Here is a 65,561-nt window from a genome sequence, read left to right on the forward strand (position 1 = left end):
TGGTTACAAAAACACTGCCTTTTTATTTTTCAGGCTTTCATGAGCCTAAATAACCTATCTTAGACAGTTTTTAAGTCCAAGAACATAGTTAATTTTAACTCTTTAAAATATTCAAAAATAAGAATCTTCCTAAGAGAATAATTCAATTTTAGGCTGCCGTCTGAATGGGGGGAGACAATCTTCCTACCTTTAGAGCTGGATTTGAAACGATTCTTGGAATCCAGGACCATATAGCCATCTTCATTCTCCATCTCCTAAAATATTTTCATGTGATAATACTCAGAAAATAATATAAAGAAAATGGAGAATAGCCTTAGCCTTAGCTATTTCTCCTAGACACAACTGAAAGGAAGTCCAAAAATACTCAAACTTTACTCAGGCATGGCTGTTGAAAACCACACAGGATGTGTTGGTAAAATACAAATGGATAGCCACGTTAATTTCTGGCTAAAGTTCTGTGTCCTCCAGGTAAACGTGGCTATTTTATTTCATTTTTTTCAACAGATATTAATCCTACATTTACCATGTACCAGTCACTTGTCTGCAAAGTAGTAGGAACATAACAGTGAACAAGACAGATATGCTTCCTACCCTCATGTCCTTTATATTCTAATAAAAGAAAAAAAAATGAAATAAACCAAGTACATACCAAATAAACAAAAGAACAGTGTCTAGCTAGTTAAGAATAAAAAAATTTAAATAAAAAAAAAATTTTAATGGTCATTTTGCTATTTGGAAGCGTATAAAATGTTAATAGAAGCAAGTAGAGGAGACAAGAGGGCTTGCGTGAGGCAAAACAGGAAAATAATAGATCAATCAGCCTCAAATTGTTGGGAACAAGAATTACTATGAATACAATAACGTCAGAAATGATTTCCAGAAAAATTCCTCGCAAACAGATTTTTCCCTCAGTAAGTGTGGTAGTCAATTTTATGTGTCTGTGTGCCTGGGCTACGGGGTGGCCAAGTATTTGGTGGAACATTCTGAGTGTTTTTGTGAAGGTGGTTTTGGATGAGACCCTCACTTAGAGCAGCAGACTCTGAGGAAAGCAGATCGCCTTCTATGAGGAAGGTGGAACTCATCCAATCATTTGAAGGCCTGACTAGAACCAAAAGACTGGCCTCCTCTGAGCAAGATATTCTCCAGCAGTCCATTGGGTGTTCCTGCTTCATCTGCAACATTGGCTTTTCCTAGGTTCTACAGCAGATGACCATAGCAGTTTATATTTTGGAATCCTCCAGTCTTGTTGAAGATCATCTGATCTGCCGATTTACCCCTCCTGCTCTTCCCTATACGAGCCTGACATGTGGTTGCTCTTGTTTCAGGGGCCTTATGATAAAGAAAATTTCATCCTCCTCCAGCATCAGCCCACACTAACCTTCTGGCACCAGTTTAAAGAAAATCAACTCATTTAAATCATCTATGACTTCCCAGATGCTAATTGCACTATATATATCTCATATATTATCTTTTTTTTAATTTGAGAAAGAAAGAGAGAGAGACAGAGATTGAGCATAGGAGCAAGGAGAGAGGGGCAGAGAGAGAGAGAGAGAGAGAGAGAGAGAATCTTAAGCAGTCTCCATGCTCAGTGTTGAGCCCAAGGCAGGGCTCTATCCCATGACCCTAGGATCATGACCTGAGCTGAAATCAGGAGTTGGACTCTCAACGGACTGAGCCACGCAGGCGCCCCTCAGCCCTTATCTTATCAGAAACTCAGAATTATGAAACTTTTGAAAGAGAAAATCCCTTCTGTTTAAAACAGTCTTCTCAATTTTGTGATACTACATTCTTCTGGTATTTTTTTTTATCTTCTCTGACAGCTTCTTTTTTGAGGCAGATTTATCTTTCTTTCATTGACAATATACTGTTAAATTCCCCACCATCCTAAATAATTTCCTCTCCTCATTCCACTTCCTCCTCAAGAAACTCTTATTCGTAACCATGGCCTAAATTAGTACCCATTTTTCAGCTTACCACTGAAACTTCCTTTGTGCTACATATAATACATCCAACTGATTCCTTAGTCTCGATGGCTCAAAACAAGTATTTCTAAAATTGAATGATGATTCGCTCCCCCAAACTGGTACTCATTCAGGGTTTCCTATCTAACCAGCTGTGAAAAAAGTTGTTACTCCATCCTTCAGCCCTAATTCAAGTAAGCACCAAGTCCTGCAGATTTTGCTCCTGAAATATTTCTCTGATCTATTTACTTCTCTCCATCTCAATAGCCTTATCATAGTACAAGGTACCCTCATCCCAGGCCTCCAATATTTCAATGACCTCCATATGAGTCTTCAGGCATTCAGTGTCGTCCCCTCGGGGACCCAGCATCTGTTTTCCTTTCTTCAGCCAGCCAAATCTTTAATAAACTTATTCAGCTTCCTATCATCTCTTATTAGCTCTTTCAGTGAATACAAATTGCTTGGCGTGAACTATAAGCACTGTAGTGTTCAGCAGTGTTTTCATTTCAAGACCCTGCTTTCTTCCCCCAACCCCACATAAGGACATCATCTATACTATTCATGGATTCACCTTCTCTCCAAGAGTAGCTGCCCTTGACCAGATCCAGGCACAGCCATTTCAAGATATTTAACACTAAACACATTAATTATTGTGTCCATAATTTTCAGATTTTTCTCTATCAGACTTTGTGTTACATTCGTGAAAGTCTGGAAAATGCAGACAAAACTTAGCTTTTATTCACTGCTATATTTTTACGGTTCTGTTACGTTGCAACCTAGTTTCGCTTTCACTAGCAATTTTTCCAACTCTTTTTCTCCTATGAAAATTCCACCTATTTGGCATGATGTTTAGCTACTATTCTTCCCAAATATTATAAAATTAGAAGTATTTCCCTTTGGTCCCAAATATCTGCCTTTTCTTACTGTGTCTTATTTTCCTTTTCCCTCCAAAATAAGTAATTTTTGACAGTGCTATTCCTAGCAACAAATCAAAAGTTGTCACTTATAAAAGTTATGGAACTATCCCTTGCGAAATCAGATATCTGTGCTTTGATGACTCATTTAAGGGATGGTGAAACCCAAGAATAAGGCCTTTATATATTACAAAGATTTCATCGACTCTATTTTGCACGCAAATCAACTGTTGTTCAGACAACTTAAGTAATTTTACATACACCCACACACAAATTCTACATTACAGAACTAAGATCTAGATCTAAGCCTTCCTTGTTCCCATCACCACCTCTCTGAGTCGGAGCAGACGTTAGCTATCTCAGGACTGTGTCATGCATGGCATCAGCTTTGTCTTCCAATGGCCATTTGATGGAGTCTGAGATTATCCAGATCCTTCGTGCTCATTTTCCGTGAACACACCCACAATAACAGAAAAATTAGCTTAAAATTTGCAAAATTGCATCTGCAGAAACTTTGGCTAGTGAGTTATAGAATAAACAGATCTTATTTCTAAGATAAGATCTAAGATCTAAGTTTCTCAATACCTATAATTATAAATTTTGTGTGTCATCTTCACTGGGACATGGGACGCCCAGATATTTGGTTAAATTTTTTTTCTGGGTGTGTCTGTGAGGGTATTTTTGCAATAAGTTGGCATTTGAATTGGTAGAACGTGTAAAGCAGATTGCCCTCCCCCAATACGGATGAGCCTGATCAAATCTGTTCAAGGATTAAATAGTTTAAAAAGGCTGAGGAAGTTAGGAATTTTCTCTCTCCATATCCAGTTTGTCTTTGCGCTGTGATATCAGTCTTCTCCTCCCCTTGAGCTAGAACTTACATCAACAGCTCTCCTGGTTCCTGGGCCTTCAGATCGGGACTGGAGATACACCGTCATCCTCCGTAGAGGTCTTCAACTCACCAATTGCAGATTGTAGGGCTTTTCACATTCTATAATTGCATGAGCCAATGGAGTTTCTGGGATTGGTTCTTTTACATGATTAGAATGAGACACTAATGACTCTATTTTCAGTAGTAAAGAGAGTAGAGTACTGATAATCCATGGCAATAGAGATATGCAAAATATCTCCATGGATACTCCTAATCAACAATTTATAAGAAACCAGGAGCTAGGTGTTTGCATATATGATACTTTCATTGATGATATGATACAGATATTCTTGGAAAACTAACAAATATAATGAGATTGGCTGGCTGCTACTAATGTTGTTACTCAATGTGATGAAAGGAAAGGATGAGCTCAGGGATTCAGATTCCCAGCTCAAGCTCCACATGAATGACCTGAAAGCTTCTATGTGTGTCTTAAAAAACATCCTTGGCTTCTGGAGCTGCAGAGTTGAAATTACTGAAAACCAAATACAAAATCTATTGGGTGGGACTGGATGAGGGACAACACAAGTTGACCACCCAGCCTTGCAGAGTGTCTACTGCTAAAGTGAGGGCATTGACTGGGAGAGAATGAGATCTCGTTAGTTGAAATGGGAATATATGAGAAGACCTTGGTAAATCTGGTAACCTATTTGGTCTGTGCTGAAGATAGATCTTGGAGAATGACAATGGTTCACATCGAGCCTCTAAATTCTGATGAGTTTCCTTACCAGTTAAAAAAGTTTCCCTACCCCCACTGGAGTGGCCTCTACAATACCAATGGAAGTGGTTTCTCTACCCACAATGGTATCAGCCTTGCCACTAATGAAGGTGTAGGCTTTTCCACATCTGTCTGAGGGGATTAAACTTGCATTGCTTGAGGAAGTGGTAATAGCCTTTTATGAGGAAGTTGGCATGCGAGACAATATTGGTTCTCTTCAAAACCCACCACCACCATGTTTTTTGCTTCTAGACCTATAACTAGACTCAAGTCCCAACAGGCTCCTAAAGGTGAGGTACAAAGTGTGGCCCATGAGGAGATGCATTACACTCCAAAAGAACTACTTGTGTTTTCTGATTTACACAAGCAGAAATCTAGGGAACATGTGTGGAAACTAAGGATATGGGATAACGGTGGAAGAAACAGAAAGTTAGATCAGGCCAAATTCACTGACATGGGCTCATTAGGCAGAAATCATGCGTTAAATGCTTCAGCTTGAGGAGTTAGAAAAGACTCTAACAGGTTGGTTGGTTGGCTGAAACATGGACCGAAAGGTGAGCATTGGAAACGATGGACCTGCCTTGTATTAATGTACAAGAAGGAACCCAAAGTACTGGAGAGATTGGAATGTCAGCTTGCGTTGCCCTTTTAAGACCTATTCACCTACCCTGGGAGGGTCCGGAAAAATATCTCTCACCAATCTGTGAAAAACTTCACCAAATGAAATTGGCGAAGTAAGCTCCAGCACTCTTGAAGAGCTCTGTAATTGATCTTTTCTGTAGGCAAGACTTCACAGTGAGAAGTGATATCACTGAACTGAGAAATGTAAATGCAATGGGACTACTTTGATCCCTGAGTGACAGGGGCCCCGTGGCAGCAATCACAAAAGGCAAGGTGGGTGTGGTTACTGCAATGGACAGCAGAGTCCAGACAGCAGCCAGAATAGTCTGACCCTAATAGACCTATGATGGTATCTAGTTGATTATGGTTTTCCTAGAAATGAAATATATAGGAAGTTTATTAAATTCCTGTTTGTTCTATATAGTTAGAAAAGCTCTAGGTCAAGTGAACACAAGCCCAACCTCAATCAGAAAAACAGAGTCACAGTTTTTCAATCAATTCCCAGACGTGAGCCAGTGTACAGACCCAGACCCCTTGAATAAAGAGGAGGTCAGGTTCACTTGAGAAAGAACCCCAGTACCAAAATCCCCACCACCCAAAATTGACAGTGTTAAGTTCTTCTCCCAACCTTCTCCAAAAAGACTTATGGTCTTTTGCCAGGGTAACTATAAATGGGGGGACAGTAAAAAAGTCTGAACTTTCAGAGAGTAATGGACTCTGCCTCTAAACTGACGTTAATTTCAGGCCACCTAACGTGTAATTGTGGCCCACCAGTCAAAGCAGGAGCCGACAGAGGTCAGGCGATCCATGAAATTTTAGCTCAGGTTCATCTCGCAGTGGGCCCAGTGGATCCCAGAACCCTTGGCTGTGGTTGTTTCTCCAGCTCCAGAAAGCATTACTGAAATAGATACACTCAACTGCTGGCACATTGGTTCCATGATTTGTGTAATGGGTGTTACTGTGGTGAGAAATGCCAAATGGGAAGCCACTAGTACTGCCTCTACCTTGGAAAATAATAAAGGACAAGGACAAGGGGGTGCAGAGATTAGTGCCATCACCAAGGACTTAAAGATGTAGGGGTGATGATTCTCACTACATCCCCATTCAACTACCCTATTTGGTCTGTGCTGAAGATGGATGGACCTTGGAGAATGACAATGGTTCACGCTAATCTCAACCACTAGGGCTCCTGCAACTGATGCACCAGATAGGGGTCCATCGCTTGAGCAATCAAATGTCTTTTTCTCCATATTTGTCCACAGACCCATCAAAAGCAGTTTGTTTTCAGCTGGCAATGCCAGCAAGGCATCTTTCCTGGCCTAGCTCAGAGTTGTATCTATTATATCATATATCAGTCTGCAGAGATTTTAATCACCTTTACCTTCCACAGGATATCACACTGGTCCATTACACTGATGCTACTGTGTTAAATGGACCCAGCGAGCAAGAAATAGCAGCAACTCTCGACTTAATGGTGAGACATTTGCATGCCAGAGGGTGGGAAATAAATTTGACTGAAATCCAGGCTAAAATTCCTAGAGTTCCAGTGATGTGGAACGTGTTGAGATGTCTCTCATAAGGTGAAAGATAAGTAGTCCCACGTGACTTTTCCCGCAATCTAGAGAGAAGCACAGCTCCTAGCCAACCTCTTTGGATTTTGGAGGCAACATATTCTTCATTTGGATTGTTACTCTACCCTATTTACTGTAGTTTTGGGTGGGGGAGGGCGGGGGACAATGGAAGGCTCTGCAACAGTCCACTTTCTCGCTTGGGCCTTATGGTTCAGCAGATCCTCTGGCACTTAAAGTGGCAGAGGCAGATGGGGTTGCTATTGGGAGTGTTTGGCAGGCCCGTATAGGTGACTCACAGCACAGACCCTTAGTATTTTTAGAGAAAACCACTGCCATCCTCAGCACATAGTAATTCTCCTTTTGAGAAACAGCGCTTGGCATACTGGGCCACCAACCCATAAACTTGGGCAAGGACGACCGCACTCTATCATCAGGTGGAAGCGGTATTTACTGGATTGGAGCTGAGCAAACCCCGAAAGCACAAATAAGTTATGTGAAGAAGGAGCCCCAGGGCTCATGGTCCCCAATTCTGTTATTTCTAATATTTCTCCCACCCGGTGCCTACGACCTGCTGGGGGGAGTTCCTCGACCTCGGTTGACAGAGCAAAAGAAGATGTGGGCCTGGTTTACAGATGGTTCTTCATGAAATGCAGGAGGGCACTTGAGAGTGGACATATGTCACCCTACAGCCTTTTTTTTACCCTCAAAGACAGCAGTAAAGGGGAATCGCCCAAGGGGGCAGAATGTGAAGCAGTGCATCTGGTGACTCGTTTTGTTCAGAAGGAGAAATGACCGGATGTGCAATTGTATGCCAAAACATGGGCTGCATCCAGTGGTTTAGCTGGATAATCAGGGGCATGCAAGGAACATAATTAGAAAACCGGTGATAAAGCAATTTGGGGAAGAGGTGTGAGGATAGATATTTCTAAACAGGCAAAAAAAAATGTGAAGATATTTGAAATGCATCTGAAATGAATGTTCACCAAAGGGTGACCTCAGCAGAAAAGGTGTTTAATAATCAGGTAGGGAGAAAGACCTGTTCTGTGGGTATCAGTCAGCTTCTTTCCTTAGCAATTGCTGCCATTTTCTAATGGTCTCATGAGTAAAGTGTCATGCTAGCAAATTTGGAGGCAACGCATGGGCTTAGAACATGAACTTCCCCTCACTGAGGCCAACCTGGCCACGACCACTGGGCATGCCCAATCTGCTGACAGCAAAAACCAACACTGAATCCCAAAAGAACACCATTCCCCATGTGATCAGCTGACTGGTTATATTCGACCACTTCCATCATGGAAGAGGCAGTATTTTGTTCCTACTGGAATACACAGTCTGGTCTCAGACTTACCTTCCTGTATGCAGTGCTTCTGCCAAAACTACCATCCATAGACCCACAGAATGCCTTATCCACCATCATGGTATGCCTTCTGATCAAGGAACTTATCTCAGAGCCAAAGAAGTGCAGCAGTGAGCCCATGTTTAGGAAGTTCACTGGTCTTACTTACCATGTTCCCCACCATCCTGAAGTGGCTGGCTTGATAGAATGGTGGGTGACCTTTTGAAAATTTAGTTACAGTACTAGTAAGGGACAATACCTTGCAGGGCTGGGACAATGTTCTCCAGAAGGCTAGATATGCTCTGAATCAGCATTCAGTATAAGGGGTTGTTTCTCCTATAACCAGTAATCATGGGTTCACGAATCAAGAAGTAGAAATCAGAGTGGCACCACTCACTTTTATACCTCGCAATCCATTAGCAAAATTTTTGTTTCTGGTTCCCATGACATTATGCTCTGCTGGCCTCGAGGTGTTAGTTCCAGAGGGAGGAATGATTCCATCAGGAGACACAATGATTTCATTGACTTGAAATTTAAGACTGCCACCTTGGACTTCTCATGTCTCTGAATCAACAGGGAAGAAAGTTACTGAACTGGCTTCAAGGATTGATCCTGACTACCAGGAGGAAATTGTGTTATTACTCCACAATGGAAGTAAAGGAAATTATATTTGGAATATAGGAGATCCTTTAGTATTATCATGCCCTGTGAGAAAGGTCAAAGAAAAACTACAATAACCTAATCCAGGTAGGCCTATTAATGGTCCTGACCCTTCAGGAATGAAGGCTTGAATTATTCCACCAGGCAAAGAATTTATGACCAGCTGAGGTGCTTGCTAAATGAGAAGGGAATACAAAATGGGTAGTAGAAGGATAGAAGGAAACACCAGTTATGGCCAGATGACCATTTACAGAAATGAAGTTTGTGATTGTCATACACTATTTTGTGTAAATGCATTTATAGACAGATAGATGATAGATGGATAGATAGATGGATAGATAGATAAATAGATAGAAATACCTTTAAAAATATCTTAAATATATCTTAAATACTTTAAGATACCTTAAATATCTTAAATACCTTAAAAATATATTTTCTTTCTTCTCTTATTTATCATGTAACATAAGATGTATTGACTTTATATTATAGTATTTAAGTACCATTAATTTCACACCATGATATTTAAGTTATGATGTATCAATTAGAAGAGTAAACTTTACAGGGCGCCTGAGTGGCTCCGTCGGTTAAGCATCCGACTTCAGCTCAGGTCATGATCTCATAGTTTGTGGGTTCGAGCCCTGCATCAGGCTCTGTGCTGACAGCTTAGAGCCTGGAGCCTACTTCGAATTCTGTGTCTCCCTCTCTCTGCTCCTCCCCGGCTCATGCTCTGTCTTTCTCTCTCCTTCAAACATAATAAAAATTAAAAGAAACATTAAAAAAAAAAAAGAGTAAACTTTACTCAAGCTCTTTACTTCTTTTTCTGAGAAAGGGGTTAGTACATTTTCAGTTGTATACAGGATAATTATGTACTGTTAAACAGAATTATGACCTTGTGAATGTCTTTATTTGGAGATTAAGCGGGGTTTCAGGAGGGGGCACTGGGTGGCTCAGTCATTTAAGCTCCCACTATTGGTTTCGGCTCAAGTCATGATCTCACAGTTCGTGGGTTTGAGGCCCGTGTTGGGCTCAGTGCTGACTGCTCAGAGCCTGGAGCCTGCTTCAGATTCTTTGTCTCCCTCTCTCTGCCCCTCCTCTGCTCTCACTCTGTCTCTCTCTCAAAAATAAATCAATGTCAAAAAATTCTTTTAAAAAATATAGGGTTTAAGGAGATGTGTATGGGTGCCAGCCAAGCTGACAAGAAATGGGCTTGTGATAAGTTAATTTTGTGTCAACTTGGCCAGGCCATGCATTGCCCAAATAATCAGCATGATTTCTGGATGCATCTGTGACGGTGTTTCTGGATAAGATTAGCATTTGAGTGGGTAGATGACTGAAGCAGATTGCTTTCACCAAGGTGGCTGAGCCTTGAGGGGCTGATAAAAAGGGCTAAGGGAATGAGAATTCACTCTCTCTCGTCTTTGAGCTGTAACATCAAGTTTCCTGTCCTTGGACTGAAACTTACATCCCTAGCTTTCCTGATTCTCAGGCATGTGCCCTGAGATTGTAATTTACACCAGTGACTCTTCTCAGTATGTAGCTTGCGGACTACAGATCGTGGGACTTCTCAGCCTCCCTAACCATGTAGGCCAGTCCCTTACAATCTCTCTGTCTTTGTCATTTATTTATGAAGTTGGCTTGAATTTTCTTCTTCCCAGAAGATTAATGCTGCAACTAGTAAAGTTTAAGAATTTTGTATTTAGTACCCGAGAGTGCTTTCTTAAAAGTGTGCTTCGCAAATTCTGGCATTTCTACCTCATTGAGGGCAGATCCCCATATGTTCCAGTTTCATATAGCCAACCCAGCAGATTATTAGGACCAGATAAAAATTTCCCTAATGAGCATGTAAAGTTTCAAGTTATGAATGAGGGCCCCCGTATCAATATGATTTAAGCGTCTCTTGTACAGCCCTATGTTTCTTCTCTCCTTACACCACACGACTCCATACATAATATCCCAGTTACTGCCAGGCCCCATAATTTTTTTCATCATGTAAATTATTACTTCTCAAAACATATACTATTCTTCCCTATTCAGATTATGTTCTTTGTCATCTGGAAGTTATCATCTAGAGGCATTGGCAATAAGGAGAAGACTCATCCTACGAGGTACCTGCTAAAGGTAAGATTATTAAATGGTTTCCAGTCGTAGAAAGACTACTATTCTCTGGCAGCAGATTTTTTAAAAAGTTATAGTTTCTGAGGGCACAGAGGAATTTTGGAATCCAAGATTCACAGGCTCATCTGGCCTAATAGTCACATGTCAGGTCTCTGGAACACGATATTCATTTTTTCTCTACTCAAGGCTAATTTTTACTGACAGGCATACATGACTTTTCCAATGGGGTTTTGAGCCAAATTCTTATCACAGTCTACCCTGAAGATCCAGAACAGGAAAATTTTCATCAGAGCTGCCTTAGAGACACCGCAGATTTTGTATAATTCATTCAATTTTCAGCTAGCGACTAGAAGCTTTCATTTCCTTTTTCTAAGTTTTCTACTAGCCAGCCCTCACCACAATGCCTATCATTACCTCCATACCAACCACGGGCCACACTTTCATATATCCCAACTCTTCATCTTCCACGCCACTCACAGAAATTGACGACAAGTAAATATCTAATTGTTTTGAGTCCTCAATGGAGTCCTCCTTGTCCTCATTCTGACAGTTTAATTTCAAAATCCCATTTAGAAAATCCACTTCTTGAAACCACTCAGTTACCAGTTTTTCTAAGAAGTGTGGTACCTAGAAAAAAAATGCTGAGTCAAAGGCATCTAATGCTTTTTGCAGAAGTACAACACAGGACAACAGGAATGAGTGCAAGGGAAATGAGATAGGACAAAAGAAGGAGTAAATAGAAGGGGCACATTAATGGATATCAAGGGTGATTTTTTTTATCTCAGGATCATCTTTAGAAAAGCCATTTAGACGACTTTGTCTCAGGAGCGGAAAGCAGAACAAGGGAGGATAACTTATCCACAGCTGTAGTCTCACATTGGTACAAAGTTTACATGCATGCTACTGTCTTTACCACATTTGTGCTCTGTGCATGCATGCACACGGAGGAAAATGTCACTCTTCGTGGCAACTGGTAAGTCACAGGCTGGGAGGTGAGGAGTACATAATGAGGGCATGAGAAAAGGTAACCTCAGGCGTGCTTTGAATCAGTTGTCCTAACAATCAGTCTAAATAATTGTCCAGAATCCCTGAACGAGGTATGGCCACAAGGGTCTGAGGTTCTCAAGGGATGGTCAGTGCAGAAACGACGGTAGAGTGACTACAGGGGAGATGGTTATCATCTGTCGATGATAACCCTGAAGAAGATCTGTGGGTCCCAAGGCAAATTCTTTTTTTTTTAATGTTTATTTATTTTTGAGACAGAGAGAGACACAGCATGAGCAGGGAAGGGGCAGAGAGAGAGGGAGACACGGAATGTGAAGCAGGCTCCAGGCTCTGAGCTGTCAGCACAGAGCAAATTCTTTAGTAGAGTATGAGTCTACCTTACCAAACATAGTGTTGCCCCATTCAATATCATAAAGTGTCAGTGTAATCAGTCTGCCACCAGTCTAGCCAGCTGTCCCACCCTGAATTGGTATTTTCTCTGAGACTCAGATTCAGCCTCTGTCTTTGGTAGCTTAGGCATTCATCAATTGCAGGCCATCATTGGGTAGTAGAAGACCATGTTGATTTCATGAATTGTCTGCTATTCATAATTGTCTGTGTGGCCACTCCATATTCGTCCGTTGATCAACTGTCAGTGTGTCTGAAGAAAGAAACTGCTAGATGCCCACAGCACATATCATTTTATCTTCCTGATTATTGAGAGTGTCCTCCTCGATTGTGGATATAATTTGTTGGGAGTTACATGGGAATGAGTATCTTCACAATTTGTGTCCATTCGAATCATCCTTATATATTCTTCTCTCCCAAATTTCTTTGTCCCTAATTTTCCAATTTTGTTCTTTTTGAGTTCTCAACCAGCCATCTAACCTGTCAATCTCTGACAGTGAGTCAGTTTAGATTTATATCTCTAGGTATTCATCTTTCCTGCCAGATGGACAACCAGATATAACACCCAAATCTCTACTGAATGTGAAGATTTAACTTCACTTTTGTCTTTCAAAGTCACCCCCCAAATGGACCGTGGTGTGGCATCTATTTCTAGCTGGCGTATTTTTCATTTCCACTGACAAAGATTTTCTTTTTACTTCTCCACATATGAGCATATGGAACCTTTTCCAAAACCACATCCGACCCTACCCCAAAGCCTGATACATGGTTGGAGTGAAGAGAGAAAATTAATACAAGATGTACCATGGGAGTCTGAAGCATCTCTTCATGCAGTTTACTGAACCTTTTTAGAACTGCTCAGACCTAGACTCCAATATAGCCCTTTTGAGTTTATGATAGAACACGGCTGTGCATTTCTAAATTTAGGGTCCCCTGGGTCAAATTGGTCAAATTAGATCAGATTCTTGCTGGTAAACATATACTGTATTAAAGTTATAGGATGTTTACTGCTTATTGTTCACTGGATACAATTAGCATAATGTCATCATCAAAGAAATAAATATATTTTGGCAATAATTTCTGAGCTATATCATGTCGAGATATATCAAGACGATCTAGTTCCTTCTGGGATATCTTATGGCAGAGATCAGGGCAGCTAATATATACTTAGGTTAGACAGTAAAGAAGTGCTTATGTTGTTTATGCTTGTAAATTAAAGGGAGCAATCCACTTTTTCAGAATGTAATCATCCAAGATAATGGCTGGAGGTTTTCTTTCAGGCTAGGTTAGGTTTGGGGGAAGAAGTGTCATAATGATACCTGTGGCCATGTTACAGTGTCCTCCAACAAAAAGGCTCAGTCTGTCTTTTTCCCAAGTGAGGGATTCCTGATCTGGAAAGAGCTTCTGATAGTAACTATGTAAGTGGGGGACTGGATAAAGGACAGGGAGTCCTCTCTCTGAAAATTTAAGTTTAGATTCTGGCCACTATTTCTAGCATCTTCTCAGCATATCAAGCAGCTACTTAGTCCTCCCCACCAACCCCATTTCTAGGAATCAACCCCAAAATCAACTATCCATTGTCACAGATCTCGGTGAATCAACACCCTGATTACCAGTCAGTCTCTCTGGCTTATTGCAGAAATTGAATACACCTCACCTTTAAAACCAGCTAATTACCAGTGATCAGAAACCTGATTCCACTGTCGCATCTTCAACTGTATCTCTGGTCTCCAAAAACAGTCGTCACAACAGGCCATCACCAAATAGGTTCTTAAGGTGTTGTTACAAAGCATGTCCTCTGAGCCCTCCAGGGGAATATCACTAGAAAGTGGTTGAGTAGGTTGCACAGATTAGATTCATTTCAGCATAATAATTTCCCGGAGACTTAAGATTCTTTCCTATATGTTGTGCTCAGGAATTTCCAATATTTAAGCATCATTAACTATATCCGGGTTTTTAGTAGCCAGCCAAGCTAATCATTAATTCACCTCCTAGATGATGAGGCAAACATTACATCCTAATTCGGTGTCAAAAATATTCATCTCTGTCAATTCACCTATTTATCCCATTGCAATGACATTCTTAGAATTCACTCTAATGTAGGCTCTCAGGCTCTTGGCAATACAAATTAGCTAGTTGTGTGATCCTACCTCATAAAAAAAAAAATCCTTTATCTTCTCTGTTCAGGCTCTGTTGATATCTAATTCTCTAACAATGAGTCTGATTATAATAAGAGTCAATGGGATTGAATGCTGATATAGCTCAGAGATGTCTCGTTGAGAGAGATCTCTATTTGAACATATCTAAAATTTGTATCATAATGATTACCCCAAACTTTAGATTTATCCAGCGTTTTCTACTCAGTTAGTCATAACATCCTGTCAGTTTAACCCCCTGCACATTTCCCTAGTCAATTCACCACTGCCCATCTAAGAGGTGTCATTTTAGTACATCATCCACCTTGGTCAATGCATATGCTATTTCATGGTAACATTTAGTCTACCTTGGTCTTGTCCTCTGGTTGACACGTGCAAAACAAAAGACAGAGACATTCCATACAAATGTTATACCAAATCAATGTGATGACAAAGAAAAGATGGTAAAAAATAAGTTTCTGAGAGGCTCCTGGGTGGCTCAGTCGGTTGAGCGTCCGACTTCGGCTCAGGTCATGAGCTCACGGTGCATGAGTTCGAGCCCAGCGTCAGGCTCTGTGCTGACAGCTCAGAGCCCGGAGCCTGCTTTGGGTCCTGTGTCCCCCTCTCTTTCTGCCCCACTCCTGCTTGTGCTCTGTCTCTCTCTGTCAAAAAAAAATTGTTGAAAACTTACACCTTTTACAAACTTCGTGTCATCATTTATGAATTAGTTAGTAGAAGAAAGCCTTTATCCTCTCCAGAAATGTTATAACTATATTCCCACTGAAATTGAGGGTTTCCCCACACCCATACCAAATCATCACTTTAATCTTAAAGGCACATTTTTTAGTCTGATAAGCTGTTTTATTATTCCACTTTACATTTCTCGGATATCTCTTGTGTTGAAACACCTTTGGACACATTTATTGACTATATTTCTTTCATTGTTTGGGTAAACTATTCATTCCTTTACTCTTTTTTGTTACTAACTTCTTAATCATCATTTATATATATATGTGTGTGTGTGTGTGTGTGTGTGTGCACTCATCATATATTAATTCATTCAATAAGACTTTTTGAATACACATATACATACACACACATACACACACACACACACACACACACATGCATACACACACATAGAGTTCCAGGCGCTGTCCTAGGCACTGAAATAGACCAATAAATGAAACAGATAAAAACTTTTGATTTGGAACTTCCATGTTACTGTAGGAGACACACAATCAGCAAAATGAATAAGTAAATATGTAATCACACCATATATATGTACATGTTCCTGGCTGGAATTAAGACTTACCTCTGTGAGTAGCAAGTGGGGTTAGCTTGAGTTTGCAATTTAAATAGAATTATCATGAACAACTTCACTGAGAAGGTGACATTAAGCAAATGCTTGAAAAAGTGATGCAATGAACCTCATTGCTATTTGAGGACATAAATCTCTAGGCAGAAGGAACAGGAAACTCAAAGTTCATGAGACCGTGAAGTCACTGTGGCTGGTGTGGACTGAGTAAAGGGTAGAATTGTTGGATCAGTGAGTCCATGAATATAAAACTAAAATATGATGAGCACTTTGGAGGAAACATGTTTGGTCACTAATGAAGACATTATTAAGCGAAGAGGCAGGATGAAATAAGAGAAAGTTCACAGTCTGCTGGGGTTCTGGAGAGCTATTCAACTATGAACACACTTTATCTTTGAAGAAAAGAGAGGGGTAATCCTAAAGACTATAAGGGATCATCAGGGCCACCACTCTGACTGCAAGCCCAGAAGATACAGCAAAAGGAGGAAGGGGGGCAGCGGGGCAAAACTGTTTCCTTCTCAACTTCAGAGTGTGATGCTACCTCCTGAGTTTCAAAGGCCCCTACTTAGGGCCTCAGGGCCAAGACTGCCCCCCCAGAGCTGAGAAAGCAGGGCCACCACCTAGGACCCTGGGGATGACACTGATGTCCCAGGCGGCCCACAGGGCAGAGCATTCAGCCAAAGAGAATTACCCTTGAGCCCTAAGAGTGGTGGAATTTTCCTAAGTTTTAGACTGGCGTGGGACCTGTCACCCCTTTATTCTTTCTGATTTCTCTCTTTTGGAATAAGAATGTCTATCCTAAGCTTGTTCTGCCATTGTATCTTGTGAGTATACAACGTACCTGTTTCAGTTTCACAGCTAGAGGGTTGTTGTGTCTCAGCATGAATCACACTTGGAGGTTCACCAGACATAATTTAGATAAGACTTTAGACTTGGAATTGATGCAGGATAGGTTAATCCTTGAGGCTATTGGGATGAGATAAAAGTATTTAACATGCAAGAAAGATACACAGTTTGAAGGGCCAGAGGATGGAATATTATGAACTAAATCTTGTCTCCCCAGATTCATATATTGAATCCCCCAAGGTGCTATATTTGGAGACAGGGCCTTTAAGGAGATCATTAGGGGTAAATGAGGACATAAGAGTTGGGACCTAATCTGACATGACCGGTGTTTTCATTTTTTATTTATTTAAATATTTTAATGCTTATTCATTTTTTAGACACAGAGAGACAGAGTGTGAGCAGGGGAGGGGCAGGAGAGAGGGAGACACAAAATCAGAAGCCGGCTCCAGGCTCTGAGCTGTCAGCACAGAGCCCGATGAGGGGCTCAAACCCACAAACCTTGAGATCAAGACCTGAGTGAAAGTCACACACATGCCCCATGACTGGTGTTTTCATAAGAAGGGATGAGACACCAATGAGATCTGTTTGTCAACGCATGCATGCAGACAAAAGGTAATATGAGGAAACAGAGAAAATACAGCCATCGGCAAGCTAGCAAGTAAAGTTTCATCGGACATCAATTCTCTGGTAGTTTGACCTTGGATCACCAGACCCCAAAACTGAAAAAATTAATTTCTATTATTTAGAAACACCACCCAGCTGGTGGTATTTTGAAATGGCAGCCTGAGAAGACTAATATAAATAAATCCCTTTGGGATTGGATTGAGGAAAGCAATATGGTTTATACTAGCCATGGTATGGAAGGGGTCTTCTCTCTGAAGACTTGCCTTTTTCTCTAAAAACTGGGTCGTGAGTCAGAAAACTGACTCAGCAGAAGTAGGACGAGGTAGTAGTTTATAACTTTGGGGGAATGGTTTCCCTTAACCTAGTGATCACCCAGTTTTGATTTATTTTTATTGTAGGTGTTGAGCAAAACCCAGTGGTATGCTTGCAAGATCTGATTGCTAAATTTTCAGGATCTTGTGAGCCAATCATTAAATATAGTTGTCATTAAAACTTACATTATCAGGTGTCTAGGTGGCTCAGTTGGCTGAGCATCTGACTCCTGATTCTGGCTTAAGTCATGATCCCAGGGTCATGGTATTGAGCCCCAAATCGGGATTTGCACTAGGTCTTTTGGGGTGCCTGGGTGGCTCAGTTGGTTAAGCATCCAATTTCGGCTCAGGTCATGATTTTGCAGCTCGTGGGTTCCAGTCCCGCATTGGGCTCTGTGCTGACAGCTCAGAGCCTGGAGCCTACTTTGGATTTTGTGTTTCCATCTTTCTATGCTCCTCCCCTGCTCACACTCTGTCTGTCTGTCTCTCTCTCTCTCTCTCTGTCTGTCTCAAAAATAAACATTAAATAAACATAAAAATTTTTTTAAGTTAAAAAAACTTTTAAAAGATCCTCTCTCTCGCTTCCTCTTTCTCCCACTCATACTCTCTCAATAAAAGAAAATAAAATAAGATAAAATAAAATAATAAGTTACAGTATCTAACCCTAAAATTAAATAAATTATATTTTAAAAAAGGTAATACATACTTAGCATAAATCAATTTTTGGTTATTTTTTTTTACTGTATTTTACCATTATCTACACATGAAGTTTTTTACGTCTCCTATGTCTATATAATAGAAATACTATATAACTATAAACTATTGCATATCTCTTTTCAACTTTGGTGTTACACCACAGAAATCAGAATTATACAACCTTTTTTTTTTCTTCTCTGTTAGCACTGGGTTAAAGACCAGCACATAAGTAAAAATATCCTTTTTAGCTCAAGACAGATCAATCTGTCTTGCCTCAGGAACATTTAACGTATCTATAACTTTCTCTTGGTCAGTAGTCTAGATGCTACTCCAAACTCAACCCTCATTACAATATTGTGACAACTTTGTTTTAGAGTTGAGCTATGCCATTTGACCTTTAAGACTCCAAGATCCTATCAGTCTCAATGCTGTCCATAAATCCAATTCTGTGAAGACATCTACTACTGTAATCCTTGGCCTGGGAAGGAAAGCTTCAGTAAGCTTCTTCCTGATGCTTATGTTCTTCTTACATTCTTTTTTTTTTTTAAATTTTTTTTTTTTCAACATTTTTTATTTATTTTTGGGACAGAGAGAGACAGAGCATGAACGGGGGAGGGGCAGAGAGAGAGGGAGACACAGAATCGGAAACAGGCTCCAGGCTCCGAGCCATCAGCCCAGAGCCTGACGCGGGGCTCGAACTCACGGACCGCGAGATCGTGACCTGGCTGAAGTCGGACGCTTAACCGACTGCGCCACCCAGGCGCCCCTGTTCTTCTTACATTCTTATCACTTTAATAGGGTGTCCATAATACCATCCCATAGAACATTTGGTGGATTTTCTGTCCATCCAGAGCATATCAACTATGGAATGCCAACTGCTCTAAGTACTGTTGTATTTTTATCTTCAACTAACTCCCATAGCAATTCTGGCATTTTACTCTGCTTAGCATGAGCTGTTACTTTCTTCAATCTTCTTTGAGTTATTTCAGCAGTTTTTCAACACTGTCTCACAATATGTTGTCAACTTATTAAATTTTATGACTAAGAGAGGACCCCATTGTTGATAAAATCTCCCTCATCCAGCTTTGTGTTTCTCTCTTGATCTAGCACCCTTGGAATCCAACCCCATTGTGTACTCTCTAGGTTGTCATTACATATTGTTAGGTCTGAATTTCTCCTGAGTATCAAGGGTAACAGTTAATCTTAGTTACCAGCCTTACGGTCAGTAGGGGAAGGAAGGGATCTTCATAAGGAAGGTGTGTATTTTCTTTGATGACAGAGGATTCAGAATCATATTTAAGCAAGGATAAACTCTAGACTTTAACAATGGAGAATATGCCACTTTCAAAGGTCTACAGAACTCAACATTTACAGGGTTCTAGGTTTTTTTAAGGTTTTTGAGAAAGATTTTGTGAAAAGACACTACAAATGGTGGAAAGTATTTGTGTGTGTGTGTGTGTGTGTGGCAAAGGAATTATTTCCATATTGTTTAAATACTATTTTACAACTCATTATATATATTTTATGGGATTATTTGCCTTCTTTTTAGTGAGCTGTAAGATATAATGGATATAAGATATATATCTTACACCTCACTAAAAAGAAGGCAAATAATCCCGTAAAACTGGCGAAATATTTGAATAGAGATTTCACCAAAAAAATATATATTAATTGCCTTAAGCATATGGGAAAATGCTCAACAGGTCTTCAGAGGTATGCAAACTAAAACTATATTTAGATATCACCACATACCTACTGGAATGATGAAAATGAAAAAGATGGACCAACCACATCAACTTTTGCTGTTGATATAGAGCAAATGCAACTGTTGTACGTTAATCGAGGGAATAGTACAAACTTCTCGGAAGATATTATATGTCTATAAAATTAACCACATATTTTATTTTTAAGAACAGCTTTATTGAGGCATAATTTATATACAAAAAAAAAACTATACATATTTAATGTGTACAATTTGATGCGTTTGGACCTATGGAAACACCCATGATACCATTACCACAATCAAGGAAATAGACATATCCATCATCTCCCAGATGACATGTTGAGTGTTCTTATCACAAAAAAGAGGGAGAGATACAAATATATTTTCCATATGACCTAGGAATTCCACTACAAGGTATTTCCTTGAGGGGCGCCTGGGTGGCTCAGTCAATTAAGCATCTGACTCCTGATCTTGCCTGGGATCATGATCTCACGGTTTTGTGAGTTCGAGCCCCACATCGGGCTCTGGCCTGACAGCACAGAACCTGCTTGGGATTCTCTCTCTCCCTCTCTGTCTCTCCCTCTCTCTTTGCCCCTCCACCCCCTCTCTCTCAAAATAAATTAATTAACATTAAAAAAAATTTTTAAGGTATTTCCTTGAAAGATTAGAAAATAAATGTCCACAAAAAGACTAACAGAAATATTTATGCTGCTTTTATTTATGATAGTCAAAATGTGGAAATAGCCATATGGAGTAATGGATAAGCAAATTATTATATATTCACACAATGAAATTCTCCTCAACAATGAAAAGGAATGAACGGCTGGTCTGCCATAATATTGATAAAACTCAAAAACATTACACTGTGCAAAAGTTACCAGACTCACAAAAGTGCACACTGTGTGATTCTGTTTACAGAACATTCTAAACCAGCAAAACTCATCTCTGTTGATAGTAGGTTAGTGGCTGCCTCGTTCTTGGGATGAACCGCAAAGGTACATCAGCAAACATTTTATGGTGTTGGAAATATTTTATATTTTGAGTCAAATTTTATATCTTGACTGTCGCTCTTCAGGAACAAAACCTAAATTTCACCAGCCATCATAGTGCAGTCCCTATATTCCCTTCTATATGTATTTCTAATAGTCCTAAGGGTAGAATATTTTGGTGACGAGATAGATAGAATATGTTCAATTCTCCCCAAACTTTCAGTCTTCTTTCTGTCCCAAAAGGGAAGGAACCCTTTTGTTACCTGCATTTCATCTTGCATAATTTTGTTTTGAGAGCTGATAGACAGGACCAGATATATATTTAAGCCCATCCAGAAGAGTTTAATCCTGTGTTAAACAGGATTATTCTCTTCACATTTTTTTCCCCTTTTCATTTCTTTGTACTCTACTTCTTCTCTGTTCTCAATCCCTTTTCTCTTCACAGTGTACCTGTCAGAACAAACGTGGTGTTAATCCTGAAACAGCTTGTAGGAAGTCAGCTATTTCTCTGTAGTTTGTTAACGTATTTACTGAAAGAGAATATGAAATCGTTTGAAAATTTTCTGCTGAGGACAGTTTTGAGAAGGAAACTGTTTCCTGCTACCCTAATATTAGCATAATAGCATTATCATCTTCAATTTTGATGATAACGTTCTGAGCGCCTTTTAACTTTATTTGCCTCTTTTTCTTTTGTTCAGTGTGTGTATGTGTGTGTGTGGTGGGGGGGGGGGTGGGTGGTGGTGTAGGTGTGCCTGTGGCTATGATTGCCACTGAGAGAGAAAACAGTTTTTGTTCTCGTTTCAGTAACCCATTTAAAACACAGCTTTCTTATCTTTAATTTCATCACCTTTAAGACAGTCTTTCTAAACACAGGATCATCGAGACAGAATGACTTAAAGTGTGCCTTTTAATCAATTAATATTCTTATCTCCCATGGCCCTGGAAGGATGCTAGTTAGGTGCTGCTCTTGAAACAATTGAAAAATAGCCTCTGGAATATTTTTTTGTTCGAATATTTCGATGGGGCTCCCCTGTTGAGAAAGTCAGAATCTATGAGTTTGTTACTTCTTTACCATTTAGTTAACTTCCTCCTTCTCTAGTAATGGGTTTTTTGGGGTTTTTTTTCATTTTACAGGAAGATATTGTGGTGAGAAGACAACAGTTTGACTCAATCATAGATGCACTGTTAACTTTCATTTTGTTTTTCCAAAGTTGAGTAACCGTAGTGTGAAGCTGCTATAAAAAGAAAATAAATAAACAAATAATAACATTTTTACACTAAATTTAAAACTTTGAAGAGAGGTTTTGGACGAGATGACACAAAGCTCCCCTGTAGTTACCCAGACTGCTGGCAGCAATCAAGGAACTGACGAAAAGAAACAAGGTAAGGACATTCACAATTGTTCAGACGAAGGTTATTTATGAAAATTCTGACATGCAGTGTTAAACAAAGCCTTCAAAGGCACGAAGTGGATTTTGTTGCTTTTTTCCCCATCAAGGCAGAAAAAATCCTTTTTTGGGCTAACGTCTCCATAAAATGAAAATTGTGATGACAAAATTCAGATTTGCCATGGACTGTTTTGACTTCTTAAAGGGAGATCGACTTATCTTATCTGAACTGATAGTGGCGAGGGATTAACCACAGCTTAAACCTGTTCAAGATTTAATTTCATTTTTACTAAGTATTTAATAAAACCACTACTGGAGAAAATGTTAAATTTGATCCATGTCCACATTCAACACACAGAATGCAGACACAATAGGAAAAGTCTGGCCAATTTTTCTCGTGTTTTAACAGTGAGTGGAGTCAAGATAAATTGGACTCTGGGGGTGCTTAAGAGCAGAAAGTAGCCTCCTCTCCCGCTCTCATTGAACCAATTGCTAGTGCTCGGATATCCTTGAAGATGTCTCTGGCAACCTTACACAAGATAAGAAAAGAAAATGTACCTTAAAAAAACGAGAACTAGAAAACCACTTGGGAGCTTTGGATGCACTAAATAGCAAGTTTGGACTACGTAAGATCTAAAGTCTAAATCTAGCAGAAAAATCTTTCAAAGTTATTTCAACAGGGGTCATAAAAAAGGTGAAGAAGAGAGGCAATGACACGAAAATGCAGTAAATACAACAATGGATAGTTTCGAGATGATGGTGGGTTTTGAACACTTGCCATTTAATGTCTTTCAACCTACTAGTTTATGCAGCAATCAAGAGTGCTGCAGTTCATATTAGAATGCGTAAATACTTTATTCCTCTTTTTTTGACAATGTCATCATTTTGTCTAAGGTTAGATCAAAGAGGGTTGGGGACAATGGGATCAAATATTAGCTGATCACATGAAAATATCGGAACCAAAAGTTTTACAGAAAGCTTTCTAGCCACTCATCCAATCAGTGTTAATTTCTATCTTACATCTCAAACAGTGTGAATTTACACATTTTATGTATAAATAAATTTTATATATTATATATATTATGTATATGTATATAAATATATATAATTTATATATTATGTATATTATATATTATGTATATAAATATATATAATTTATATATTATGTATATTATATATTATGTATCTTTTATATATTATGTATATGTACAAAATATTATGTATATTCTGTAATTTACTAAATAATATTATATATATTATATTTAACCTATATAGATGCATAATTTGAACTTCAAAATGCCCTTGTTAAATTTAGTGCATTGGACAATTTATTTTTAAATATTTTATTTTTTCATTTTTCTTTTATTTTATTCATTCCACTTGTTGGTAATTTATGATTTTTTCTATAGCTATCAACTAGGGAAAAGGGAATTTTATTTGGTTTTAAATTTATTGGTCACCCTAGATCTTTCCTCTTATCTCTCCTTGGAGAAAATTAGAGATGATTTTAGTATATGTGCTGCGGAAGACAGCTTGAAGATCAGGCTCAGAAACTGAAACTAATTACTTGAGTCCGTGAAACTTTTCTGTGGGGAAAGTAATTGGAATCCTTAGCTGTTTAGATTACAATAGGGATGAGTGTAAAACTATTTTAGTTACATTTATTAATTAAATAGGTTTTTGCCGAGTTACCCTGGGATGTTATCTGTTTCTTACATTCCTTTGTTGAACAGATTATGAGGGCTGAGCAATTTCGAAATTCATCTCTCAATACTAAATTCATAGCAGGAAGGAAACATTTTCAGGGTTTTGTTTGTTTGTTTGTTTTTTGGATAATTTGAGAGAGAAGGAACTTATAAAAGGAAAGCTATTTAAATTGAACGTAGAAAATTAGATTTTAGGGCTCAGGAAATGGATAGATTAATTAGAGAATAAACAGGTAGCATGTTTAAACATGTACCTGCATGTTCAGAAGTGCAATAAATGTCCAATTCATTAGTGCCTTACATCAAACGAAATGCCACTCCAAGTCTCCATCCCGCTGAGCTGGCAGGACATTTAATCTTTGCCAGTTGGTGGTATTGAGAAAGTTGGGGGTGGGGGGAGGAGGGAGGGAGGTACTTCCAGGATTATGTGAAGTTTCCCAGCTTTTAAGCAACATAGAAGCATCAAGAGTCTTGAGTCACTCCTTTTCTCTGATTATTTGTGACCAGATAGATCCCAACAGTGATTAGCCTTTTGATTTTAGTCCTGCTAATTCTGTGCTACGCCTATAACAAAAGCCACACTGTTTCTTTGCCACATTCATGGCGCCAACATCTTTATTGAGGCTGATATGGTCTGCCCACGGGATCTGACGGTTGTCACATGCACCACAAAGTTACATCGTCTACCAACTCTGCCCTGGAAAGGACTCTTGTATCATAATGCAAATTAGCATTTCTAATAGTATCAGGAGGTACGTGCCCTTCTTTCTTTGTGTTGGCTTCAGAGGCATTTCCTCTTTTTAAAACTCCTCCATGATTCTTAGATTCAGCCACTTAAAAAGCTAGATTTTTTTTTTTTTTAATGAAGGGTCATTGATTTCAAGCAGCTTCGCGTTTCTGCCAGCAATCATTCTGGAGGCAAGGATTCCAAAGAGCCTGGCTACCCACTTAAAATAATAAATTACATTTTAAAAATTCCACTTAGGGGCGCCTGGGTGGCTCGGTCGGTTGAGAGTCTGACTTCGGCTCAGGTCATGATCTCGCGGTCTGTGAGTTCGAGCCCCGCATCGGGCTCTGTGCTGACAGCTCAGAGCCTGGAGCCTGTTTCGGATTCTCTGTCTCCCTCTCTCTCTGCCCCTCCCCTGTTCACATGCTGTCTCTCTCTGTCTCAAAAATAAATAAACGTTAAAAAAATTTTTTTTAAAATAAAAATTCCACTTAATATTGAGGTAAATAGTCTTCACACACACCACAGGATAAATAAAATATGGAAAGATGGGAGAGCTATAACATGAGAAAAAAAAAAATACCACAAGCTTTCTTTTAGTTACTTCCTATGATAAGCCTGACCTTCTGAAAACATATCAACATATATATTCTTTAATTAAAGCCAAAAAGAAAGATAGTGTCACTTAATGGATAAGGAGATAATAGGCCCACAATAGGTAAGAAAATAAATTTATACACCAGAAACCTTTGATCAAGATCTTGAACCTGAGGCTCTTTGGTCCACTCTGCCAATTCCCAGACAAACAGAATGGCATGGTGACATGTTGACTTAGTTGATGACGGAGAAAAAGGAGAAAACGTCTTCTTTTCTTGACACCTGACACTTAAAGAAAACTAATAGGGAAACAGGGAAATGCATAAGGTGACACTTGCAAGGCAATTACAACCCCATTAGAAAGAACGTGGACTCAAGTTCTGAAGTACGGCATATGCGGAACCAAAATGTTGAAAAGACAGATGTGCGTTTTGTTTCTTCCCTTTTGGACTTTTGCCGCACTGGATGTAGGGTCATTTCTCTTACCTAGAAATCTCTCCATTTGTACTTCAGACCACAACCCCTCTGCCCTCTGCGAGAACTCTTTTTTTTTTTATGTTTATTTGTTTATTTTTGAGAGACAGAGAGACAGTGTGAGTGGGGGAGAGGCAGAGAGAGAGGGAGACACAGACCCTGAAGCAGGCTTCAGGCTCTGAGCTGTCAGCAGAGACCCCCGACCCATGAATGGTGGGATCATGACCTGAGCCGAAGTCGGACGCTTAACCGGCCAAGCTACCCAGGCACCCTGAGAATTCTTCTTTTTAATTTGATTATTGCCTCCCCCTCCTGCCTGCGTTGACAACCTATCCCTTCCATGTTAACCATCCCCAAATGCATGGAAACTTTAAGTGGTGCATCTTTTTTTTTTTTTTTAATTCTACAATAACCGCTCATCTCATTCTGACTACCTACCTCTTCGCTTCCTCTAATTCCCACAGCACAAGTTTTTGGAATCCACCTGCTGATTTTGCTTCCTTACTTCCAGCAGTCTAACATTCTGTATGACTCTGAAACCACTCTATCAAGGATACCGGTGGCCTCCAAGGGTTCTATTTTTGCTTCTATCTCCACAGCTGCCACCCCTGTTTAAGAGATCACCGTAACTTGATTTGTCGGAGTTATAGCTCCCTAAATAGTCTCTCTGCTCACGGGTCATAGGGAACTTTAAAAACATAAAGGTGGCCAACGCCAAACATCTACCTAAAACAATTCAGTGGCTTCCTGTTACAACTTGAAGAAACTCAAGCTCTTTCGCAGGGGTTTCAAAGCTGAGCATCATTTTCCTTCTACCTAGTTGCGATCCTCTGCTATTTCGGGCTCAATCACACGTGTTACTTTGCCACATTCTTTTCAGGTTTTCCTGATTCAAGGCATTTGCTGGTCTCTTTGCTTAAAAGGCGATTTCTGGTTTATTTCACATAAATGGCCGCTGTTCTTGTTCTCTGTCTAGGTGTTAATGTCATTTCCACAGAATGGCGCTCCTGGCTACCTTTCCCTGTCATTTTCCCTTTTATCAATCAGAGCATCCCGTTTATTGCCTTCCCACACTTGTTGCAACTTGTAACTTTTAAATTGGGTTTCATCAGTTTACTGGGTCTGTTTCACCAAATATAAGTTCTAGGAGGGCAGAGATTTTGCATGTCTGGTGTGGACTATTAAATTTATGGAAACTAGCACATCGTAGGCGATTACTAAATATTTGGCAAAGAATGAACAAAAAAACAAACACAATGCTGGTTCAAAAGTGATGCATTGTAGATACTACAGTCCTTGCTGACTGCAGAGCTTTTGAAATTGCGGATGCTCAGAAGAAATGCACAGCTAACGACCAGACTTTTCAGAAATTTGGCAGAAATCCACAAAGTTAGACATAATTCCCCATTATCTTTCTCACAGAGTTGAAATAATAACACTTTGGTGGCTCAGAAACAATGCTAGTTTTCTCTTTGTTGCAGTCCCTCTCCCTCCTTACGGTACTTAAAAAAAATATTACGAATTTCTATGAGTACCAATATCTTCATATGTTACTCATGATGGTGTAGATTACTGCAGTACTTGTGGAAGAACATCTAATTGATATACGCCAATTTGTTTATTGTTGAATTTTTTTTCTTAAGGTAATTAGACAAGTATGTGAGATATTTAAACTATGCTCATGCTAGTTCTGGTTAAAACTAAAAAGGGTAGGGCAGCCTAAATACCCATCAGAAGACTTTTATTTTTTTAAACAGCATAACTACATGAAAGTATTATCAACCATTAAAATTATGCTGTTAAAAGGGGCGCCTGGGTGGCTCAGTTAAGTGTCTAACTTCAGCCCAGATCTCGATCTCCGGTTTGTGAGTTCAAGCCCCGTGTTGGGCTCTGTGCTGACAGCTCAGAGCCTGGAGCCTGCTTGGGATTCTGTCTCCCTCTCTCTCTGCCCCTCCCCTGCCTGTGCTGTCTCCCTCTCTCAAAAACAAATAAACCTTTTAAAAAAATCCCATAAAATAAATAAATAAAATTATAATGTCAAATTATTCTTTTACTTACGTATAAATTTAGCCATTGCTCTGAATGAACAACCACCCCAAATTTTCGTGGTTTAAGACAATCCTTGTATTGCCTGTGGTTCTATGGTTTAGGAATATGGATACATTCAGTAGGAATGTCTCCTGTCCCCTCTGTTATGCTGGGCTCCAGAACAGTGAAAGTAGAAATTCTAAGGTCCCGTAAGCCCTGGGCTCTAAAGTTTCAGTTCTCTTCTACCACCGTCTTGGTTAAAACAAAGCATTAGGCAATTCATATTCAAGGGTTGGGAAACACTGTATATCTTTTGATGACAGGAGCAGCAAAATGTGGCAAAGTGATGGTGGGCACAGGGGGACATGATTCACTGGGGGGCCATTCTTAATGGTCAACCACACATGAGAAGAACCAATTGTTAACCGAAAACATTAGAATATAAAACAGTGGGTACATGATGATGGCACTCGTTTAAAATTGGGTGTTTGTGGGAGATGTTGTACATGTGAAACTATGGATAGAAGGATGTTAACCCAAAAGATGATGCTGGTTATCTCATATATATATATATCTTATATAAATTGATATGTGCTTTAAATGTAATATCTTTCACTCATCCACAAAGGAAAAACAGTTAATTCAACAACAGAACAGTTCTTCACTAGGTGGAAAAGATAGGAACGATAAACGCCCTCCATAAGTATACCCGTCTATTAAAGTAACTCCTGTAATTTTTAGAATTTAATAAAACTTTACAATAAGGGCGGATACTTTCTAATCATATAAAATAATACAAGATACAAGTGTTTTATTTCAAAAAACCTATATGCCATTTTTCCCCAAATGGGCACTCATAAAAGAAAAACAATTCTTCACTGAATATTTATTCTGTTCTCCTGACTTTGCAGAGGAGGAACTATCAGACCAAAAAAACAAAACAAAACAAAACAAAACAAAACAAAACAAAAAAACCTGTATTGTCCAAGTTCCCTTTGCTTGCTTGTAGCAGAAAGCTCAATTCCAAATCTTCATGAACTTTCATGTATGACATACTATCTATCCTTTAAAGCAAAGTTTTCATTAGTTAGAAAGTAGAATTTCTTAGAAATATTTAAGGACTGTTAGGATGTACTGATATTGCACCATGGAAGAAAGATACTGAAGGCCCTGGGGGTGGCTTCAGGCCTAAAGAAATTCAACCCTAAACAATTCTATTTGATTCCTTGGACTATGGCAGTAAAATCCACAGCATGGTAACACGTGGATTGAACATAACGATCCTAAGGCATTTAAAAAAAAAAAACAAGGTTGTTGTTCTACATAACACTCAGAAAGAGTATGTTTGTGTCATCTTGTGAAATATCAGAAAAAATTGCCTAAAGAAGTTTGTTAGTTATGATTATGAATACAAATTTCGTATTTCTTTTACCTGTCTCTAAATATAACTTTTTTCAGGTATTAAGGACAAGTATAAGATAACTCGTTTAATGTGCGTTTTATTGACAATATTATCCAGCACCATCCTTCTTCTTCTTCTTCTAATTAGTTTAATGGGTGAGTAAATTACATTTTTTTATGTCTTTACTTATTTTTTTCTCTCTTAGGGCTTCCTACTGAACGATCATTTTCTTTTCTGCCTCATTCATGATCTTTTCTCATTATTCTCACTCTTTTCCCATTATTCATGATCCGTAAGGAGTATCAATGAATGGATTGTTATGAATTACATGACCTACATAAAGCATTGGGAGACACAAAAATGATGACGAAATCATTCACCCGAATAATCTCACATTCCATCCAACATTCCCATACCAATGGCAATCACTGTCTTGATTTCTGTTGCATAGGTTGGTTTTGCCCATTTAAGCATTTTTCTATGAATAAGATCATGCAATTTTTTTTTATAATTTTTTTTTAATTTTTTTTTTCAACTTTTTTTTTTTAATTTATTTATTTATTTTTGGGACAGAGAGAGACAGAGCATGAACGGGGGAGGGGCAGAGAGAGAGAGGGAGACACAGAATCGGAAACAGGCTCCAGGCTCCGAGCCATCAGCCCAGAGCCTGACGCGGGGCCTGACCACGAGATCGTGACCTGGCTGAAGTCGGACGCTTAACCGACTGCGCCACCCAGGCGCCCAAGATCATGCAATTTTTATGTATTCTCTGCATCTTGTTTCCTTTGTTCCACATCATGTTTGTAGGATTCTTTCGTGTTATAACATGTAGCAAAAGTTCATTGACTCATTCAAGGGGGTTGGAAAAATGTTCATGCAAAGAACCAGAGAGTAAATAAATTTGGTTTTGTTAGCCATACAATCGGTATTGCAAGTTCTCCATTCTGCATTTGTGGTATGAAAACATTGCCCATGATGCACAGACAAATTGAGCTTGTCTGTGTTTCACTGAAATTAAACAAGGAAATTTGAATATCGTATAATTTGCACATGTCACAAAATATTATTCCTCTTTTAATTATTTTGATTTTTCTATTATTTTTTACTGTGTTGGCTATTTTAAAGTGTTTACATTTACATTCATCTCTGATTTTGGCTTCAGGTTGTACTTTTCAGATCCTTGCTATAGAGTATTTCATGCTCTATATCAATCACTCTATTTTGATGGACATTCAGGTTGGGCCACATTTTGACTACTGCAAATGATGCTGCTTTGAACATCTTTACACTTTTAGTCTTTTAGTGACTAGTGGATATTGTGTGGGATATACTTATGAGAAGAATGATTAAGCCATGGAATATGCATAGGTCAGTTTTAGCAAATATTTCCATAGATAGTAGATAGTCCAGCCCAAAGCGTAAGAGAATGCCAGTTTTTTTTTAACATACTGGTCAACACTTTGTTGCCAACTTTACCCATTTTTGCCATTCTGATAAGTGTGTGTTGATACCTTATTGTGACTTTAATCGACATTTTCCTGATGACCAATACTGTTACACTCCTTGTCATATTTATTGCTCACTTAGCCACAGTATTTTGTGATGGGTATATTCAGATACTTGGTCCATATTTTTGTTGAGTTACCTCTTTGGTTTTTGTTTGATTCATAGTGTTATTTAGTATAGTAAATAAAAATATTTTGTAAATGTCTTCTACTATGTAAATATTGTAACTATAGTAAAAATCTTCTTTAGCTATGAAGCTTAAGTTTATTTTTTGTATGATGTCTTCCAACGAATGGAAGTTCTTAATTTTTAGACAATTTTAATCTAAAAATTTATTTTCTTGGGACGCCTGGTTAGCTCAGTCAGTTAAGTGTCTGACTTCACCTCAGGTCATGATCTTGTGTTTAAGAAACAAAACAAAAAAAGGGAAAGAAATGGAGAGAGAGAGAGAGAGAGAGAGAGAGAGAGAGAGAGAAACCAAGCAATAGACAATTATAGAGAATAAACTGATGGTAATCAGAGGGAAGGGAGGTGGGGGATGGGTTAAATAGGTGGTAAGGATTAAGGAGTGCATGTATCATGATGATCATAGGGGGATGTATGGAAGTATTCAATTAGTATATTGTACACCTGGAGCGAATGTATGTTAACTAACTGGAATTAAAATTTAAAAAAAAAGAAAAAGGTGTTAAAGCTTTCACCTTCTATAGGTGCTTGGCATCAGATGACTGTAGGTGATAATTTAATTGTTTTACCTTCATATATCACCAGCATCCCATTTACAACTGGTGTTTGAATCCATGCCTCTAAAGAGAATCACATGGACAATTAATACTCATCCTTAAGGTTTTGTTCCTTTAGACCCATTTTTGGTACCAAAAACTGATTCAGTCTGGGTGCTTTCAAGAAAATAGTCACGAAAAATGTTAGAACAGGACTTTAATATGAGAATTAGGGATAACATGGCTGTGGAAGGAGCCGGGGAGGGATGATCTGGAAAGCTGTGTAGCTGGAGGAGGAATAGTTACTGATGACTTTGGCTTAAAGCATTAATGTGTTTGGAGAACCTAGAGATTTGGGGAAAGTCTAAAAATACATCTAGCTGTCAAGAGTACCAAAGGCAAACTCATTAAAAAGCTTGGGATGACCCGTTGGGATGAGCACTGGGTGTTGAATGGAAACCGACTTGACAATAAATTTCATATTAAAAAAAATAATAAAATAAAGCAAAAAGTACTACAAAAAAATAAAAAAGGCTTGGGACGTTCCTATGCCCTATGTCTCTGAGAATAATGGCTCTGCCCTCCTTCCGCCTTCAAAATCTCATGTAGAGTCTTTTCAATGGTTAACTCAGAGCCATAGAGTGATGGCAATACCTAGTTGACAATAAGCAGTCAACACACACAGTGTTAATTTTGTATTCTGTTTTATTATTTTCATTGCTTCCTTAGAGGTTAAAACATGTGTCCTCCATTATAACAGTCTAATATAAATTAGTATTTTTATTACCCCAGATAATGCTAGGATTTCATTATATTTCACTTGCCCCAAGACAGTAAAGGTGACTTAACACGGATAAACTCACACTAGTAGCCCCGTGAAGGCTGATGCATTACTGGGGTAGGAGTTGAAAGGAATATCAGCATCCTGTCAAATCCTGAACTGCTATCTTTTCAACTAACGTGACATTTGTTTTTCACCTTGTTGTGTGATAGATGTGCAATTCTGGTCGTGATCATGGTCTTTTGCCTCATGACCTTGTCTTCCCCAATTGATCTCAAAATACGGTGGCATAGTGTTTCATCTGGTCTTTGATATATGTGTCTGTCTCATTTCCAGCTACACAATGTCCGCGTACTCATCATTTCTGCCCAGATGATTGGATTGGCTTCCAAAAAAAATGCTATTATTTCTCTAAAGAAGAAGGGGATTGGAATTCAAGTAGACATGACTGTATCACTCGAGGTGCAGACCTAACTATCATTGACACGACAAAAGAAATGGTAATTTAGTGCACCATTCTTACAAAATTTCTTAAGAAGGGGCATTCAAATGATATGATAATGTAAATTTTTTTCACACATGTCTATCTATGAAGGTGTTTAGAACATGCCATGTGAGATAAAGTTGGAAAACTTGCTGATGTTCGGTTTGAATAGGGTTAAGACTTAACATCAAGCAATAGAGTTGACAGCTGTGTTTATATTTTAAGGAGTATAAATAGAATAACTTCACAAAATTTGGAATCCTTTTATTGTTTTTAAGTTATTTATTTATTGAGAAAAAGAGACAGAGAGACAGCATGAGCGGGGCAAGGACAGAGAGAGAGGGAGAGAGACAGAGAATCCCAAGAAGGCTTCAACCTCAGAGCCCGACATGGGGCTCAAACCCATGAACCGCGAGATGATGACCTGAGCCGAAACCAAGAGTCGACACTTCACCAACTGACCCACCCAGATGCCCCTGGGATCCTTTTAAAAGCCAACACTCCACAAAGACATAATTATTTCACGAAGGATGGGATTCTCCAGGCTACCCCCTTTGAGGAACCTTCCTCTGACTTCTCAGTCTTGCTTTGCTGTCTGTCTCTGAGATCCCTCAGCAGCTTTCGTTGGAGCACTCACAACCAGCAGATGTGATGGAAAGTTTTCTTAGATTCAAGCACGGGCTTCCAGTGAACACACACTGTGTTTTATTTGAAATTGTTGCATTTGCTATACCACAAAGGCAGGTACAAATTAAAAGCTTTATGCATCTTTGTTTAATAAATACTGATTTACATGGCAAAAATCCCAGGAGGGAAAGAAATCTCCAAGAATTTTAATAAAGGATTGCAAAACTAAATACTTCTGCACTTGTGAAATCCACTCTTTCCCTGAATCATGTATGCAATAAGCAAATGCTTCTACTCCTGTTTAGTCTTTTTAAAAGCCAAGGGGTCAAGGGGCGCCTGGGTGGCTCAGTGGGTCAAGTATCGGACTCTTGATTTTGGCTCAGGTCATGATCTCACAGTTGGTGAGTTCGAGCCCCAAGGACTCTGTCTGCACTGTCAGTGTGGAGCCTGCTTGAGCTTCTCTCTCTCCCTCTCTCTCTGCCCCTCCCCTGTTCTTCCTCACTCTCTCTCAAAATAAATGAATAAACTTAAAAAAAAAAAGTGAATGGTCAAGATATGATTTCACTCATGTGTGGAATCTAAAAAAAAAAAAAATGGGGGCACCTGGGTGGTTCAGTCAGTTAAACATCTGACTCTTGATTTCAACTCAGGTCATGATCTCACAGTTCGTGGGATCGAGCCCCACATGAGGCTCTGCACTAATGGCATGGAGCCTGTTTGGGATTCTCTCTCTCCCTGTCTCTCTGCCTCTCCCATGTTCATGCTGACTCTCTCTCAAAATAAATAAATAAACATTTAAAAAAATAAAAAAATAAAAAAATGAATAAACAAAAAGCAGAAGCAGACCTAGAAATATGAGAACAAACTGATGGTTGCCAGAGGGGAGGAGGATGGGGGGCTGGGCAAAATGGGTGAAGGAGACTGGGAGATCCAGACTTCCAGCTACGGCATGAATAAGTCACGGGAATAGGAGGCACAGCATAGGAAATACAGCCAATGATATTGTAATAACCTTGTATGGTGACAGACAATAGCTACACTTGTCATGAGTATCACATAATGTATAAACTTATTGAGTCACTACGTTGTACTCCTGAAACTATGTAACAATGTATATCAACTATCCTCAAATAAAAAAAAAAATTAAGGGTCAATATAAGAAGAAATATAACTTGAATAATGTACAATTAAAAAGGGCTTACAATGTAAAACAGCACAGCACGGCATTTAAAATTGTTAAAAAGAGAATTTTCTTACTCCTGTGGGGAACAAAATACATTTCTGCCCTCTACCTGAGATTGGTTCAAATTCAAACAGGTGCAAACCAGACTGGGGCAATTTACAGATCAATGCGAAGAAACTCAACTTTTGTTTGCAACAAAAGGTAGAGAAATCTGAATAAAAAAAAAAAAAAAACTAGGTACATTAAGAGCAGACACAGCAAATCAACAAGTTAGATGCCGACTTAAATTAATAGGAAGAGCATCCTTAGTCAGTAGTTTCACTGCCAAATTTTGCAAGACTTTTGCAATGAATGTTCTGGGAAGTTCTTAAATTTCCCTTTACAGTTCCTCCTGGGGAAAAAATGTCTAAATTAGCAGCAAGGTGGAAAAATAACGAGTGCTCGTAAAAGTTTTGAGGGACAAAGAAATATCAGGCAAAATATTTTTAGAATTTTCACTCACAGGAATCTTGTCAGCACAGACTTAAAAAAAATAGTGAATATCATGGGTCAAAAGCATACCAAAATATTAGGTTTGAACTTAAGAGAAGTCATTAAACATCTGATAAGAATCATTGCACTTTTTGGATCAAGAAAAGAGACTTTGATTCTACAATTTCCTGGTACATTTTGAAGGTGATAGATGCCTACCATGTACTATACGATCTGGGCAAAATTTAAGTGACAAACAAAATGAGGTAAAGCAATCTGCGAAGGAGTGATAAAAATAATCTATGGAAGAATTTTAAAGGACTGTTTATTTAAAACAGCTTAATTAGAATATTATATATGCTTACTTAATTTATAAAATGTTTTCTTTAGTTAAAATGAGATGAAGCTTGTTTCATGAAATATTGCTCATATTTATTTCCACTAATGTAGAGTTGTCTTGCATCTTTAACAAGAGGCCACATTGGTATTCTTTTAGCGAGCAAATAATAATTTAACATTTTTCATGGATAGGTTTTAGGACACTCACCTCCCTGTTCCCTGTCACTAAGACCACAACTACCGAAACTCATCCAATTTTCTTCTTTTGTTGTTCTCTTTTCTTTTTCTTTTTCTTTCTTTCTTTCTTTCTTTCTTTTTTTTTTTTTTTTTTTTTTTGTTGTTGAGAGACAGCTTGTGCACATTGGAGGAGAGGCAGAGGGACAGGGAAAGAGAGAATCTCAAGCAGGCTCCATGCTGAGCGTGGGCTTATCACTGGGCTCGATCCTACAACTCTAGGATCATGACCTGAGCCAAAAATCAAGAGTTAGAAGTTTAACCAACTGAGCCACCCAGGTGCCGCTCAATTTTCCCAATTATGTGATGACATATATCCTGTTGGTGGTCAATACAGTTATCCTTTCTCGCATTTTTTCTGCCTTTAAACAACCTTTTCCCAAAGCCTAAAATATGAACTGTCCTCTTCTTCCTTGTCCTCTGTATTTATTATGGAATATTCTATTCTTCTCTTTCAGATACACCTCTTAGATCACATCCTATATGCAAGTGCCCCATAAGGATTCAAATACTTCTTTCTTGTAAAATAAAATTTCACTTTGTTTTTATTATAGCCATAATCTTCTCTTTAGCCAGGAAAATATTTTCTAACTCTATATTTACATAAATTTCTTCATCAACATAAATGAAACCCTATGAATCCAGGGGCAGTGTTTGATTAATCTGGTTCTTTTATAAACCCAAAGCTTAGCTCAATGATAAATTTTTTTCAAATAAATTTATGAAATGCTGCAGAAAATGGTATATTAAAATGCAAAGATTATTAGTGTCACTGTTATAGATGGGAATGGACCACAGTGTTGTGAACCGTATCCCTTATATTTATCATAGAATTGAAACATGGAGTGATACAATGTCAAGGTTATGGTTTCCCAGATATTTAGTGGCACGATAGATTCAATTACCTTCTATATATAATTCTATGGTAAAAATGCTCCAAGGTAGCAAGAAATTTCAACATTGAATAAGGAGAAAAGGAGAAATAGGGTAAAATTATATTTTTTTACTGAATGATCTCATCAGAAGTAGAAATTTTGGGGGCACCTGGGTGGCTCAGTCAGTTAAGTGTCCAACTTCAGCTCAGGTCATGATCTCACAGTTTGTGAGTTCAAGCCCCACATCGGGTTCTGTGCTGACAGCTCAGAGCCTGAAGTCTGCTTCAGATTCTGTGTCTCCCTCTCTGTCTGCTCTTGTCCCCCCCCACCTCTTTCTCTCAGAAATAAATAAACATTAAATTTAAAAAAAATAGAAATTTTTGGCAGAAAAAAATTTGAGAATTAAAGTCTGAAGGAATTGGCTATACGAAGGGTGTGTGTGTGTGTGTGTGCACATATGCACATGTGATCATTTTGGGAGAGAATTTGAAGTAAAATATAACTCTAAAATGAATATTTTAGTAATTACTGAGAAGTGGAAAAACATTATAATAAATATCTGATGATTAGAAAGGCTGTGCAACATCTTCCTTATAAGGAAAGGAAAAATAAGATAAAAACATGGAGGTAAACCATAAGAGACTCTTAAATGCAAATAACAAACGGAGGGTTGATGGGGGTGGGGAGTCAGGGGGATGGGTAAAACAGGTGATGGGCATTAAGAAGGGCACTTCAGATGAGCACTGGGTATTGTATGTAGGTAATGAATCACTGGGTTCTACCCCTGAAACTAATACTACACTGTATGTTAACTAACTTGAATTTAAATATATATATATATATATATATATATATATATATATATATATATATATTTTTTTTTTTTTTTAAAGAAAGGCTGTGTGAGAAATTACTTGCAAACTCTGGCTTTCCAGAAGTTTAAAATTTTAAAATCCTGGAGGAATAGATTTCCATATTGAATATTTATAAATTTGGAATCAAAAAAGGATCTTAAGAAAATTTATCTCATATCTTTGTTTACAGATAAGAAAACTAAGGGTCAGAGGGTAAAATACATTTTTCAAAATCCCATAGCTATTTTTTGGCGACATCTATTGTCTTGCTCCCCATAAACTGCAAAGCAAGAGGAGCACAATAGTTTGTACTAAAAACGAAAAAAATATATCCAATTTATTTTGTCTCTAAAGGATTTTCTTAGGCGATACAAATGCACTGCTGATCACTGGATTGGGCTGGAGATAACCGAAAATCAAACACTACAATGGGTAAATGGAACCATGTCTAAAATATGGTGAGTTTCTTTCTTTGGGGAATTATTTAAATTTAGATAGCACAATCCTCTGTAGAACCTCAGCATTAGCTATATTTCTCTAAAACCCAAGAGTTCGGTATGTGTTGGAAAAATGGGATCGGGAAAATTGTATCATGTATTGAGATCAGTTCAAAGAGTCAATAAGGGAGGTTGGAAATCAGGATCTAAGAGGAAAGGTCTTAGCTGGTTATTTTGAAAATATGAATTTTGAGATTCATAAACACAGACCAAGAAAAAGCCAAAAATCTTTTGCCTGATTTTAACCTATCTTCTCCAAATTGTATCTATTCTTCAAACTTCATGCTCCCTGTTTGCTGATATCTCTTACAGTTCAAGGTCAACTTACTGTTCATTTTAACTTGAATTTATTTGGGCTTCACATCTTCCATTTTGCAATATAGAAAGCTGGATCTAAAGACCTAAATTTACTGCACACGTGACCTTAGTGTAACAACTCACATGGTGACTGCCAGCTACTTAGCCACTTAGTTTATGTTAGAATTTCCCAACAGCAACACAACGGACATTTTGGACTGAATAATTCTTTGTTGCGGGGAGGGGGTACTGTCCTGTGCATTTGAGGATATGAGCAGTGTCTCTGGCTTCTACTTATTAGGCAATTCCTCCCCAACCTCTATTGCGACAACCCAAAGTGTCTCCAGATGTTGCCAAGTGTCACTTGTGTCTGTGTGTTTGGGGAACAGAAGGCAAAATCACCCTGGCTTAAAGGACTATTGGCTTATATAAACTGATAGTTCCACTGATTACAAAGAACTGTGTTAATGGCAGTTTAACAGGCATAAACTCTTGGAAGAGAGACTGTTACGGTCCAATTTGGTACAGATATCTTCCGCTTAGCAAGAGAAGTCTGTGCCACACCACATTTTTTTAGGACTCTGGACACATATTTTTTAAAAAGGGGTCATTGGGCAAGAAGAAATCATGGGAGTTTTTAGAAAAACTGTTTTTTATTTATATTTTAAAGAGAGCATAAGTGGGGGAGAGTAACAGAGGGGGGGAAGAGAGAGAATCTTTTTTTTCCCCAATGTTTATTTATTTTGAAGGAGAGAGAGAGAGAGAGAGAGAGCATGTGGGGGAGAAGCAGGGAGTGGGGGGGGTGGGGCAAGAGGTTGGAGGTGGGGGGGAGGGACACAGAATCCAAAGCAGGCTCCAGGCTCCCAGCTGTCAGCACAGTGCCCAACATGGGCTCGAATCCATGAACTGCAAGATCATGACCTGAATGGAAGTCGGACGCTTAACCGACTGAGCCACCCAGGTGCCCCGAGAGAGAGAATCTTAAGCAGACTCTATGCTCAGTGCAGAGCCAGATGCAGGGCTTTATCCCACGACCCTGGGATCATGACCTGAGCCGAAATCAAGAGTTGGACACTCAGCAGACTGAGCCACCCAATGGCCCCCAAGTCACAGGAATTTTTAACACATAGTGTTTAACCCCTTTATCGTAGGTTTCCTGTGAGAGGAAATGAAAAGTGTGCTTACCTCGATAACGTTGGTGCGGCGACAGCTAGATGCTACACAGACAGAAAATGGATTTGCAGGATGCAAATGCACTAAATTCAGGTTTCTATAGTGGAATTACAATACAGGTACAATGATCTTTGTAGCTGGTTTTCTCTCCTTCTGTATAAGTTAATTTTCAACACTCTACTGCTTTAGCCTGATAATACATCTTGATAGTTGTTAAAATAATTTCCTTCAACTTATTTTTCTACTCTTCACATGGCCTGTACCTTTGCTTTTCTGTAACATTTTAGAAGAATCTTGTAATTTCACAGGATCTCTAGGTCAATTTGAGAAGTGTTGTGTGTATTTATGGTGTTATTTTTCTATTTATTTATATGTTTTGTATTGTGTTGGTCTTCTTGAGTGATCTGTAATTTTTCTAATGAGTCGTGAATGTTATTTATTATATGTGCCCATATTGAATGTATCTGATGTTTATGTTATTGCAATTGTATGATTTTATTACTTTTTAAAATAGTTACTTTATATATGGAAATGTAACTGTTTTGGCTATTCTTCTGTTCAACATACATTCTGAAAACGTCCAATTTCTAACAATTGGTGGATTCTTTTAAATATTGTAAAACAGCACTTTTATTTTTTCTTATCTTATAACTGTTACTTAATTCTTGTCTAATTAAAATGTGTAGGACTGCCAGAACAATATTGACAGTGAACATTTTTGGTGTGTTTCACATATTAAAGAAAATGCTTCTAACATTTCCACCTTACCAGTGTTTTATCTCAGTGTTTTTTTTAATGCACTTTTATAAGTGAAGGCAGATCTTTTCTCTTCCTGTTTCCAAAAAAAAAAAAAAAATGTTTTCATAGACAGGGACTTTGAATTTTCTCCTGTTTTTTGTTTCCTGCATTTGTTTTGATGTTCTTCCTTAATCTTTCAACATGGTTAATGACACAAGTTTTCTAATATTAAATAACTACTCTGTATTCCTAGATAAAATTTAAATCGGTCCTAATGCTATATTGTATTTATTCCAAATTGATTTATTCTGATATTTATTTTTAATATCTCATGTCTAAATTCATGAATGTGACTGCCCTAAAATTTTCTCTGGATAAGCAGGGATCAAGGTTTCAACAAATCAACAAAGACATGATTGGAAGATTGTTGCTTTACCTTTACGGTATAAAATTGCGAATGATGAATTTAATACATCGAAAACATTATTGACCATATTTTATGCATATCTTAGATTAGATTCACATTTGTGATCGTCAATGTGCCACAATGCCAACCTTTGAGAGAATCACTGGAAAAGAATATTTATGAAGAATATGGCATGACGATGAAATCAGAACGAAGTAGACAGTGCTAGACATGTGCAAACTCAAGCAGATGCATGTTGTTTCAATTTTTTGTTTGTTTGTTTAAAAATGTGTTTGAAAGCACATTTTTAAGAGCCATGATAGTGTGAATAATAACAGCATTGCTAACTTTTTCTCATGAGGAGTGAAACTAGCCAGGAAAGACACACTTAGCAATAAAGAAGGCAGAGGTGGTCCTTGGACCCAGACGGGAAGAAGTGATGTGTGGACACTATTACACACCTGCTTCCACACTCACTGGGCAATAAGCAAATGCATAATCAATCTCCTCTATCCCCTATTTTGAATATTTATAGATAAGTCATAATACCTTTCGTGGGCTTGTGAATTCTGTAACACATTTTAATCAAATTGTTTGCTTAAATGGAAGCTCTCCCCCACCCACCCCAAAATTCCCAGAATCTGCCAGACATTACAAGATCAAATATTTATCAGTCAATAATCACACAAGTTCTTTTCAGCTGTAGATCATAATAATTTTGTTCGGTTATTTAATAGTTATTTATACATATTTAATATGAAAAACAGTGAATTCTATTCCATATGGTAGTAGTAATATTTATAAACTTTAGTCATGTGTAGTTTTAATAAAATTTTACTTCCTCTCTGTTATGGCTTTAATTACATCGCCAAGTGGAAGTCCTAACCTTCAGCATCTCAGAATGTGACCTCATTTATAAATAGAGTCATGAAAAATGTAATACAAAATGAAATCATTAGGATGGGCCCAGATCTCTCTAAGACTGGTGTCCTTATAAGAAGGGAAAATTTGGATTTAGTGATGAACACTCACAAAAGGAAGATTATGTGAAGACACATGGAGAAAAAGTGGCCATGTGACTGAAGTGATATATCTATAACACAAGGAATGCCAAGGATTACCAGCTACCAAGAGAAGCCAGAAGTGGCAAGAGAGGATTCTCCTCTAGAGCAGTCTGGGAGAGCATGGACCCTGTAGACACCTTGATCTTGGACTTTTAGTCTCCCCATCTGTGAGACAATAACATTCTCTTGTTTTAAGCCCGCAATTTGTGGCACTTTGTTACGGCAGCCCAGCAATCTGATACTTTGTATTATCAAGATCAGCTTATTTCCGTTTCTATGTTCCATCTTTCTCAGATATACACCTAAGCTAGGGTGTCCCTTCCTTGTTTCAGGAGCCTTCTTTAAATTAAAGAAAATATGTCCTCCCAGCATCTCAGCCTGGTCACATTTGGTTTTATCTACAATTCTGCAAAAGCGGTTCTCATCAAATCATGCCAATCTGTATTTCCATACCCAGTGAAACTGCTTCAGTTAACATCTCACAAGTCACCTCAAGCAGAATGTAACATTTCTTTTCTATTCGTTCCTTCTTTAAATACTGTCTTCCAAGAATTTTTGTGACATCATATTCCCCTGATTTCTCTGCTCTTTTCAATTTATGTCTCTGCCGGATTTGTTAGTCTTCCTATAGTTTTAGACCTTTCATCTTCTCTCTTCCTACTCCTCCCTGGGAGGAGGGATCCTTTATACATTAGGGATCAACGTCTACTCTAAGGGATCCTAAATTTACGTATTCAACAGTGATACTTTCTTTGAGTTCCATATTATCTAACCTTGGACTCTATTTTAACATCTGAATTGTATCTCTTTTCCTCAAACTTTTATTTAAATTCTAGTTAGTTAACATTTAGTGTAGTATTGGTTTCAGGAGCAGAATTTAGTGATTCGTCGCTTACATACAATACCCAGTGCTCATCACAACAAGTGCCTTCCTTAATACCCATCACGTAGCCCATTCCCCACACACCTCCCTCCATTAGCCCTCAGTTTGTTCTCCATTAAGAGCCTCTTATGGTTTGCCTTTGAATATGTCTATAATTTATCATCTTTCCCTCAAAATATAGCTCTCCTCAGTCTTCCAAATGTAAACACCATCCAACTAAGTGTACAAAAACAGAAACCTGGTTTTACCCTTAACATTGGCTTTGTTCCTCATCTACCATTTGTAGTCAATTTAGTAGGAATAAATAGAAGTACTCGGCAGGTAACCCACGAGCAGAACTGTTTGCTGGGTGTGTATTGCTGGGGGAGGAAGGTGTGAATCTGAGATGAAAATTCTTGAAGTAAAGTGATGGTTGAAGGAGTAAATGAAACAAGTACATTCTCAAAACCTAAGCACAATTTAAAATAGTACACCTCTCTTTCAAGAAAGTTAAATTTTTACTGTTCATAATAAATCCTATTAATGTTTATATTTCAATTCACTGCATCTCCAAAGCTTTCATACCAGCCCATCATCTGTTGCCCAACAGTCGCCTAAATTAATTCATAACTGGAACACTTCTTCATTTTCCTTTTCCCATATGGTAGCTGGGGTAATGGTACTAAATCTCGAAACTGACCTGGTTACTCTGCTAACTCAAGCTTTTTATTGGCTTCCAATTGCTGTTGAAATGAAAGTGAAAATGTGTGACATATAAGACACCTCTTATTTTCCAGCATATTTCACATCCCGTTTATCCTTTCTTGGGTCCAGTAACACTACCTTTGCATTTTTAAAAAGCATAACATGCTTATAAATCCAAAAGTTTTTTTTTTTCCTATTGGTGTTTTATCTGGGACTTCATGGAAGCTTCCCTCTTCTTCTACCCATTTCTACTCACTTAGATCTCAGTTCATTTGTCACACATTTAAAGATGTATTAGCTAAATTAAGGGACAACATCATATCCCCCTAAGTTATATCCTCATAAGTGACATGCAACTTTTCTCCACAGTACCTATCAATTGTTATTCAACCAATATTTATTGAGCATCTATTGTGTATCAGACATTGCTTTAAATAATAGGGATATGATAGGAATCCAAATAAGGAAAAACTCTTGCACATAGAGCTCAAGTTGTAGATGAGGGCTCAGAAAATAAAGTAACATTTTAGAAAGCACAAAGAAAAGCAAATTGTTTGAACAAAGAAAAAATATATCGTTTTATTTGGTTAATTATTTTATTAGTATTTATGAATCAGACTAGAACATAAAGGTCAGTTCAAACATTGGAAAAAAACGGTTACTGGTATTCTGTTGATGCTATTACCATAAAACAAACAACATTGCAAACCAGAAAAGGATCATGGTGATCAAGGATACAAATGTCACCTCAAAGCTAACTTTTATGACTAGGTCTGGACAAAGAAATACCCCCAAGATAGAGAATACAAATTGAACAAAACATGAAAATGAGAGTCCACCAAGAAACAAATACAAAAATGAACAGATTGAAGTTCTTATGAAGAATGGGGCACTTACAAAATCTAAAAGCACCTCCTTCCCGCCAAAGCAACAATTGCACTCAACAATATCAACACTGGAAAAGACTTTATTCAGGGTTATTGCCATCAGGGAGATAGGCCAGAACTCAACCTGAGCTAAAATCTACTGAGAAAAAGAGTAGGATTGTGAGGAATAAGGGAGATGATTCATTTCAGAAAGACGAAATAAAACCTGTGCTGCTTAGTTAGTAAGTTTACAACCTATTTTCCCAGGCTTTGCAACCAGCAGGTGCTGAAGAACTGAAGTCTCTGTGTCACCTCAAAGAATGTACATCTGTTCCAATCAGACAACTTTTGCCTTACATGGGCACGGGCAACTTCCAGTAAGGCTGTAACCTCTGCAGTACTCAGTCAATGAGGAACCAGGGGTGGAACTTCTCCCTAGGAGATAAATTGTCCGCTGTGACTGCCCCCTAGTGTGCCTTTCCATCAGACACGCTCTTGCCAGAACGTCGATTAAAACCTTGTTTGTTTGGGGAGCCTGGGTGGCTCAGTGGGTTAAGCGTCCAACTTCGGCTCAGGTCATGATGTCACGGTCCGTGAGTTCGAGCCCCGTGTCGGGCTCCGTGCTGACAGCTCGGAGCCTGGAGCCTGTTTCGGATTCTGTGTCTCCCTCTCTCTCTGACCCTCCCCTGTTCATGCTCTGTCTCTCTCTGCCTCAAAAATAAATAAATAAAAACAAAAAACTTTGTGTTAGAGTCTCTGCGTCTCGCCTTTGATTGGGTCAGTGGGCTTATTGCGCGCAGGGTTTTGCAGAGCTGGGGTGAAGGAGGGGTCCTACACCATGTGCGTCTGCTAAACAGCTGTATCCAGATGGAAACTAAACCTTTTCAGGTCTTCGTGATAGGCGATAGTTTTAAAACTTGGAGGTAGGTGCCCCCTGAAGTCAGCCTCCTACCTTCCCATAGAATCTAAGAAATAGAGGTGCTACTTTTCTTTTTTTGTTTTTGTTGTATTTTATTTTATTTTCTATTTTATTGATTGATTGATTGATTGACTTACTTATTTGATTCTCTAGTTAGTTAACATTCAGTGTAGTCTTGGCTTCAGGAGTAGAACCTGATGGGGTTTTGGAATGGTGGGGGGGAATCCAGAACCAACTGCCAAGAAAGAATTCTTGAGACATTTCTGGCACACACACACACACACACACACATAAAAGATGATTTTATTAAAGCACAGAACCCATGGTCAGGGAGAGCTGCCCCTGGACCATGAGGAGAGACTGGTTATATACTATGGGGCTGGGGGAGGTAAAGTCCAGGGGAAGTTTCCAGGGAGATTTTCATATGTTAAAGAAGACTCCCAGGATCCTTAGAGGCCTAGTTATTGCCAAGCTAAGGTTGTTTTCCTCTCCAGCAAAGCATTCACATTAAGATAGTAGGGAGTTCCTGGAGAAATGTTTTACTCTGCCAGCCTCAAGTTATCATCAGTGGGCTGCAGGCTATAAGGAAATTTAATTTTATCTGCCATTGCCTTCTGCCTGTGTTTTCCAGAACCTAGTGATTCATCACTTACATAGGATACTCCGTGCTCATCCCCACAAGTACCCTCCTTAATACCCATCACCCATTTAACCCACCCCCCACCCCACCCCATCAACCCTCAGTGTGTTCTCTGTATTTGTATCTTACGGTTTTCCTCCCTCTCTGTGTTTACCTTATGTTTCCTTCCCTTCCCCTATGTTCATCTGTCAACTTTCTCAAATTCCACATATGAGTGAAATCATATGATATCTGTCCTTCTCTGACTGGCTTATTTCACTTAGCATAATTACCTCCGGTCCCACCCACATTGTTGCAAATGGCAAGATTTCTTTCTTGATGATTACACTTCAGAGGAATGACTCTCCCTTCCCTAAGAAAGACATTTCTGGGTTGTGAAACCTTAAAAAGCTTTTTTAAAGATTTACATTTCAAAAGAGCCGAGAAATATTTCCAACTACAAGTTTTTTTTGAAGTAAATGGTCTAAAAATGGGGTGGTCAGGGGCTCATAGATAGGAAGAGCCAAACTTGACTCAAAGTCAAGTTTGGTGAAGCTGAAGGGAAGGTTAAGGCCATCTTTGTCACTCTCCACAAAATATTAACGAATTACAAAGGGAGAAGAGTCACTTTACATGAAGTCCGGTAGACATCACATTAACTGGGTGCACAAAGTGAATAACATCAACAAGGGAACAAATAACTCTGAAAGGATGCAGTGAGAACTTCTCACTGTTTCTGCCAGCGAGTCAGAATTTGAATCTACCACGAGGAATAATCAGACAAATTCAAATTAAATAGCATTTTGCAGACTAGCTAGAGGGGCGCCTGGGTGGCTCAGTCGGTTAAGCCTTCGACTTCGGCTCAGGTCATGATCTCACAGTTCGTGGGTCGAGCCCCGCACCAAAGCTCTGTGCTGACAGCTCAGAGCTTGGAGCCTGCTTTGGATTCTGTGTGTGTCTCTCTCTCTGCCCCTCCCCTACTTGCGCTCTGTCTCTAAAAAATAAATAAACATTAAAAAATTTTTTAAAAAGAGAAGAACCTGCTATAGTATCCAGAAACATCAAGGTTGTGAATAATAAGGATGTCCAAAGAACTCTTCTAGATGGAAGGAGACTAAAGAGACGTAAAAACTATACTCAGAAAATGATTCTGAGCTAGATATTTTACTCTAAAGGACATTTTTTTAAAACAATTGGCAAACCTTAAAGCGAGTCCAAGAATTAGATGGTAGTGCTGGGTCAATGTTAGAGGTGTGTGACTTTTGATCATTTAATTTGTGATTAAGTAGGAAATTTTTTTGTGTGTAGAAAATATATATGAAAGTATCCAATGTACTTGAAATTCACCTGGGTGGTTCAGTCAGCTGGGGGTGGGACTTTGGCTCAGGCCACTATCTCACTGTTCGTGGGTTTGAGCCCCGCGTTGGGTTCTGTGCTGACAGCTCGGAGCCTGGAGCCTGCTTCGGATTCTGTGTCTCCTTCTCACTCTTTGCCCCTCCCCTGCTCACACTGTCTCTCTGTCTCTCTCAAAAATAAATAAAACATTAAAAAATTCTTTTTAATATAATAAAATGTATCAGTCCGGCAAGTAATTCTCGAGAGGGTCACGAAACAGGAAAGTGTTTTTGCTCTGTACCTGTAACCTTATCAGTTTGTAATTTAGATTAAAATTGTATAAAATCTAAAGCAAAAAAAAAAACATATTTAATGTTTTAGTCAGAATTTCCACTTTTAAGGTTTATATCAAAGAAAAAGAAATGAAAGGGCTACCATTTAAAAAAAATATTCACAGGCATCTGAGTGGCTCAGTTGTTTAAGCCTCTGACTCTTGATTTCTGTTCAGGTCATGATCTCAGGGTTTTGAGTTCAAGCCCTGCATTGGGCTCTGCGCTGACAGTGTGGAGCCTGCTTGGAATTCTCTTTCCTCTCTCTCTCTCTCTGCCCCCCGCCCTCTCAAAATAAATAAATAAACTTTAAAATAAAATAAAAAGATATTCAGAATGTTTATTGCAACATAGCTTACAGTAGCAAAAACCTGAGAATGAAGTTAATGCCCAACAAAGCAGTAAAACATATATAAATCCATACTACAATGCAACACAGAATGATATGAAATTAACACAGAATATTGTTACACATAAACAAGCAAAATACAGAAAAGCAGATAAATTTGGTCACATTTGTTATAACATGAAAAATGAATAAAAGTCCTGAGTATAAATCCATGGACTCACATTGGATTATATTATCACATAAAAAATAGGAAGGGCATATTTTGGATTATTTACATGGGTTACTCTGAGATTAAGACCAATGTAGATGATGGAGAGAAAATGGAGAAGACCTTTTGTTGTCTTCAGTTTTAAATTCTCACTCCTTAAGGTTAATATTAGAACCTAATAGGCAAAAGCTTTCATCATTGATTGGTTCACTACTAAATTTTTTTTTTAATTCTAATATTGGCAAATCCATTTGAAAACACTGCTGCAAGTTTCAGAGTAAATTTTGTTTTCTTTGGTAGCAGCACAGCTATTTTCTTTAGCTGGTCCTTTTATGACAAATCTGTAGAAGAAATGATAAATACATTGTTAATCATCGCTGCTAACGACATCCATTTACGTTTTCGCCTAATTCCCTCCCTTAATCAAAACGTAACTCAGATTTCAGGGCATTTTCAAATCCTTTGATTCAGTAAAAGTTACAGTATGTCTGTTACTTAATATTGCTGTCTGTGATTTTGCAGAAAGTTCCCAGAGAGTCTGTTTAGAAGTGACTGAACTGAGAGTACATTTGTGCCCACATCCTTGGTCTAGTCTTCTTTCCATTGTTGCATATGGTGTAGTTTTTAAACAATAAATGCGCAACCATTATTCTTTTCTAGTCTTTTTGCTTTGAAAACAAAACCAAAGTATCCATCATTACTCCAGGGAACATTAACCTGATTTTCATCCTTTCAAATGTTTTAGTACCGAGAACTATTTCAGAGTTGATTTTGGTGGACCGAGAGGTGCTTTATGAAGATAAGTTCTACGATAGACAGTAAATCAGATAGTCTTTTTGAAAAGACTCACGTCTTTGAATCTAACGGAGAACCATCCACCCAGGTCCATGCCCTTTCCAGGGATGTAAAGTTGAGCCCAATCCACACGTAGTTTGATTGTTTTAGGTTTTTCTGTATAAAAGCCTAAAAAGTGAGGAATGAGTGAGTGAACAGAATATTTTAATAGTTTTCAGACATATTAAAGTGATTTAGGACTTTATTAGACAATTAGTATCCTGCATGAGCATTCTGATAGTAATCAGTTCATAACTTATTTACACACATTGCACGTTTATTGTAAACATACATATACGTATACGCTACCTGTACATCGAATACAAGTATTCAGTCCAGGGCTAGCATGAGTCAAGTAAGGCACTGGCCTTGAGCACAAAATCTAGGAAGGTGCCAAGAACTCAGTAATCAAGGTAAATGATAACTGACTGGAAGGGTGGGAAGAAATAGGATGTAAGTCATTTTTTTAAGTTATTTATTTACTTTTTTATTTATTTAGAGAGGAACAGATACAGCATGAGTGGGGTAGAGGCAGAGAGAGAGGGAGACAGAGAATCCCACGCAGGCTCCACACTAACAGTGCAGAGCTGGGCGTGAGCCTCGAGCCCACAAAACCGTGAAGTTATGACCTAAGCTAAAACCAAGAGTCCGATGTTTAAAAGACTGAGTCACCCCGGCGCCCTGAGGTAGGCTATTTTTAACTCCACAGAAACTAACGCCATAACCCTGGCCCTAAACCACTAACCATTTCAATTTGGTCCTGAATGATTGGTAGATGAGATTTTCTTCCCAAACAATACCTATAACTGTCACTCCAACTTTTCATCTCATTAGAGAACCAATAACACTTTTTATGATATTTGAGCCATTCTGATGGGCACAATCCTGTAGGGATACAAAGGAAACAAAGAAAATTAAATTACATATGTATCTCTGGACACTGAATACTTAAGTGTTGTATGAATAAGAGTGGAGCTGTATGATAAAGTCGCTCACAACAAGGGGTTCAGATTTACAAGGTGTCCAAAACACAAATGATAATTCTTGGGAATTAAGAAATCAATTTAGTAAGATGAAGCAAAACTTAGACAAAGGGGAATGTTTTTCATGCCCAGATCTAATGTAATTGCTAAAATAACATGAACCATTTAAGCTGTATATTGCGTTAATGCTACTTGAGAGATTAAATATTATTTATACCATTTTCTTATAATTTAACCAAATAAAGCTTGAAGACTTCTCTGCTTCCTTTATGTGCATAAATCCTTAATGATTCCCTTTTGATATTAACTAATATTGAGAATTTAGTTTTTTCAACCTCTATATAATTACAAGTTTATATTCCTCGATTTTCTTAAATTAAAATTAAACTGAGGTCTTAAATTGTAAATACCTAAGACTTTGGCATAATAATGAACGAAAGTAAATTGTATGTGTAAATATGACGGCAGGTCAGCATATCTATTCAAACTTATGGCCATTAAAATCTCCTTTTTTTATTGAAGTAAAATTCATGTAACATAAAAGCCACCATTTTAACCACTTTAACGTGCATGAGTTTTTAGCATGTCCACAATGTGCAAATACAGCTACTATCTAATTCCAAAATATTTTCATCACCGTGAAAAGAAACCCCATAAATATTAAGCAGCTAGGATTCATTCTTTCCATCCCCATTAAGTTTTGACATTGGAAAATGTGAATCTGCCAAATGTATTCTTCTTTTTCAAGATTGTTTTTACTATTCAGGATTTCTTGCATCTTTATATGAATTTCAGGATCACTTTGTCCATTTCCTCAAAAAAAAAAAGGGCATTGGAATTTTGATAGACCACTTTGATTGGTATTGCCATCTTAAACAAATTTTAGATATATACAAAGAGCGGAATATTAGTCATAAAAGGAAATAAAATGCTGATACATGATGTCACACGAATGAACCTTGAAAACATTATGCTAAGTGAAAGAAGCAAGACACAAAAAGTCAAATATTGTATGATTCCATATATGAAAATGCAGAATAGGTAAATCCACAGAGACAGAAGGCAGATTAGTGGTTGCTAAAGGCCGGGGTGAAGGAGTGGGGGATTTTTTTATTGGGAGTAGGAATTTCTCTTCTGGGTGATGAGAATGTTTGGGAACTAGATAGATTAGCCGTTGCACATTCAAATGTCCTCATGCCATTGAATTGCATTATTTTAAGTGGTTAACTTCATGTTTGTATTTCTTCAATTAAAAAAAAAAAGTAATAGGAAATTAATATCTCAGAACTGGATATACAGCATTTAGACTGACTTTAATAAAAGTTTAAAGGTGTCTATATGATTCCATGTTTACCTATCAAAGCTTTCTTAATATCTAATCAGAGTGTAAAATATGTGTTAAAATTACAGTATCTTAATTACTTTGAGACTTATACATGTAAAACAGATACATAATCCAAAAGCAAAGAGTACCAATAAGTAAACCATAATATATATGACATTTTTATATGTGATCAAAAGAATAACACAAACTAATGGAGTAGAGAAAACCCTTTGGCAAGTAATTATAAAATAAATTAATCAACACATTTTTCACATAAACCATAAAGTAAATGTTGAAGGCTCAAAAAGGTAAGTGTTCTAAAGTTAAACTGAAAACAATTGGAAGCAGAAGGGACAGTTTTCCAAAATTTTGCATGATTGCAAGTTCTAAGCATAAAATCATAATGGATAATTTGTTATGTATAATAACTTTTATTCATTTTGTATTTCAAAACAGAATAAATAAGAGACAAAAATAGTTATTTGCAGCTTATTTATACACTGCCTTATAATCGCAGTTAACTTTCCATATTTATACACTGCCTTATAATCGCAGTTAACTTTCCATATTTCAATTTGATTTTAAGTTCCTGAAGGGAACAGACTATTTGTTTTGTTCTTTTTTTACAGCTTTCCTCCTACTGGAAAAAGAATAATCAATATATATATGTACATATACATATATACATATATATGTATGTATATGCATATGTATGCATACCTGTTAAATAGGATTTTTCAAATTTTGAAAGCCAAAACAATTAAGCTCAATATAAGCCAAAGCCTTGAGAGATACCTGTATGGTCCGTAGCTTTTGAGCCACAGTGGCTTGTATCCTTATTACTTAAATTTCCTCTTGTGCCATTATTCATTTTTGGGTTTCCAATGTCATCGTGTTGGGTGAGATTTGAATTATTTCCTTTTTGGCATTTTTGCAATACTCCCTGAGAAACTTAAAAACAGGATTATTTTAACATAGGGTAAATATCTTTTCTGCGCAATGTTTGAGAGACAAATTCTTTGGAAAGATTCTGATGATTGGAACAAGAAACATCTGAAGGGGTAATTGGGAAGTTTCTTATTTTCATGTTCATTTAATGAAAAATAACTTCAAGGATGACACGATTGAATCATTTTTAGAATACATATTTGCTGCGGATCTATTCTGTGCCAGGCATTGTCCTAAGAACTGGTGATACAGTAGGAAATAAAGCAAAATTCCTCCTCTAGAGAGCCTACATCCTCTTTCCATGCTTTCTTAATGCCTTACTGGAACCTATGATACTGTGTTTAGCCTATTCTACCATAATTATTTATTTAAAATCTATTTCTTTCATTAGAGATTCTTGACCCTGATTATTCCTTTTTTTGGGGGGGGGTGAAAATTTGTGGTAATGCTTGGGGTATAGTAGCTGTTCAGTAAATATTTGTTGAACAAAAAAATAAACTAAATGTAATCTTAGATAAAACATATAAATATTTTTAAGAAAAATAATGGAATTCTCTTTATTCACAGTTTTCTAAGAAATCCAAAACACGGTTTCCAAATACATCCCTCTCTCTCTCTCTCTCTCTCTTTCACACACACAGACACACACACACACACACACACACACACACGTTTTCTTCCTATTAGAATGTATGCCACTTGAGAACAAGATACTCACCTGATTTGACTACAGATTAAATACATTATGATGGAGAATGCTATATGGCTTTATACACAGTAGCTTCTAATTAAGCCTTTGTTAACATGACAGAAAATGAATAAGTGAATGAATGAATATGAAAAGAGTAGTAAGAAGAACGTAAACATTTCCATACTTGTATTTAAAATCTTTCAACTTACCCAGTAAACACAGGGAAATCAAAGTCAAAACCAGAATACCATTTATGGTTCCAGATATTCCCAGTAAGATTTTAGACCAAGGCAACATCACAGAAGAATCTGAGGGATTAATCAAATGAATTAGCTTAGAAAAGTAATTTCTAAGAAGTGAAAGCAACTATAAGACGAGGATTGCAAATAATATTGGTTTTGAATTTCAAATGATATCAGGCAATCAAAAGTTTAAAACCTAAATAAACAGAAAAGTAAATATGTATTTTATTCGGTAATAGTAACACTACATGGTTAGAGCTATGATGCCTGTTATATCAGATCTTAAGAAATTGCTAATATTTGACATAACTGACCAGAGGGATAAAGGATTTTAATGTATACACCTAATAATTCCCCAAGCACGCATGCATACACACGCTCATTTGTGCACTTACAAATACACACCTCTATATTCACACAAATAGATACTTTCTAATTAATAAATTTGCTTTAATGTAATAATATTCACAAGTCATTCAGCCCATCTCATTTACTAAGAAAGTAATACAAATCAAAGCTAAATACGACTCCTGGTACCAGCTATTTTAATCTAAAAAAAAAAATCCTAAAATCTTCTCTAACTCATGTAATAATGATGCTTCAGCTTCTCTTTAGACGGTAAATTCTTTAAGAGTGACGACTATTTTCTTTTTCATATGTATGAAAATACTCATTTTATTTTCCATATACTGCTAGGTTCAAGATAAGATGTGCATTCAGTGATGGCTGTTATCAACAAACTGGTGTCATAATACAGAAAGTAAATAGTCTTATCCAGCGCCTCAATTATATACATTGTTATTTTTCTCAACCTCATTAAAAAGGACTTAGGTTGGTGAACATTAGTTTGTGGAATTATATGAGCAATTATTTTATGTTGAATAAATGAACATCTATATTTGCACAACATTTTATGTCATCAAAGATAATTTTTGCAAATGTATCACAATAATTGATAAGAAACCACTCCCTATAACTATGATCATCCTTATTGTTCAGTCAATAAATTGAATTATAAATGCTGAAATTCATATTCCAAATACCCTTTAAATCTGTGGGAGTAAAAAACCACATTTGAAGATGCTGAACCTGGTCGAGAAAGAGCATCATAAACCATATAAAACAGTATGTCAGAAAAATAGTACATAGCTTTTGTCTTATCATAATATTCACAAGACAGTTAAATAAGATATGTTATATTCATTCAATTAATGGATTCCCTGTACTTCCCAGATTATTTTTTAATATTTTGATATGTTAAAAGTTATCATCAAAAAATTCAAAGTATTCAACACATGTAATAAAATGTCATTTATTTATTAAAAAAAATAAAACACATGATTATCAGAAAACATTAGGAGAAAGGGTGCAGAAGCCTTTTCAAACTGAGGCTCAATTATTTCTCTTAAGCATCATGAAAAGAGTTCCACGGTATGAATTTGAGCCCTATTAAGGTTTACGATTTTGGAGGAAATAACATTTTCACTATCTTCTGTTTTCTCCTGTAGAGAAATTGTAGAGAATTCTCCTGCACAGAATTTAACATACAAGACTTTAGCATCAGAAAATAAAAATAAAAATAACTTTAAAAATCCACAATCACTCCTAAGTGTCCATACAAAAATCTTAAATATATTATTGTAGCCCAAACATAAAATGACCATGGCAGATTTATACTAGGAATCCAATGCTATTCAATAGTAAGAAATTCATTTTGTCTTATTAATAGAGCTAGAAAGAAATGTATGATCATCTCAATAGTTGTAAAAAAATGCAGTTGATAAAACCCAACAACTTTATGCTAGGAAATAAAGCAGGAATTGATGGATACTTGTTCAATATGCACACCAGTAACAGGTGTTTTTTGTTTGTTTGTTTGTTTTCTAATGAAGTTAATTGAGAAACACTGGAAGTTTCCCACAGAAGTTTGGAAAAAATTAATTAACTCTCATATAAAAGTTAAAAGAGAAAAAAGTCTTTAAAGTAACTATAGATAACAATAATTTGTTATTGAATACACACTACAAAAGGCAAATTCTGACATCAAAAACGTAAAAGGCAAGCATTAAAAAGGAAGAGTTTTTGTATGCGATTGAAGTTGTTATCAGTGTAAAATAGACTGTTATATCTATAAGATGTTTTACAGAAGTGGATGGTAACCACAAAGCAAAGCCTACACATTATTAGATACATGCACTAAAAACAGAGGGAATCAAAGCATACCGCTATGAAAAACCAACTCACAAAGGAAGGCAGCAAGAAAAAGAGAAAAGAATAAAGGAATTACAAAACAGCTAAATAGCAGGTAATAAGATGGCATTAGTAAGTCTTATCATATCAAGAATTATTCTTAGCATAACAGTCTCCAGTTCCATCCATGTTGCTACAAAAGGCCATATTTCATTCTTTCTCATGTGGCATGGAAACCAATTTGACAATAAATTTCATATTAAAAAAATAATAAAATAAAAATAAAATAAATAAATAGCGTCTCAAAAATAAAAAAAATTAAAAAAGAATTATTCTAATTATAAATGGATTAACTCCTCCAATCAAAAGACATGGAGTGGCTGGATAGATTAAAAAAAAACAAAACAGGATACAACTGCATGCTATGTACAAAAGACTCACTTCTTCCTTAAGGATGCACATAGGCTCAAAAAGAACGGATAGAAAAAGATATTCTATGCAAATGGAGACTAAAAGAAAGCAGAGGTAGCTACAAGATAGACATTAAGTCAAAAACTACCAAGAGACAAAGAAGGTCATCATCATATAATGATAAAGGAGTTAATTTATCAAGAGGATATAATAATCAGAAATATATATGTACCCAACAACAAAGTGGATAAATACATTAAGCAAATATTAACAGATGTGAAAGGGAGAAATAGACAACAGTGCAATAATAATAGAGGGCTTCAATACCTCATAGTCAACAATGGATAGACCATCCAAACAAAAAATCACTATAAGAACGTGGAACTTGAATTGTTACTTTAGACCAAATGCACTTAACAGACATACCCAGAACATTCCATCCAATAACAGAAGAATACACATTCTTCTCAAATGCACACAGAACGTTCTCCAGGATAGATCATATGATAGTTTATGAAACAAGTCATGGCAAATTTAAGAAGATTGAAATCATATGAAGGATTTTTTTTTCCAGTGACAATGGTATGAAGCTAGAAATCAAGACAGTGGGATAACTGGAAAATTTACAAATATGTCAAATTAAGTAACACGCTCTTGAACAAATAATGAGTCAAAGAAGAAATCAAAAGGGAAATTTTTAAAAATCTTTAAAAAACAAACATGAAAATACAGCACAACAAAACTTATGACAAATAAACATGAAAATACAGCACAACAAAACTTACGGGACACAGCAAAAGCTCTTCTAAGAGAGATGTTTATAACCATAAATACCTACATTGAGTTAAAAAGAAAGATCTGGGGTGGCTGGTTGGCTCAGTAGGTTGAGCATCTGACTTCGGCCTGACTTTGGCTCAGGTCATGATCTCGCAGCTCATGGGTTCGAGCCCCACATCGGGCTCTGTGCTGACAGCTCAGAGCCTGGAACCTGCTTCGGATTCTGTCTCTCCCTCTTTCTCTGACCCTACCCCGCTTACACTCTGTCTCTCTCTCTCTCTTTCAAAAATAAACAGTAAAAAAAATTTTTTTAAAGGAAGATCTCAAACCACCTAAATTGAAGACACAAGGAACGAGAGAAAAAAAAAAAATTAGAGGGAGAAAACATTTGCAAATCTATATCTTATCTGATAAAGGGCCAACATTTAAAATATATAAGGAACTCATACAACTTATGCAAATCAATTGCAAAAAAAAAAATCTTATTTTTAAAGGGGCAGAGGATCTGAATAGACTGTTTTCCAAAGAAGGCATACAAATGGCCGAGTACCTGAAAAGTCTTTCAACGTCACTAATCATCGGGTAAATGCAAACAATTCCATAATGAGATACCACTTCATGTCTGTTAGAATGGCTATCAAAAAGAGATAACAGGTGTTGGTGAGGGTGTGGAGAACTTTGAACCCTTGCACACTGTTGGTGAGAATATAAAATGATGCAGTCACTATTAGAAACAGGATGACAGTCCTTCAAAACAAGAAAAATAGAGCTACCATACCTTTCAGCGATCCCACTTCTGGGTATACCAAAAGAATTGAAATTAGTTTTATTTTATTTTATTTGTTTATTTGTATATTTTTGAGAGAGAGAGAGAGAGCAAGCAAGGAAGGGGCAGAGAGAGAGGGAGAGAGAATCCCAAGCAAGCTTTGCACTGTCAGCACAGAATCCAATGTGGGGCCCGAAACTCACAAACCATGAGATCATGACCTGAGCCGAAATCAAGAGTCAGACGCTTAACCGACTGAGCCACCCAGGTGCCCCACTGAAGTCAGTATTTTAAAAAGATATTTGCCACTATTAGATTCACCGTGGTATAAAATGGTACGTACCATCGTGTGGAGCGATATTTGGGGGAAAACGAGCAAAATTACATGAGCATTTGCATTGGTATCCAGCAATCTCTCTTCTAGGAATACATCCCAGTGACATGTTGGCAAAACATGAAAAGACATATGTGCAAGGTATTGCAGTGCTATTTATAATAGGAATACAATAGAAAAGCAATGCAAACATCTTACATGGTCAATAATGGAACTAGTGGAACAAACTATGGCACATCCACTTAATAGAGAAATGTTAGGCTGTATGTAGGATTGAAATGTGTGGGAGGAGAGAGCAGGGTGAAAGCAAAAGATGGAATCTGGATTTTGGGGAGTTGGAGATCTCTAGAAGTACCTTGTTATCTAGGTTTGACTTTGAAAATATATAAATGTTTTAAATAATTATAAAATAATTATAATTATATTGTATAACAGGCATTATATATATTATTACAATTGCACAGTGTGTATACTTATACATAATCATAAAATGAACTAAGTCAAGGTGAAAAAAAGGTGATCCCTAAAAATAAAATGGAAGATGAAGTAAAGGGCCCTAACTGGATATTAAGTTAGTGGCTTAACCATGAAGAGGAATTATTTCAAGAATTTTTTTTTAACATTTATTCATTTTTGAGAGGCAGAGACAGAGTGCAAGCAGAGGGTGGGGCAGAGAGAGAGGGAGACACAGGATCTGAAGCAGGCTCCAGGCTCTGAGCTATCCGCACAGAGCTCGACGTGGGGCTCAAACTCAGGGGCCCAGCAGTGAGATCATGACCTGAGCCGAAGTCGGAGGCTTAACTGACTGAGCCACCCAGGTGCCCCCAAGCAATTTTAAAACATAATGGGACTGTGCATGGAATATACACTAAGGGCAAGAAAAGAAAAACCTGCAAAAACATCTCAATCTATATTAAGTAACTATATTATTAGTAACTCTATTTCTACACTGATTCTGAAACTTTAGATAGTGGCAAAAATGTAATGTCTTATTTTCATTACCACCAAGATACGAGGAAAAAAATACACAAATATATAATCACAAAGTTAAGTAAAAGCCCTGTGTATCATGACAGGACTTAAACTGTCAATTAGACTCAAATGTATGTCACACCCCAAGCTTTACTAAATGTTAGCAAACTTTACTATTAGCGAACGATGCATTTATTGGTAAAGGATGAATATTAGCAGATGCCACTTAAATAGCTAGGAGTTGCACATTCATTATTTGCAGCCACCTGAGCTCCTTTTCTGCACCAAAACCCATTTTGGTTTCAGAGTGATATCTACAAACTGTGAAAAAAAAAATTGCACAGAAGAGCCATTACATTTTGTGGTCTTTCAAGTCAGTATCTCTATTTTCCAAACAAATTTTTCCACCTGGTGAAAAATACACTCTAAAGTTTTTGACAAGCTGAATTAAAAACTAGTACTAATGATGCCATTTTTATGGGTGAGAAGGAGGTGGATGATTGGAGCTAAACATCCATCTCAATTTTACTAATTTTGTGTATTTTTTTCCTGAGAATGTCCTTAGGAAATTATATGACACAAAATTTTACTTTAAAAACAATTGTTGCCCTCACCTTGATAAATGAGAGCGAGAGACAGAAAGACAAGATGGGGACAGACAGAGAGAGGAAAGCACCAAAAAATAAAATAGTCCAAGAACAGTAAAGACTGGAATGTTGGAAATTACCGTCCGTATTCATATTCAGGTTAACCCACATTGAATTCTTACTCATATTAACCCATACCAATTGGGGAAAAAAAAGGAATACCATACCTTTAAATTTAAGTTGGGATGTTTCGATAGAACTCCTTTTTTTCCATTGTAAATTCAATGTCATGTATCTTTCTTCATCTTGCATCTTCAATGTGGGTGAATATATGTGTGTATATGTGTACGTTTTGTTTTCCTAAGTATGATATATAATAAGAAAATAATAAATCTGCTGCTATTCAGAGCTAGTCCTCAAATTGCTCACTCAGGGTACAGACAAGGGTACACAGTTTCATCTATCGGTGAAAACCTCAAAGGAAATGTTTTCTTTTTTTTTTTTTAAGTTAATTTCTCATGACCTACATAACACATAATTTCTAAACTGTCCACCACATATTGAATTTAATATCATATATGGTTCTTTGAAAAATGTTTCCTGATAATCCCATAAAGTCAGGGAAATGGAAATTGTACCCCTTTCAGAGTCGAGTTAAATGATACATAGGTGCCTTTCGGTTTAGTTACAATACATGAATTTTCAATCACACTTCCTGATATAGTGATATTTGATTTAACATAATAGCTTGCAATTACCTAACAGTTAAATTTCCTGACCCTAAAACAAGATTGATTATAAATCATGCTAATAATTTAATAATATAATTTGAAGAAAAAAATACTGGCAACTTTTGACATTCTAAAGACATCTTAAATACAAAAAAAAAATGTGGGGAGAATTTAGGAAAGAAACCATATTTTTCAATGGCCTTTTCTGGTATTTGAGCAGAATGCCCAATATTCATGAGGCAGGACAGAGATTTCAGATTTTTTTTTTTCTTAGCTTCAGTGAGGTCTAATTTACATACCATAACATGGTATGTAATTACATAATTGGATGACTTTTAGAAAATAAATAGATGTGTGCAACCATTACCCAAATGCACTTTTGGAACTTTCTTATCCCTTTAAAAAGTCCCCTCAAGCCCAATCTAAAAAGAGTAATACAGTTGTGGAAACATTCATTTTGTAAGTTGAGATGAAGTTTAAAATTTTGGTGCATAACTCCTAAATCTTTGGCAATTGTAGCAAGTCGAGAACAGAAACCTAGAACTTTCCACAGGAAGGCTTCACTGGTGAGGCAGAAGATAGAGGAAGGTGAGTTGGGTAGAGCAGGCACCCCTGGCTGGAGTACAGTCAGTCCTAGTCTCCGAGAGGAGGCCCAGGGCCATGAACCCCGACTCCTATCTCATTCCTCTGCCTTCCTGCCCCCAAATCAATTGGCTAAAGGCAAGTGGAAGCCACGGGGCAAAGTTGTCTGCACAGGTCACTCTCCCGGGGCAAAGAATGAGATGCAGAAGGTGGGCGGTGGAGAGGGGTAAGCTAATGCTACCTGTACAATTGTCCTTTTGAATTTACTAGTGACTCAATGATAATTTTACTTGATATTTTCACAATTAACCGTAGGACTATTTTGTCTAAAAATTCATGTTATAGTCCTGCTATATGTATTCTACCTAGAGGCTTCAACTTTTGGTTTATTTATCAATAATTGGGTGGAAAAAGTGCATGTCCATCAGCGTCTTTCCTCAGACATGCTGGAACTTACTAAAGGGACACCTGTAACATTAGCTGGACAGCAGGGATGGAAGCTATAGATGCTCAGATAATAATAACCTCTTCCCTTCTCATGGCCGATTTTTTTTAATACCTCTGCTGAAAGCCCAGCCTATCAAGGGCAAAGACCAAAGAAGAGCACAATGTTCAAAGGAAACCAGCTAATGACCTGATGGCAGATTTTCTACTTAAGCGTCTTCCATCATGGACTGGATAGTGCTTTGTGTTTGTAGGAATGATTACGGATTTTAGGAGCAGATTTGACCTCTGAATGTCCGCAAGGATCGCCATTCACAAAGTTACAGAATGTCTGATTTGTTGTTATGATTTTCCACACAATTTTGCATTTGGCATTTTGCAGAAAAGAACGTCTGCTAATCCATTCATGCCTGAAGAAGTTACTTATCTATAAGTGCCCTGCTAGGCAGGATGCTGACATGACTTCCTGAATGCACACTAGTGACACCAGCTGGTGCCCTAGACAGAATAGACAGGTCTGTGAATCAAAGCATGCAGTTAGGGTTCACAAAGTGCCCCCCTCCCATTATTACACCTTATTTCTCCCATATGAAGAAAATTCTTTCCTTTCCCCCAGATCTTGGGGGTGTGTTTTTACATTTTTAGAAGTTTTTACTTAAATTCCACTTAGTTAACATATAGCGTAATATTAGTTTCACATGTACAATATCGTGATCGAACACTTTCATACCCGGTGCTCATCTCAAGTACGCTCCTTAATCCTCATCTCCTGTTTAACCCAAGACCTTGTTTTTGTTGGGTGTAGAGCTCCTAATGCCCACAGGAAGACCGTTCTAATAAGGAACATGATCAAGGCCCTGATGAATTAGAAGCTAAGACTTCCTTTTTTGCATTTGTGCCTTCTCAACCCTTGAAACAAAAAGCGGAGAACAGCATCACTGCAGTTGGGTTACTGTTATACAAGGTGGTTAGGAGAACTATGCCTTGAACCCAGGAGATTTATAAAAGCAAGTTTTCTTACAATTTCCCCTGATGGTTCTGGTAAATGAAATACTGTGCCAACACAATAGAAATACCACCAAGAACTTAGATCCTACAATAATGATAACCTGGGTCATTATATGAGCTGCACACCTTGTACAATTAGGTTGACAGAGAATAAAGGAAAAGAAACCTGAAATGGATAACAATCTAAACATTGTCTCCAGTGCCCAGAGTGGTGGATGTCTGCTGACTGAGAAACAGACCTCAATGATATAAAAGGACCAGAGAATTCCATTTGTGGCTTAAATAAAATCATCCGGGATGTAGGTTGCTCCTAGGTTCCAAAATCCTGTTGTCAAATCCTCTCTCAGAGTTAGTGTAGTAATGATAAAATAAATCAAATCCACCACAAGTTGAGAAGTTTCTGTTGCTTCCACAAAGGGTTTTTGATTTACTGTAATAAGTGGCTTTCTAAACTTAAATTAGAATCTAGCATATTAGAAAATTTGTACGATTCAGGATTTGCCGCGCCAAGCTAACCTGAATGTACAATTTCTGTAATTTCTGTTATTTACATTCAAAGTTTATATTTAAATGTAGGGGTTTTTTTTTTGGTATTATGGAAATATGTAACAGAATCTAAAGTGTCACATTATAGGATTACTATATTATTCATTAAAACTGCCACAAAGGTCTTAGAAATAATTGGTAAACTAGAATTCATTAAAACTAAAAATGGCTCTACCAAAGACACCTTGTCAAAAGAATGACAAGGCAAGCCATTGAGTAGGAGAAAATATTTGCACTTCACATTTGATAAAGGGCTGTTATCCAAAAGATACAAAGAATTCTTAAAGGTCAACAATAAGAAACAAAAACCTGATTAAAAAGTGAGCCAAAGACCTTAACTAAAGATAATATACAGATGGCTAGCAAGCTTATGAAAAGCTCCACGTCGTATGTCCTGGAGACAATGTCATTAAACAATGGGATGCCAGTTCGCACCTATTAGAATGGCTCAAATCCGGAACACTGGAAACACCACATGTTGGCCAAATTGTGGAGCCACAGAAACTCTCCTACATGGCTAATAGGATTGCAAAATGGTACAGCCACTATGGGGAACAGTTTGAAAGTTCCTTACAAAACTAATCACGCTCTTACCATACGACCCTGCAATAATGTTCCTTGGCATTTACTCAAAGGAACGGAAAAACATGTATCTACACAAAAGCCTGCAGGCAGATGTCTATAGCAGCTTTATTTATAATCGTTAACGCTTCGAGGCAACCAGGATGTCCTTTAGTAGATGAATGGCTGCATAAGCTGTGGTATGGGCAGCTTGTGAAATAGTATCCCGTAAAATAAAGAAATAAGTATCAAACCAGGAAAGGGCATGGAGAAACTCTAAATGCATATTACTATATAACAGAAGCCAATCTGAAAAGACTGCCTACTGGTACACTATATGATTCCACCAGGACATTCTAGAAAAGGCGAAACTATTCAGGCGCTATGAGATCAGCAATTGCAGGAGTAGAGGGAAGGATTAATAGGGAGAACACAGAGGATTTTTAGGGCAGTGAAACTACTCTGTATAACGAACACTATACCACTGCATCCAGGTCATATATCTTTATCCAGACCCATAGAATGTACAGAAGCAAGAGTGAACCCTCATGTAAACTCCCATCTTGGGTGCTAATGATGTGCCCGCATAGGTTCATCGGTTTTAACAAATCAATCGGAGCAGGTATTGATAGTGACAGATGCTGCACATGAGTGGGGGCGGGAGGATGTAGGAAATCTGCACAATTGTCTCTCGGTTTTGCTGTGAACCTAAAACAGCTCTAAAAATACAGCCTTTAACAATTTTGTTTTGAATCTAGCTTTTCAAAATTAACTTTAAATCCAAGTAACCGCGAAGAGTTCTAACATCAATAAAAAGCCATCTTAGTATACTACAAAAACACTGATAACGACCAAGGGACACTAGGAGATTTTACCTACTGGCCTACTAATTAGATACTTTAAATCAAGCTAAATTCTCCATAAATGGATGTACACTCAGGTTGGGCAAGGCCCCCAGTGGTAAGAAGATCATCTGTTGCTGAAGTATCCTTTTTTTTTATTTGTACCCATTCCACCTTTTGGGGCCAGTAAATCAATTGCAACATCCTTTTCACATGATACTTACTTGAACAATTGAAAACACAAAATTTCTTCCCAGCCACCCCATTCCTGGTTCTCACCGAGTAGTCTGAGCTATAACAATGTGTATTGATTTTATCTAATATTTCTCCATGACTTGAACACTATCTTATCTTATTTTGATAAGGTCACTCAACTTCCCCTAGTGCTTTTGCAAGCCTCTATAAATCAAGGTAATTCTCCCACCGTGTTACTTTTTCAGTTTAGATTTTAACACAAGCTTCGTTCATCGTGTCAGATTCTTCATTTGCTCTGAATTTCAGAATGCTTGGCATGTATGAATCTGTCACTGAGTACATTAGCTATCCAAGTTGTGTGCCCTCTACAAATTTATTTATGTGACTTGAAGCATTCATAAATGTGACAGAGGATGGGACCAAAGACAATGCCTATGGCATAGAGCAAATGATCTCTCTCTCAAGTAATGGCAACTAATCTGAGTAAAACTGCTTTCATGTAGATTAGTATTATGATAGATTTTGTCAAATATCTCAAAGGAAACCACATATACTTTATCGTGAGTAGTTTTCAAACCCACTAGTGTAAATATACCAAGAATCTGATCTCATTATGGTATGACTTGTCTCCATACGCGTATAACACCCATGACTGTTTACTAAGACTTAGCAAACTACATTTGTAATAATTCACTCTGCCCACTGTTGCCCTAAAGTTCTCAGCTCCCAAACTATCTGATACATTTTGCCTTATCTCCTACAGAGACCTTGTTTGATGCCTACATATTTGTGAATTTCCTGGTTTCCCTTCTGCTATTGATTTGTAATTTCATTCCTTTGTGGTCAGAAAAGACAGCATGATGTCAGTCTTAAATGTTTTAAGACTTGTTTGTCACCTAACATGTACTCTGTCCCAGAGAATGTTCCATGTGTGTTTGAGAAGAATGTGTGTTCTGCTCTATATGTGTCTGTTAGGTCCATTTGGTCTAATCAAGTTAGTTGTTTTCTTTATTGATACTCTGTCTAAATGTTTCAATCTGTTGCTGAAGAGGAGGGGGGCAGAGGGAGAGAGAGACAGAGTGAGAGCGGGAGAGAGAACCTGAAGCAGTGTCTATGCCCAGCATGGAGCCCCACCCAAGGCTCGATTCCATGACCCTGGGATTATGACCTGAGCTGAAAGCAAGAGTCAGACACTTAACCAACTGAGCCACCCAGACACCCGAGAGAAAGAGACAAAGAGAATCTCAAGCAGGCTCCACACTCAGCACAGAGCCTGATGTAGGGCTTGATATCACAACCCTGGGATCAAGACTTGAGCTGAAATCAAGAGTTGGGCACTCAACCAACTGAGCCACCCAGGCGCCCCCACGTTGTGAGAGGTTTTGACTGAAAGTCGATTTTATCTGATATATATATACCCACTCCTGCTCTCTTTTATTTACCACTTGCATGAAATATCTTTTTCTACCTTTTTACTTTCAGTTTATGTGTGTCCTTAAATCTAAAGTGAGTTTATTTTAGAAAGCACACAGATGGGTCTTGTGCTTTGTCCGTTTATCCACTCAAGTACTCTATGACTTTTTATTGGCGAGTTTAATTATTTACATTTAAAGTAATTATTGATAAAGGATTTACTGTGGCCATTTTGTTCTTTTCTGTTAGTCTTATTCTTTTCTCCTTATTTTTCTCTGATGTCTGCCTTCGTGTTTTTTTTTTATTTTTTGCACTGGTATGCTCTGATTTCTTTCTCTTTGTGTGTGTTTAACTTCTATACATATTTGGTTTTGGTTGTGGCTAGAGGTTTACATAAAATGTTTTACAGTTATAACAATCTATCTTTCATACCAGATATCAAATTTACTGGAAAGCTATATGAATTAAAGCCATGTAGTATTTGTATGAGGATGACAGACCAACAAAAGAGAAAAAGATCCCAGAAACAGGTGCACGGATACACAGACAACATACAA

General features: G+C 37.6%; 3 protein-coding genes across 6 annotated transcripts in view; 1 reads left to right on the top strand and 2 right to left on the bottom strand.

Annotated features, from left to right (window-relative positions):
• The window catches only part of LOC131520026 (killer cell lectin-like receptor subfamily F member 2), a 16,303-nt gene extending 15,976 nt beyond the window's left edge, over positions 1-327 (bottom strand). The window contains exon 1 of the mRNA XM_058743727.1: positions 188-327. Coding sequence (XP_058599710.1) covers positions 188-251 — 64 coding nt within the window. The 5' untranslated portion in view covers positions 252-327. The remainder of the gene's footprint in view (positions 1-187) is intronic.
• A 21,654-nt stretch (positions 328-21,981) lies between these two features.
• LOC131520027 (C-type lectin domain family 2 member B-like) lies at positions 21,982-41,626 on the top strand. Of its 4 annotated transcripts, none has more exons than XM_058743729.1 (6): positions 21,982-22,241; positions 29,237-29,335; positions 32,526-32,689; positions 37,611-37,714; positions 39,202-39,342; positions 41,241-41,626. In XM_058743729.1, exons 1-5 carry the CDS (start codon positions 22,172-22,174, stop codon positions 39,308-39,310), a joined length of 546 nt encoding a protein of 181 aa, XP_058599712.1. In that variant the 5' UTR covers positions 21,982-22,171; the 3' UTR covers positions 39,311-39,342; positions 41,241-41,626. The 4 variants fall into 4 exon arrangements, with proteins under 4 accessions (XP_058599712.1, XP_058599713.1, XP_058599711.1 ...); XM_058743731.1 differs by adding an exon at positions 24,495-24,704 and having other exon boundaries at positions 21,985-22,241; positions 39,202-41,626; XM_058743728.1 differs by having other exon boundaries at positions 21,983-22,241; positions 39,202-41,626.
• Positions 41,627-47,381: 5,755 nt separating this feature from the next.
• On the bottom strand, positions 47,382-59,503 carry LOC131520028 (killer cell lectin-like receptor subfamily F member 1). Its single transcript, XM_058743733.1, has 6 exons — positions 58,910-59,503; positions 52,613-52,711; positions 51,560-51,715; positions 49,203-49,342; positions 48,474-48,586; positions 47,382-47,964 (listed from the first exon to the last, which is right to left on the bottom strand). Exons 1-6 carry the CDS (start codon positions 58,992-58,994, stop codon positions 47,856-47,858), a joined length of 702 nt encoding a protein of 233 aa, XP_058599716.1. The 5' UTR covers positions 58,995-59,503; the 3' UTR covers positions 47,382-47,855.
• Positions 59,504-65,561: the final 6,058 nt, after the last annotated feature.

This window comes from Neofelis nebulosa, chromosome 8 (assembly GCF_028018385.1).
Source record: "Neofelis nebulosa isolate mNeoNeb1 chromosome 8, mNeoNeb1.pri, whole genome shotgun sequence".
In the NCBI taxonomy this organism is placed as follows: Eukaryota; Metazoa; Chordata; class Mammalia; order Carnivora; family Felidae; genus Neofelis; species Neofelis nebulosa.

Bases quoted from the DNA above. Each gene is read 5' to 3' on its own strand.
- LOC131520028 (XM_058743733.1), bottom strand. From the start codon at position 58,994: ATGCAAGATGAAGAAAGATACATGACATTGAATTTACAATGGAAAAAA. The intron at 52,712-58,909 runs GTATGGTATTCC...TTAATCCCTCAG, and splicing joins ATCCCAACTTAAATTTAAAG to ATTCTTCTGTGATGTTGCCT. The intron at 51,716-52,612 runs GTAAGTTGAAAG...CCTGTTTTTAAG, and splicing joins GATTTCCCTGTGTTTACTGG to TTTCTCAGGGAGTATTGCAA.
- LOC131520027 (XM_058743729.1), top strand. From the start codon at position 22,172: ATGACACAAAGCTCCCCTGTAGTTACCCAGACTGCTGGCAGCAATCAA. The intron at 32,690-37,610 runs GTAATTTAGTGC...TTGTCTCTAAAG, and splicing joins TTGACACGACAAAAGAAATG to GATTTTCTTAGGCGATACAA. The intron at 37,715-39,201 runs GTGAGTTTCTTT...CCTTTATCGTAG, and splicing joins GGAACCATGTCTAAAATATG to GTTTCCTGTGAGAGGAAATG.